The sequence below is a fragment of the Varanus komodoensis genome, unplaced genomic scaffold, assembly GCF_004798865.1.
Source record: "Varanus komodoensis strain SLA01 unplaced genomic scaffold, ASM479886v1 scaffold55, whole genome shotgun sequence".
Classification (NCBI taxonomy): Eukaryota; Metazoa; Chordata; class Lepidosauria; order Squamata; family Varanidae; genus Varanus; species Varanus komodoensis.
In genome coordinates, this window is record NW_025336157.1 from 3,709,177 (window position 1) to 3,766,635 (window position 57,459).

General features: G+C 50.3%; 3 protein-coding genes across 3 annotated transcripts in view; 1 reads left to right on the forward strand and 2 right to left on the reverse strand.

Annotated features, from left to right (window-relative positions):
- The window catches only part of TMEM151A (transmembrane protein 151A), a 5,944-nt gene extending 4,573 nt beyond the window's left edge, over positions 1–1,371 (reverse strand). The window contains exon 1 of the mRNA XM_044448394.1: positions 1,276–1,371. Within this exon, the coding sequence (XP_044304329.1) occupies positions 1,276–1,371 (96 nt within the window). The remainder of the gene's footprint in view (positions 1–1,275) is intronic.
- A 6,182-nt stretch (positions 1,372–7,553) lies between these two features.
- Positions 7,554–14,582, forward strand: YIF1A (Yip1 interacting factor homolog A, membrane trafficking protein). Its single transcript, XM_044448815.1, has 8 exons — positions 7,554–7,775; positions 8,617–8,837; positions 10,058–10,156; positions 10,330–10,408; positions 10,537–10,594; positions 11,627–11,782; positions 12,560–12,653; positions 13,400–14,582. The coding sequence occupies exons 1-8, from the start codon at positions 7,745–7,747 to the stop codon at positions 13,547–13,549; spliced, it is 888 nt and encodes a 295-aa protein (XP_044304750.1). The 5' UTR covers positions 7,554–7,744; the 3' UTR covers positions 13,550–14,582.
- An 11,325-nt stretch (positions 14,583–25,907) lies between these two features.
- Positions 25,908–42,697, reverse strand: LOC123032500 (protein cornichon homolog 2-like). The gene is made up of 6 exons (XM_044448395.1): positions 42,623–42,697; positions 41,086–41,154; positions 31,591–31,638; positions 29,449–29,561; positions 27,406–27,549; positions 25,908–25,935 (listed from the first exon to the last, which is right to left on the reverse strand). The coding sequence occupies exons 1-6, from the start codon at positions 42,695–42,697 to the stop codon at positions 25,908–25,910; spliced, it is 477 nt and encodes a 158-aa protein (XP_044304330.1).
- Between the last annotated feature and the right edge of the window lie 14,762 nt (positions 42,698–57,459).

The window sequence follows — 57,459 nt, forward strand, 5'->3', positions numbered from 1 at the left end:
ACTGGCTCTCAAGATGGCTGGGCAAGGCAAGGCACAGGGGGCGGAAGTGTGTGTGTGGGGGGGGGACTTCCAGAGCCTCCCAGGAATGGGTTGCCTGCCCATTCTCACCCCCTCTGAATGCCATGCCCAGGAGGAAAGGAAAGAGGCTGGCTTGGTCCTCCGGGACGCAACCTTTCCTTGCCCAGCCTGCAGATCCCAGAAAAAGCGTTCTCTGTTGGGATTCGATGCCCTCTGCCAGAGAAACTGTATACGGGGCTTTTCCTGCAGGGAACTGGAGAGCGGAACCAGTCTGCAGCCAACCCCTCCAAAATTCTGCTCCCCCTCTCATTGCTCTAAACTCCACCTGCCAGTTTTGGCGAGGGGGAGGATGGGTGGGTGAGAAAAGCAGACAATGCCAGCCAACGGCAGAATTGGCTCCCCCTCTCCCCCTTTCCCCCGCGCCCCGCCTGCCTGCCGGCTTTGTTTCCCCCGCCACTTCTTTGCCTCCCCTTTCTTCGGAGACAATCCCTCAATCGCCACATCCATCAGGAGTCGCGAAGGCAGCGAAGCGGGAAGAGAGAAAGGGGGATGGGGGGGGGGGGAGAAGGACGTCCGCCTGGTACTGGTGCAATGCAGAACTTCGCGCCGTCGGCCCCCTGTCTGCCCCCCCAGCCCCGAGCGGGGCGCAACACACACACCTCTTTCGTGCGGATCCACAGATGCGCCCCCCACCTCCGGCTATCGACCTGCACCCACTCCAAGCCTTCCCAACCCGGGGATCCCACATATTACGCACAAGCTGCCCTCTTAGCCGTGCAAAGCAATTAACATGCAAACACAAAGCGGGTTCTGCCTTAGGATGGGGTGGGGGGTTAGAAAAAGGCCCCCCAGGAGAGGACAGAAGAAGCATCCTTCTTCTCCTTTCCTCACCCCCGCCCCGATCCGGGTTTATTTTTAACCCCGCTGAAGCTATTATTACTGCTCAAAGCGGCACGTGTTCCCTGCAGCAAAATTGGCGGAGCCTCCCTTCCCGGCCCCCCCCCCATCCCTACCCCGCCTCGCTCGGCGGCTAGAAAGTGGGTGGGGGCAGACGGGGGGAAAGGGATGACCGATCCCCACGCCGCCCCAGCCTCGCCCCTCCGCCGCCCGCTTTCTCAGGAGTTTGGCGCAGGGGGCACGTCTCCAAACGGTGCGCCCAGGGCGCAGCGCGGAGGCGAGTTGCGGGCTGCCTCGCCCGCGATCGCAGAGACGGCGGCGCGCTCCCCGCGCCCCAGCGCCCAGCGGGCCGGGCCTTACCTCCTCCCGAGGGGGTCCCCCCGCGGGGGTGAGCGTGGGCAGCTCCCCCGCGCCCGGCTGGTGCACCCCATCCTCGTCTTCTCCCACGCCAGGCATGGTTCACGCGTGGCGCCGCCAGCAGGCGCCCCGGCCGCATGTTAGGGGCGGGCGAGGGGCTCCGCGGCCCCGCGGCTGCAGCGGTGCCGGCGCGCCCGGCGCCCGCAGCGAGGCATGGGGGCGGCCGCCGTCCCTGCCTTGCGCGCACCTTCGCCCGGACCGGCGGCTCGCCTCTCCGCCCGTGCGCTCGGCGCGGCTCCGCCCTCCTCCTAGCGGCTGGAAAGGCGCCCGCAGAAAGCCTCGGCCGCCCGCTCGGTGCTGGGCCGCCCCCGCCCGAGGAGGCCCAGCCGGGGGCGCCTGCGGCGGGAGCCCGCCCGGGAGGTCCGTCAGTCCGTCCGCGGCCCGCCGCGCCGCGCCCGCCGCCGGCTCGCCCCCCCCGCGGCCATGACGAGGCACCGGAGGGCTGCGCCCACGTGCTCGCGCTTCGCCCCTCGCCCGCCGCGTCGGGGAGCGGGCCTGCACGTCGGCATGCGCCCACCTGGCGGATGGAGACCTGGGGAGAGGCGCGGCCCTACCGCCCCATGGCTACCCACCCGCAAAGGTGGTGGGCTCACCCGTGTGTGCGTGTGTGTGTGTGTGAATGGTAGCACAGCGGGCGTTTCGCCCGTCTTCGAAACAGAGGTGGGCATCCTGCCTTGGCCTACTTTATCACTGGATAAAACTGGAGGGAGTCATAGGCCAAAACATGCCCAAGTTGCTGGCCCCTGAAAGTCTTGAAAGAACTCCGCTGGCTCCCAGTTGGCCTCCAGGTCCAAAGTGAGCTCTCGGTTTTAACCAGTGATGTTCTAAGCAGACTGGGTACAAAGGGTATCCGCAAGTCCACCGTCTTCCATACGCAGCCCCCCATATGCAAAGGTTTTTGGCTGGGTCCCTGCTCTAAACACTTCCCCCTTCAGCAGGTAGGGTGGTGGGTACCAGAGATGGGGCCTTCTCTGTGTTGGCACCTCAAATGTGAAAACACCTCCCCTCCAGGTCTGAGGGGCCTTGTCCTCCCCTTGACTGCTTTCCGGCCAGCAGGGTCCCTTTGGTGACCAGTTTGAACCAAGACTTATCCCCACAGAACAAGGTTACAGCATGGAATTGTTGGAAAACAGGGACACCGGGTCCCAGTGGGTTCAAGTCCCCATTAAGCCAATGAGACTCACTGGGTGACTTCGCTTGCTGGCTCTCAGCCCAACCTACCTCACAGGGTTGTTGTGTGGATATACATGGAGAGGAAGCTGACGTAAGCCACCTTCATTTTTTTGTAGGAAAAAGCTGGAATCTAAACTTGAACAGTCTACATATGAGTGAAGACAAGCCAGGATTTCTAGCATCTTAATTTACACCTTAAAAATTGGTACTCTTAAAATTATGAGTCCAGGGGGTTGGGTTTATTTATTAAATGCATGCATGGTTTCCCACCACAAAAAAGCAGTCCTGTTGTGGCTTGAAGTACACACAAATACAAAAAGCGGTGTTTAATAGAGCAGAAAGACCCTAACCAAAATCAGCACAAATGTTCCTGTACTATATTCATCCACAATCCAGAAAACCCTCTCCTGCCTCTTGCAGCCTAGATCAAACACTGCGAAGTCTTCCACAATAGCTTGACAAGGGTTGCGACGATGCCTTTCCTCTGGCCATCCCACATTATGGAACATGCACCAGGCAAAGAGATACGTATTTTCCCAGCGATTTGGACATTCATTCTCTGTGGGCTGCTAACCTAGAGATCTGCCAGGAGATAGGAATTTCCTTCTGCTCATGCCTGAGTCTATAAAACCGTTAAAGGTGCGATCTTATGCCAGCTGAGACAGAAAATAGTCTGCTAGCTCAGCCGACTGGGGTATGTTGGGAGCTGTGGGCCTCCTGTCCGTCTGACACACACCTTTAAGGATTGCGCCTTGCGCGTTTAAGGTGCAGGCATGGATGGAAAGGGGCCTTTTGTTGACGTCTTGTCCAAGCGCCTCCAAAACCTGGCCTTGTTTAGAAACCTTTGCAAAGGTTCTCATCTTGCCGGCACATGTGTCCCCTTTTTTGGACTCCAGCTCCCACCCTCCCTCATCAGTGGCCATGCTAGGGGAGATGGGAATCGAAGTCCAACTTCATCTGGATGGTCCCATATTCCCGAGCCAAGCTGTTAGAAAATAAAGATTATGAACTTTCCATGGATCGATGCCACATATGGACTTAAGGAATACAGTCCCCACTCTGGTACCGGCCGGATTTGTAGCACCTCCGCTCCCATGAGCCCCAGCCAAGCATGGCCTTGCTCAGGAATGCTGGGAGCTGAAGTCCAAAACTTCTGGCGGGCACCAAGTCAGGGAAAGCTGCTGTTGCCTGGGAAGGTTTTAAGGCTGAATGTCCAGCACCATTCAGTAGATGGCAGCATTGAGTTGAACATTGTCCAGAGCCCCTAAGGAAGACTCACATCTGCACAGGATGAAAATCTTAATGTTGCAACAAGAAGAAAAATTCGCAACAGTGTGTGATAGGATTAGACCTTGGTTGGGGCAAGGTTGATCGATTCATATCCTGCCTTTTTCCTACAACGGGCTCAAGGCAGCTGACATCGTCTGTCCTCCTCCATCTTATCCCCACAACAACAACCCTGTGAGGTAGGCTGGGCTGAGAGGCTGTGACTGGCCCAGAGTCACCCCGTTGGCTCCATGGCCGAGCGGGGACTCGAACCCGGATCGCCTGAGTCCCAGACTCTTCACCACGACGCCACACTGGCTCTCAGGTGGCAAGTAAGCGCACCCTTGTTTTCATTCTTATTCTTGAACATGGTACCTTCCCAATGGTCTTGACCGCATTTCCCATCAGCCCCAGGCAGCAGGGCTGATTCAGGGATGATGGGAGTTGTAGTCCAGAACATGCTGGTGAAGGTGGCTCCACAGTCACAAGGATCTCATCCACAGAAGGCAGGTCCAGTCACGAAATATGGGACATGTGGAAATGTAGCATCTTGAATTGTTTTTTCCTAGCCTTTGTTAGGCTGGAAACTTTGCAGATGAAATTCAGGACCCTTAATGAAAGTCCTTGTTTAAAGCTGTCTGCAGTTCCCCGTTCAACTAACACAAGTAAAATGTTGAAAACTGTAATCACACACACGCGCACACATGCACAAACACACAACTGCACTGCACTGCTAGCTAGCTAGCCATAGGGTTTTGCCCTGGAACGGCCCACATTCACTGGGAATTTCAGCCCTGCTTTGCTCTAAGTTTCAACACTTGGTGTGGAAGGGAAGGATAGGCAAGCTGCCACAACTGTGATCTTTCAGCACAATTCTGTGCACGTTTGCTTAGAAGCTATTTTTCTGTATGCAGGGAGGTACGGTTTTTACACTCGGAAGCACTGAAAAATAGCAACCACACCCCACCTGCCGTCTGAAATGGTATCGCCCATTCCATGATGTCATTCTTATTTTATGCTATGAGGTGACAAAGATCTGAGCCCTTAGAATGGATTGTACCAGTTCAAACCATTTCCAACACTTTCCCCTGTGTAAGAAGATAAAACAAAATTCCCTTCGGGTAGAAAACTTGAAGATCAGGCTGGGAAAAGATATGCCAAGATAAATGTGCTATTTATTTGCAAGAAGTTGTTTTAAACACACATGTACACACAAACAAAAAGCCTGGGTGGGTATTCAAAACTGTCACACACACCTGCTTACAATATGAAGTGGTACAGTCACCCTCAGGTGGGAACAGTCATCTCAGGACTCCACCACCACCCATCTTTCCATGTGAAAACAAGATGGGGGAGTTCTAAAAATCTCAGCTCTGTGTGCTGCCACGCAGGCTGCCTGGAGCAATTTTACGGGCCATATGCTTTCATTCACACATTCAAGATGTCCTGAAGGAAACGATTCTGTTGCAGTTCTTTGAGCACAGATGGTTGGAAGTGTTGGGAGAGAGGCAGAAATAAAGAAACTCTTGCTGGGGAGGAAAGTTCCTGAACAGATTGTGTCGCAGGAGTGCAGTGAATAACTCTGAAAGTTTACCAAGGAGAAGACAGTACCGTATTTTTCGCTCTATAAGACGCACTTTTCCCTCCCTCAAAAGTAAGGGGAAATGTCTGTGCGTCTTATAGAGTGAATGTGCGTGTGCCCGACGCCCGGGATGCTGCCGGCCTGCCAGCACCATGTGGCACCACCTGGCCGGCACGCGCTCAGCACGCCCTGCTCTGCCCGCCTCCTCCGGCGCAGGTGAGAGCTGTTAATCACAGGTCGGTGTGTGTTTTCAAATGGCAACCCGTCTTTTAATGAAGCCCATGGGGAAGTGATGGGGAATGTGCCTGTGATTATCAGGAAGCTTTCCACAGATCAGTTATCTGTTAGTTGATCAGACACATTTTTTTAGGATCAGTGGATATTTGAACAGCATTACCTTCGTGTATGAAGTTTATTCTTCAAAGGCTACTTAGTCCGCTGTGTGTTTGATTTACTGTACAATAGCTCATTTTCTGTCAGAAGTTTTTTTCTATTATTTACTAGTAGGGCAGCGTGGACATTACTGGCTTTTTTAGATTTGTTATTGAATTGTCTGCAGCAGCTCTTGTATAACTGGTGTAGATTGTGGATTCCTTCAATAATTCCACTACTAAGCAAGTGATGTCAGTGATTGTGAGCAACAGAGCTTCATAAATTCTGACTCTAGTGATGATGAGTTCTATGGGTTCAATGAAAACTAGAAGAGTATTCGGACTTTAAAGTCTCTCTTTTGTTAATGACAGTGATGATGGTTCTTAATGCCACTGTTGACTGCTGTTCACTTTACAAGGTTGAAATATGGTATTACTGTTATAGTTAATTAAATAGTTTAGTAAACCATTTGATTCAGAATATTTTTTTTCTTGTTTTCCTCCTCTAAAAACTAGGTGTGTCTTATAGTCAGGTGCATCTTATAGAGTGAAAAATATGGTAATTAGAAGAAAGCGTGTCTCTTCTAAATGGAATCTGGGTTAAACAAGTTGGTTATCACTGCATTTGTTTATTTGATGGCAACAGAAAGGAATCTTGCAGGATTCTAGGATGAGTTCAAAGCCAGCCTCCACTGTAATCTTGCTGGGTTTGGATGACATGGAAGCTGGGTGGCTCATTTGGAAAATTATGTGGGTTTCTTCTCCCACACCTTCTCTGCGAGTCAGTGGAGTCTCTGCTGCCATTCCTTCACATTCGGAAAATTATTCATTCAAGGGGTTTATAAGCTGCTATTTCTCCATCTTCAGAGCCAAGTCCTCACAAAGCAGTGTACTCAAAGGAACTAGATATTTTAGGCACACGGGACCGGTTGTACAGCTATTATGGGAAGTCGCTCTAAGGCACTGGACTTACAGGGTCCGGTCCTGTGCATCTTTAGATAGAAGAAAATTCCTACAACTTGCAGCATTCCCTGGACAGCTATGTTATTATATGGTTTGTTGCTGAGTAAAAATGCATAAGACGGCGCTTGGACACTTAGCAAGTCATGGAAAGATGCATTTCAATGCCCCCTGAACAGCCTGTGATGATGGGGCCAAGTGCCGCCCCGAGGCTTCGGCGAATGGGGCGGTATAAAAATGTTTCAATAAATAAATAAATAAATAAAGTAAGTGCAAAGTCTGCGAGAAGGGGCCACCATGAAAAGGTACTGTCACTCATAAATGATCTTGCTGGGGGTCAGTCTAAGTGATCTTACTGGGGATCCTGGGTAACAACCACCACACAATGCAGTGAAATCATGAGGGACACCCGTCTGCGGGGGACATGCGAGCTCTCAACTTGCCTGCCTTAGGCAGGGCAGTACCCTCGGTCATCTGAATCAGTAAAAGTGTGTTTTCTAACCGCCGCTTGTTTGTATTCCAGGGTGGCCTTTGGCAGGCGTGCAGGATCCAACCAGTGGCCCAGACCAGGGACCCCCGATCCGTGTTGCGGCTAGCATGGCCCACGCCCGCGAGTCAAAGCGGCTGTCATCCCAAACACCGAAGGGCAGCAAACGGAGCGGACTCGGGTCAGAATCCAGACCGCGGTGCCGACGAACAGAGCCAAGCCGCTCGGCTCTTCCGCCACAAGAGAAAACACGCTTCCTCTCTGGCGCGCAGGCGCGCTGCGAAAGCCCTCGCTCCGCCCCTTTCGAACAGCTGCGAGAAACGGAGACATGCCTGGCCAATCAGCGCAGCAAGCCTAGCAGAACTCGACGCCGGCCCAGCCAATGGGGGAGGCGGGATTGCGACGCCGGAGGCTTTGAGGACGTGGCTTAGACCTGTTTTCCCCCCTTCCCTTTGATCGCAAGTTTTTTTCCTTTCTTTTGGGGAGGGGGCGGTGCTGCAAGTTGGTCGGAGTTTCGTACCGGAAGAGAAGGAAGACGAGGAGGGCCGCGTCTGCGAGCGGCGGCGGAGCGTCATGGCGTATCACCCTGGTTATGGGGGGCCAGGTAGGAAATCCGGGAGGGAGAGTCGCAGGTCGGGCAAGAGAGGCCCGGCCGCTGGAGGCTGGTCTGTGCGGCCACCTGTGCTCTACCCGCCCCCATCGCCGCCTCCCGAAGCGACCTCATGTTCTTGATCGCAGAGAGGGAGGGAGGGACGGTGTCCGGTCAGTCCGCGTAACGTGTGAACGCGTCTGGAGAGCTCGGGAGCTGAGCACGAGGCCTGGCGCCCGCACGCCCCTTGAGCCCCTCCACCGGAACGTAGGGCCAGCCCTGCTGGATCAGGCGCAACGCGGCCTGTGTGGGGCACGGGGCTGCGCACGACCGCGCGGGAAAGAAACCCTGCGGCTCGCAGCCTTTCCCAGCCGGCCAGGGCCGCCGAGGCGTGGCAGGCCGGGGCGCGCGGCGAGCTGCTGGACTTTCTCCTGCCAACGCACGCAGGGAGCGACGCCCCGCGGCGTGGGGGAACTTCGATTCCTAACCTCGAGCATCCCCGGCCTGGCATCTCCGTGTCGTGTGGACGTACCCTGCGGCCGCGACTCTCGCTGGCTGAATACTGCCTCCAGGGACAGGGGGGGATGGAAACTTTTCGGTGGCTCTTAGCCAGATCCCTGGTCCCTCCCTCTTCTGCCGTCCCTGCAGCTTTGGAGTTAGCCCGGCTGATTAAAAATAAAATGCTTTGCTTTGCTGGCCCCTCCAACCATGTTTTGACATCACTTCTTGCAGACTTCACAGAGGGAGAGAAGAAGGGGGTGGGAGAAAAGGACCGGTCGTGTGCTCCAAGCCGATCGCGCTCCTTTCAGCTTCTACCCAGGTACCCCACTTAAATCCAGTCATTTGTCTCCTGCAGGCTCCAAACACCGGGCGAGGATCCCTCCCGTCCCCCAAAACACCAACGCTCCGCAGCTGTTCGATGACACCAGCTCGGGTTACGGTCCACAGCAGGCGGGTTACGCCGGCGAAGGGATCAACATGGGCTTCAACCAGATCTTCACAGAGCCCGTGGCCAACGTGGCGATGGCCTACGGCACCACCATCGCCTCTCAGGGCAAGGATATTGTCCACAAGGAGGTAAAGAAGGCTTGCGGGGCTGGCTGAGCACTGGTTCTCTCTCTCCTTGCTGGCATTATTATTAATCATCATGTGGCATTTATATCTTGCCTTTTATACCTCGTGTGAGGAGCCCAAGGCAGCCTTCGTGGCACAGGGTCCCCAGTGAGCTTCGTGGCCAACTGGGGGCTTCAGCCCGCATCTCCCAAGTCCCTACTCCAACAGCCTAGCCATCACACGGGTCTAGGACCCGTGGCTGCACCACGGAGCTGGCTATTCTCCTAACTCCTCGTTGGTCCGTGCACCTGCTTAGCCGTGAAACTAACACCCGCTTTGTGGTGATTTTTCGTAGAGGAGATAATCTCTCCCTTTCAATGCAGCACAGCAACAAACTTTGTTGGGTTTGGTTTGACTAAATCCATATATCGCTTCTTAACGGCCATTTTACTCGACGATCAGGAACGGTAACATTTTACAGGCCTTAATAGCACAGCTTGGTCCATCGCAGGATACATTTTAAAATCCGTTATTGAAAAACAAGATCGTCAAAGCAAGACTGTGTGCGCCTGCTTTCGGTTCTGAGGAGGCAAACCCCGGGGCTAAAATCAGTCTTCTGGGGGTGAGCATTCTACGAGATGGGGGCAGCCACCAATCGGACCTTCATTTTGTCCACGTGAATTAAATTATAATGAGCGAGGAAGGCTTGGCACCTTTCTAACATCCGAGGAGGCCCTTCTCTGCATCACAGGAAACACATGCACACCAAATTAGACCCGTGGCCCGTGGCCCAGACCGTGGGAGATGGCACATGGAACCTTTTGGGTGCAGAGCTTTTACTCTGCTCCTGAGCTACGTCCGCACTCATGATGGAGCGTGACTTGGTTGGGACCAAGAGACACACAGCTGCACCCAGATGAGAGAAACTGTATTTTCTGTGGCCCAGTCAGCCCCATCTTAGGGTGTCTTTGCTTAGCTGGCTCAGACTTTAAACAATTCGACTAGATTTTTGCTTTACTTGGTGACCAATTCCACTTACCCGCTGAGCTGGATTGTTCTCTCTTGCATTGATTGATTTTACCTCATTTTGCCACGGCATTAGTCTTAAATAGGGTGAGCCAATCCAAGTCATGCATGCATAATTAAGAAAACATATTAGTTCCATATGGGAGAAGATGCTTAAGGAAATGTCCTTGGAATGCTCGTGCCTTCTGGCCACTGACTCTTTCCTTTCCTCCCGTCAGATTCACACATCTATGAACAAGCTGAAATATTTCTTCGCCGTGGATACCACATACGTGATGAAGAAACTCGCTTTGCTGGTGTTTCCTTATGTCCACCAGGTATAAGTAGTCTCTCTTTGTGTCCTGGGTTGTGGTTAAGGGTTTGGTTGGGGGCTTTTGGACAGGAGAGCAGTCTGGAGCATGCGCTGCTGAATTTGGCTTCACTGTGGGTGGCAAAAATCAAATCCGTCCATTATCAGAAAAAGTCTGTCTTTTTTGATCCTCTTCTGCAGAACTGGGAGGTCCGCTACCACAGAGATATACCCCTTACACCCCGACAGGATGTCAACGCGCCTGACCTCTATATTCCCAGTGAGTTTGAGGTGCTTTCTAAACGTAGCATGTTTTGAATATGTGCCCTTATTTCAAGCAAAGAGTCTAGTCCTCAAGAATGTGGTTTTTTTCTTCTTCTTTCTTTAAAAGCACTTTTCCATCCTTAGGTATGGCCTTCATTACTTATATTCTGCTTGCTGGGATGGCACTTGGTTTACAGAAAAGGTACGTGTGAGACACGCTTCGCTTTTGTATCTTGCAAACATTTATTGCGGAGTGAGTTTTCAGGTCAGGGCATACCTAGGCATTTCTGTGGGGGCTGCAAAATTTATCGGTGGGGAAAGACATGGAGGGGTGCATTCGGAACGGTGCGGAAAGATGCTGCAGCTTCTGCAGAACCCATAGAACAGAATTAAAAAGAAACACACCTAGAAAATGGTTTGCCAAGTCATACAAGTCCCTGCAGGACTGACATGGAGCCTTATTTCTGTGGGGGGGGGCATCGTTTTGGAGAATCCTGGTGGCAACAGTGTGGGGGAGCAGAGCCTCAAGGGGGTGGCCCCCCCTTGCCATTTCCTCTCTCCCGCTTTCTCCTTGTCCGCTGGTCTGAACTGGGTGTTTGCAGGGCCCCACGGGTGGCTGCCCCTGCTCTGGAAAGTTGTTTCCAAATACGTGATGCAACGGAGAGGCACAAATCCTGCCTGAGGCGGTTCTGTGCCTTCAGAACACACAGCCCACAGGTGCCCCTGTGGCGTGAATAAGCGGAAGTTGCCCGGGCCCAGACCGGATCCAGAAAGGAGGTGGAAAGGTTGCCAGCAGAGCTCCCCTCTAAATTAGCCTGCCTCGTGCCATCTTTCAGACATCTGTGTCCCCGACCACCATTGGCTGGGGCTGATGGGAGTTGAAACTCGACACATCTAGGGTGTCCCAGGTGACAGGGTACATGGTGCTTATGCTGAGGAAAACATTCATGTTTTGCTTGCCCGGTGTTACTTCCTGCGCCAGGAGCAGTTCATGATCCTGGCGTTCCACGCTCTTCCCCCGTTTTGGGTATTAACTCCTACTGAATTCAGTGGGACGAAGTCCTAAGGAAAGCACATTTAGGGTTGCGCTGCTGCACTGCAAGCGCTCCGGGGCCTGCGTTCGACGGTTTCGGCCGTGTGTCCGGTGCCGCACACTACGCGGTGTTGCCAGGTGCTGGTGGGTGTCCCCCCGCAACCCTTCCTTTGCCGTTTCTCTGGTCTGGCTCCCTCCCAGGTTCTCCCCGGAAGTCCTTGGCATGTGTGCCAGTACCGCCTTCGTGTGGGTGGTGATTGAGGTTCTCGCCCTCTTGCTGGGCCTGTACCTCGTGACCGTGCAGAGCGACCTGGGCACATTCGACTTGTTGGCCTACTGCGGATACAAATATGTAGGGTGAGTGGATGTCTCGGGCTTGCATGGCCTTTGGCAAGTGGGTGCTTTCCAGATGTGTGCAGACATTTACAGGCTCATAATTTAAAAGTCATGGCACAAAAGGAAAGTGGCTTGGGAGGGCAGAGGAAAAAATGTGCATTTACTCGTACATACAGCTTGCTTTGCAGTCCTTAGGAATGTGGGGTGGGGACAGCCCACTGACTGGGCCCGGTCCTGTCTGTTTTGCCTCACGCGCAGCTGTCCAAGGACCTGGGCAGCAAAAGCACTTTCTGGAATGCCAGGGATTAAACCGGGCGGCTTCTGCTTGTGGCACATGCACTGTTATGGAGCTGAGGCCCTTCCCTCTGCTGCCATGTATTCTGCAGGGCCACATCTCCCATCCCATTGCAATGCAGGATCTAGTGCTTACGTGCTGGCCTTTCCTCTTCCCCCCAAATCCCCTTTCCTTTTATGTCATGTCTGGAGCCGGGGGTCAGACTAGATGGCCCCGGAAGCCCCTTCTGACTCACTCTGTTTCTATGTCTGTCGAAGTGGTAAGAATGCAGCAAGGGAACACTGTAAGTGGCTCGTGGGGGCCTTTGCAGGAGAAGGATGGGATAAAAATAACTAACGGGAAATGCTTATATTTTACATTGGCCTGTGGAGGATGCTGGCTCTAGTTTGACACACCTGGAAAGTGCCAAGTTGGGGGATGCTGGCATAGATCTTGGGAGTGAGGGGGGGGATGGAGCGGGGGCCTTGGGAAGCATGCTGACGGGTGCCGTTTCCCTCTCCCAGGATGATCCTGGTCGTGGTGGGTGGCTTGATCTTCGGCAGCAATGGGTATTTTGTCACCCTGGCCTGGGCCTCCTGTGCTCTTATGTATTTCATGGTGAGTACCGCGGTCCAGAGAGGGCAGGTGACAGATGCCGGGACCCTCCCTCAGCCCCGCAGGGCAGGAGGTTGCAGGCAAGAGGAAGCGTATGGCCGCTGGCCCGGTGAAATTGGACAGTAGCTCCCATCACCCTGAAGATTTAGTTCCTTTTTGTACTGTACTTTAGTTCCTTTTTGTAACCTGCCTAACAACTCAAGTTCTCCAGATGGTGTCTGATGCATCGACAACATAAAATGCAGCCTTTTCAGACAAAAGCACCGATCAGTAACCAAGATAAAACCAGCAGCAGAGCATCAAAACGCCTCAATGTTTAAAACCAGCAGCAAAATGAAATATTAGGGGGGTGTGCCTCTTCCCACTTAGACAGAAGCCCCGCGACTCCCGGTGTTGCCTCAGCCAGCCATACAAGCATCAGATTAAATTATCCAGGGTGCAACTCTTTGCATGCATAGGATGTGGGGAGGTGTAGGACATTTTTCTGTCTGCCTAGGAACAGGATCGTACCCTACAGACCTTAAAAACAGTCCTTAATGAGCCCTGGAGGAGAACAAAGGAGCCACCGGGCGTTGGGGAGCCCATCACGGAGGCGCCAGGCAACCCTTGTCCACGCTGGCCAGGGCCGCTGAAGGGTGGGGGTCCCGCGGACAGTTACAAAGCTAGCTTTCTTTCCTGTACAAGTCTGGGGAATGAGGGCAGCCTTCTTTACTGAGCCCGTGACTGCAGTTTTCCTCTGCCCTCCTCAGGTTCGCTCCTTGCGGATGAAGATCCTCCCGTCCATGGTGCACGAGGGGCTGAGCCGGCCGAGCGGGCGGGCACAGATGTACATCACCCTGGCGGCGGCTGCCTTCCAGCCTCTCATCCTCTACTGGCTGACGGTGCAGCTGGTGCACTGAAACCGGCGGCCGGGGGAGCGGATGGCTCTGAAGCCTCGGGGAGCCCTCTTCCCGCTCTCGTTCTCCCACCCAGCCCAAGTCCGCTTCCCAATCCCGCTGGAGGACAGACAGGTGGGACGAGGCTGAGGGAAGAGGTCTCCGCGCGTCCCCTCGGCTCTCGTGCTGGAGCAGCGGTGGGCCCCAGCTCTGCCTCTTCCGTTTCCACAGCCAAGCGCCCACCGCTCCTTGCTCTGAGAGCGCACGCGGCCGGCAGAGGGAATCGGGTTTCCCTGGACACGCCTTCGCTCACAGGAGCATTTCTGCTATGCAAAGAATCCGCGCAAGACGACGCGTGTGTCTCCTGCCTTCTGGAGCAATGCGCCCCTTTCCTCCATTTTGTACCCTGGCTGCTGCTCTTTCGCGAGCGGTCGGTGGCCTGAGGCCCTCCCTGTGGTGCGGGCTACAAGTCCCATAACTGACTGTTGGCCATGGTGGCTGGGGCTTATGGGAGCTGTTGTCCCTCACGCCTGGAAGAGGCGAGGTGATCGACCGCTGATTTATGCGGGGTTCCTACTGGTCCCTTACCTGTAGGGTGTTGCCCCCACCTGAACACCAGCAGCTGAGACCTATAAAGACCCCCACTGAGGCCCCACTGACGGGTCTGGCCTCTGTCTGAAGCAACTTCACCCCATCAGAGAAAGTACATAAGAATTGTACAGCTTCTGACTTTCTTCCTCTCTCTCTCTTTCATGCTCACACAGCTCCATGTGTTTTTTTATCCTATCTACACTGAACTTTACAGTGTCTTGTGTGTGTGTTTTTTTAAAGGCTTTATCACAGCATCCAGGCTAGCAAAAGGGTGGGTGGATAGATGCAAAAGAAAACACACAACTTGACGCAACGTGCAAGACAGAATAATGTTGGGGCGAAGGAAGTGGGTTTTGTTCGTTTGTTTTTTACTTTTCCTGCCTGTTCTGGGGAGGTTTCGTTCTTGGACGCAGTGATAAGATGGTACCGCCACCCAAAAACAAACAAACAGACTTGTGCTTTGGAAGCTCTTGTGCGTGTTTTGTGTTTTTTAAAATGTGTCTGTATGAGTACCCAAGTCTTTTGGACCTCTGGCAAGGTACCCGTGCTTTTAGGAATTTCCCAGTGGAGCAGGCCACGCTCTTGGTGTGTGAGCCGTGCTGAGTAAGTCCTCTCCATCCCCCATTCTTCCTTTGCTGCCAAAAAACCTACCTTCCCGAAACAGATCAGAAACAGGTAGATCTTTTTAGTAAGACAACCATTCTGCGGGATTCACCTTTGCCAGCAGATGGCGGTAGGTGTCCCAAGGACCAGCTGGCCTCTGGCTATATTTGGGTGGATTTTCTTTTAAATGGTGTGTTGGAAACGGGGATTTATTGGCGTGAAAAAATATATTGTTCACTAGTCATCATTATAAAGAAATGTCAGAGAAGCAAGTCTGGCTCCTGAAGGGATGGGTGTCTCAACAGTCCCCCGTCTGTTAACACTTATTCCCTCGGTCGTCAACTTGTCTGAGGCGGAATGGAAACCCTGCACACTCCTTATGCTGTTCTGAAACATTATTAGATCTTTCAATAACTGCCAGCAAAGAAAAACGGAGGCAGAGGCGATGAGACAAAAGCCTTGACGGAATTCGCATAGCATCCCTCATGGGGGCAGCCGAACCTCACAGTGCGAGGGTAAGCCTTGCCCCCTTGGTGGTTTTTCAGAAGGAAAACCTTTCCCCCAGTCACCAATCGTTCGGTGGTGTTCTGGCTTTGGTGCTGTTCCTTCAAAGGCTGCAATGCCATTCTCGGAGCTTAATTACTGGCAGAAAGAGCTCCAGTGTCTGTGTTGGGGAACAGTTTGGCCTGAGCCTCCCTTGCCAATGGATTGTGGCCCCTGCAGTGGGATTTTGCCCTTGGGCTGAGGAGGGCCTCACACCCCTCTTACTCATCTGAGCTAGCCCTTTTCCTTCTGCAAAGTGCTGTATTTGTTCCAACGGAGCAAAGCTCAGGGAATCCAGGTTCCATTTGGATGCCAGGAAGCGCTTCCTGACAGTCAGGACCCCGAGGGTGTGGAATGGGCTTCCACGGGAGGTCTTTGAGGCCCCATAGGTGAGGGTGTTCAAAGACAGGCTGGACATGCACATGGTGGGCATGTCGTGAGCGGAGCCGGCTGGTGCTGGAGGTCAGACTAGATGGCCCCGGAGACCCCTTCTGACTTGCTCTGTTTCTATGTTTCTATATTCCAAATAATTTAGAAGATTCCAGATCAGTTTGAAGATTTCCCTGCACTGGCCCCAAGCACAACCTCCTTGAGCAGTCTTGCTTTAAAGTGCTGATTCATAAAAAGGAATTGGGGGGATGGTGGAAGTTGGGGGAGCGTTCCCTCTTGATTTTAGTGGCCCATGCTAGCAGAGACTCCTGCCCCTCCGCCACAGACCTGCCTCTTCCATCTTGGCTTTCCAGAACCGGGCCAAGTCCTGACTGAGCAAGAGTGCCCTAGACTGGTCCTTTCCCATGATTCCAGTTGCAGGCCAAGAGAGTCAACCAAAGAGAGCTAAAATTAACAATATTGTCACAGAAGCTTGTTCTCCTTCTGGAAGCTCAAGATGAAGCACAGAAAATAGAAGGGAAAGAGAGGGATAATTAGGAACGGAATTGCAAGGAGGCTGCCAAGACTGCTTTCTCCTTATGCAGAACTTTGCTGTGCCTGCACTTAAACTACCGGGTACGCTGCTCGTCACTGTACCTGAAAAAGCACATTATTGAGCTGGAAAAAGTGCCGCAAAGAGCAACTAAAATAACGAAGGTGTTACAACTGGGATTGCTTAGCTCAGAGAACAAAAGCGAGTTGGGGAAGACATGATAAAGGCGCTTAAAATTATGCCTACTGTGCAGAAAGTGGATTGGGAGCTATTTTCGCATCTCCCATGGAGCCTGTGGGTGGGAACTTCGGGGTGCAGAAGAGGAGCCCCCTCTTCCCACAGCCCAGAATGTAAAACTCTGGAATTCACGGCTGCAGGAAGTAGTGACGTCCACTCACCTGGAGGGCTTTAAAAGGAGGTTGGACAGATTCGTGGTGGAGGCGGATACCTGCCGTGGCTACTAGCCGCGCTGGCTATTGCCACCCCCTTTATCAGAGGCGACCGGCCTGCGTGCACCGGTTGCCGAAGAGCCTGGGCAGCCGTTCTGGCAGCCATCCTGCCTGAGGGAACCTTGGAGAGCCGGTTTGCCAGCACGTGGAGGGAAGGCCGGAGAGGTGCAACCCTTTGGTCCGAAGCAGCAGAGTTTCTTCCTTATGCTTAGAACAATCCCCCTTTTCTCCTGAAACCCCATGCAGTCAGTCCTATCTGGCATGCACAACGCACCCAGTTGCAGGAGTTGAGAAATGTGCTCCGTCAGTCTTTCCTCCCCTCGCTTCCGTCGCTGCTTCCGGCTGCTTTTAACGCACACCAAGAGGAGAGAAGCTGCCAATGGATTTCTTAACTCAACTTTGCTTTACCTTTTGCCAAGCAAAAGATGTTCTTAGAGGGAAAGCGTGGGCTGGAGAAGTTCTGGGCAGTCGCCAAGGGTATTGCATCAATGGAGCCGGTGTGGGTGAAATTTCGGCACTGTCGCCGCCCTCTGGAAGTGCTATATCTGGAACGCCTTGTCCACAATTAGCGGTAGCCGAAACAGTCCTGCTCTCTCCTGCTGTACGTATGTGCGAGCGAGCGAGCTCCCACCGCTTGGAAGCACCCGGCGCCAGCGAGTGGATGCACAAAACCCGGCAAGCCACAGAGGGTTGTGAGCCGTGCTTGCTGAAGGTGGGTTGCTACTTTATCCGAGCTCAGTTGAGCTGCGCAGGTCATGCTCCTGGGTTCAGGCATGCCGAGACAAACGGAACTTGCTTGTCGTGTGAACCCAGGCTGTGTGTGAGGGGCTTCGGGCTGGAGAGCTGGGGACTTCCCTCCCACCGGTGCGGGGAGAGCGCAGCCCCCGAAATGAGCTCTCCATGCCATGGACAGGAGCCAGGCCTGGTTTTGCTTTGGAGAAGACCCATGGCAATCGATGGGCCTGAAGTTAGTCATGGCTGGCTTGTCCCAGTGATTTTGCCGTGGCTCCAACTGTACTTATAAACAACCGGAAAGCAACAGCTGTGGGCTGGTGCAGCAATTAAATGAAATCCCCGGATGCTTTTGGGACAATCGGCGACCGACTCTTGGCCTGTTCTACCTTACAGGGTTGTTGTGAGGATAAAAGGATGAGGAAGGAGGATCTATAAGCCACTTTGGAAGAGGGGAAAAGTTGGGTTAGAAGTGTCATAAATTCAGATTTAGGTCAGCCTTCTGCTACCTGGCACCTATCAGGGCTGCTGGACTACAGTTCTCATCATCCCCAGCCAAGATGCTGGGAGGTGTATTTCCACACATTTGTCCTGCACTGGGAGAAGGCCCTTCTGTCTTTGTTCTGTTTCCAAAACTGGCAGAATTCAGACCGGTGCAGCACTGGGCCTTTCTACCCGCAGTCTGCTGTATCCCTCCGTTCTTAGCCTCCAGCCCCATTCTCTGCCTCTCCGGCATCAGGTGCTCCGAGGCAGAGATTCAATCCTGTGCAGTTTCTGCTTTTGTGCAGTGGCCGATTCTGAGTGCGCACGACATGCCAAGGGCCCCTTTGCTTGCCTGGGCACGCTCGCGGTATCACTAACAAAACGGGAGGCGGCGAGAAAACCGCTTGCGGCCGGAGGAAAGATACTTTGGATCCTTTGGAGGCAGAGGAATATTGGGAAGAACTGAAAAGCACTGGCTATGTTTAGCCTCGAGAACAGAAGGTTAAGGAACGGGGAGGGAGCGTGTGGCAGGGGGAAGCGATGGATTTGCTGAAAGACTTCAAACACTTTAATTTTATACCTTACAAGTGCGGCTCTGCGCACGGTAATGGCTGTGGGGGCGGCTGGCTGTGCGTAATACTGTCCATTCTGTCTCTTCTCTCGCAGACATCCATAAACAGTTCTCGGTGTGCTTATGCACCACTCTCTCCGGCAGCAGATTCTCACAGGCCGGCGAACAGCTGCCCCCCATCTGGCCAAAGACCAGCCCGGGACTTTAAAACGCTGCAGCACCCACACTCTGGAAGCACTAAGTGCATGCAAGATTTGGGTCCTGGGGTCCCAGGACCAAGCCTCCCTAGAGTGCTGTATACGCCACATGCAGACATAATGATTAGGAATTATTTACGTTTCCCAGGAGGACAGAGCCGGCCAATTCAGTCCCAGTACATGCTGCAATTCATTTGCATCTGTCCCCAGCTTCCTAAGCCAATGGATGCTGTTTTTCTAAATTGCCAAGCAAGGAGAGATTTTTTTTGGCGGGGGGGAATCTTCCCAGAGGTGGAGAGAGGGAAGTGAATGCTTCCTGCACCAGCTGATGTTTGAATCCTGTTTGAAAATGGTGCCCCATGTAGAGATTCAGCTAAGGGAGGAGAAAAACTTCCGAGGTATCAAAGAACACGCAGGGATCGGTGGAACAGATCCAGGGGCCCTGGAAAATGGGCAATGCCCTTGAGTTAGACTCAAGGAAGCTCAGGGGTTTTGTTGCGGACCAGAATGATTGCAGGAAGGAATATTTCTAGCTGTTCCCGGAGTTGTTGCAGTGCAAACCTGGAACTTCTGAGCTGGAGCTGTGGATCTTCCCCTCAGTAATAATCCTGCGTGTTTATTAACCATATCATTCTTTGCCCTTGCTCCCAGAATGTGTATTGCAATCCAAGCCCAACCACCAGAAATCCCCTTCGGACTGTTCTAGTCAAACGCAGGCTAACGTGCCTGCTCTCTCTGCCGGAGAAACGTGACATGCCTTCCAGTCATCGTTGACTTCGTGGTGACTTGGTGCCCTCCAAACTCTCCTCTCCTTCACAGCCCTGCTCGGCTCTCGCAGGCACCAAGGCTTCCTCGGTGGCAACGAGCCATCTCAGTCGGTCTTCCGCTGCTTCTAAGCTTTCTGCCAAGATGGTCTTCTCCAGAGACACTTCTCATGATGTGGGCAAAGTACGACGACCTTCGTTGTGCTATTTTTGCTTCCAGGGTAAGTTCTGGCTTGATTTGATCCAGAACCTCCTTATTTGTCTTTCTGTCCGTTCAGGGTATTTTCAGAGCTCTCCTCCAGCGCCATGTTTCAAATGCATCCATCCCCCACCCCGCCCCGCCGGTTAGTTTTCCTAAACCTGAGGCCAAAGATCAGTCCCAGTGCCGTGCCTTCAGAAATCATGTTCTCCTCATTAAATGTTTAGGTCTGCAGAAGGAACAGCGAACCAAACCCTTTGCTCCGAAGCAGAGAGGACACATCTTGAACACATCTGTTTGCAGGAGCGGCGGGGACTGTATGGGGCTGATTTAGCCCTAGGGCAAAACACCTGAGTTCTACAAAGACCGCGGAAGGGAGAAAAGAGGCTCACTTGGTTGAATGAACTTGATTTGTGCAGTTTCAAATCAAGCAGGGTAAGAAACAGCGTGACGTCTGGCTGGCTGGCTTCTCCAAGAAGAAAAAACCTTTGCAAACATTTCAACATGACTCTAACTGTGTGAATGGGCTGAGATCCTGGTTGATCCTGTTACGGCCGTGTAATGGGGGCCGTAACAGAAGCAGGTTTTTCATGCAGCATTCTCCACACTACAAATGTTGGGAACTGTAGTCGAAAAAAAAAAAATCAGAGATCACTCAGTTGGAAAAAACTGCTCCAAGCAGATGCTGGGATGTCAAATATTCTTTAATGATGGCCGTTCTTCATGTGCCGCCATCTGCCTTTTGAGATTTATGACTTTTGGCTGAACTGTGGGTTGTCGTCAAAATGTGAGTTATTGCATTGTCTGTACCCAGCCAAGACAACACACCAAGGTGAACAATTAGCAACCTGAAAACAAGTCATTGTTTCTCTTCGTGGGCTCTTTGTGGTGAAGAAGCCACGACTGCGTTCAGACGGCAGACGGCATGATTCAACTCCAGACTAAACTCAGCACATCTCCAGTCCTTGCATGTGGGTTTTATTGGGTTGTCTGAACCCAGCCTTCGCTGTCTTCCAAATGTGACCTTCTCATTTCGGGCCAGGCACCTACCAAGCTAAAGGGACCGTAAGAGGCTCAAGTTATAGGAAGTTAGGCACCAATTATCTAGGGATTTAACTAGGCAGGCAGCCACCCGAGAGGGAAGGCTTAGCTGGGAGTCCTGCTCTGAGCAGTGGGTTAGGATCCAATTGCCCTCTGACCCCTTCCAGCTCTACTAGTCCGTGATTCTGTGTAGCAGGTAAGGAGAGTGGATTCTGCAGAGATCATGGATAGCCACTGCCAGCCAGTGCAGGCAACACTGAAGAGTCATAGTTCAGTCATGCGACTCTTGTTTTGCATGAAGCTTCCAGGTTCAATTCTCGAGATGGTCTTACAGCTATTTGGCTATACGGGCAGTATTCAGCTGGACGGGAGGACTGCTCTCCGGGGAATCCGATCGTGCGCAACTAATATAGTTGGTATTGCTTGAGGGTTTCCTCTGCAATAGCACAATCTGATTGTGTTTGCACTTTTATCGGATGGGATTCTGCCTCAAGTTGCCGCTAAGCAGGGGATGAGCAACTCAGGATTGCTACGGACTCCAGTCTCTTAGTGAAATGCCCAGGATTCTTCTGAAAGAAGGAAGGAAACCCACACAGGCATCTTTGAAGTCTCCAGCTCCTGCTTTTCATGGGGACCCTGAGATGCATCAAACTGAGGCAAGGGCAAATTCCCTTTGAGCGTAATACCTGGATTAGATCCATGCAAAGGTCACCGAAAATCTGCAAATATTCAAGACCTCCCTGGTCTCTTCTTCAGACTGGAGGCTGCAAAAACAGTTGGTCCAGGAGGGAAGGAAAAATGGGAGGCAGCAGGGAATGGGTGGCTGGGAATTATATCAGGTCGGGATCTAAAGAGGATACGGAGAAACTGCTGCCAGTAATCATGCAAGGCTCTGCTGAGGGATGTGCAAATCCAGGGGCCCATGGATACTGGTGGGGAACCACAGGCCTTGGGGCCCCACAGTCTTCCAGCTTCCATCTTCCTACTACTAATGGGCTGAAATACCTTTCCTAAAGTTTAGTTACCGGCCATAAGAGCTTTAAGCTGAAACATACAGGGATCCTCGGCGTCTTCTGTTGAATTTTGGACCTGTCCTCTTCTAATCAGCCCCACACACCACTGGACTGTGCCTGCAGCAAGAATTCCCCCCAACTGGGTTTTGCCTTCAGCCGGAATGAAGTTCCTTAAGCCCTGGGATAACTGGGAACAAGACCATGTTTTTGAAAGATATGAAACCCAGTTGTTAATGCCAAGCTGTCTGCATCCAGGTTGCTGGGCTCAGGAATTTTCAGGACAAAAATGGAGCTCATGTAGTGATCCCAAGCTAGCGTTTTCCTTCTTGACGACAGTAGCGGCTAAGAAACCGAGCAGGTCTCTGGTTTGACTCTCAACGCCATTTGCTACAACCCCGTGGGGCAGCCCCGGATGAGAGGCAGAGCCAGAATGGGTGAAAGGCTGTCCATCATCACACAGGACAGAGTTTCCCTGTGGAATTCACTTCCACAAGAATCAGGACAGCTCTAAAAGGGGCGGGGGGACTTCATGGACGAGATGCTCTATTGACTCACCCAAGCAGCCTTCCAACAAGAGCTGCAGCTAGCACTGGATTCTGCCCACACCCAGACTGGGTGACCACACTTCAGAATATGATGCCTGTGTGCTGAGCTACCTTGCAGGGTTGTTGTGAGCATGAGAAGAAGACAGCACAAAAGTACGACATGCAGGGAGCCGGTGTGATGTCATGGTTAAGGGCGTGGGACTGGCACTTGGGCGATCTGAGTTCTAGTCCCTGCTTGGCCATGGAGCCAACTGGGTGACTTCGGGCCAGTCACAGACTCTTGGCCCAGCCTACCTCACAGGGTTGATGTTGTGGGGATAAGATGGAGGAGGAGAATGATGTAAGCTGCCTTGAGCCCTTTGTAGGAAAAAGGCAGGATATAAATCGGAAAATAAATAAATAATATAAATAAATAATATAATTAGGAGTAAACCTTCTTTTAGGCCCAAGATCAGGTGGCCAACCTTCCTTTTCTGGTGAGCTAGCCTACACCCGAGAGGAGCAAGGTATGGTCATTAAATTGTGATCTCCCCCCACCACACAATCGCACAGATGAAAAATAGTGGAAGTCATGGTCAAATCTTTTTTTTTAATTATTTCCAACAGAACTTCTTTACACAATGGTCCCCTGGGGAGGGAGTAGGAATGCGCAGGGGCTCATCTGGGTTTTATTTAAAAAGAGGAAGGAACAAAGGAAAGATTTGTATTGGAGGTGATGGTTCTTCCTTCCCTTTAAGCCTTTAGGGCCACCTTTAAGACCACATGCTCCATATACCAGAATGTCGAATCCTGTTCGCCTCATTTTTGCTTTCCCCCCAAGAAGGTGACCTCTTGGGCAATCAGCAACAGAATCAAGATAGAAAAACAGGTTGTTGGAAGGTGCTGCACAGAGTCAAACACCTGAAGAAGGCCCTTGGGAGGTGATGGGCATCTTTCTACGCCCTCGCCTTCCACGGAAGCATGACCCCAAGACACATGAGCAGCTTGGCTTCAGCTTTTAAAGTTTTGCTTCTGGTTCAGCTGCCAACCCACGGGCCTGAACTTAGATTCGAGGCTTCATGTGAAGTCAGGCATTCAGGCAGGAGGGGTCCTCTGAGAACGTACAGAGTGCCTTGACCCTGGCCATTTAGGTTTCCCAAGGCAGTGCTCTGAAATGATTTACCCATGAAGCAGTCTGATGAAGCTGTTCTACCCCTCTGTGAATTACAAATATAACTTGCCTTGTTTGATTAATCCACCCAAAAGCAGGTAAGAGTTTTAGCATGGATTACCATGTTTAGCCCGCAATTCAGGAAATCATTCATGCTTAAAAGTGCGATCTTATGTATGTTTAGACAGAAAAAGGCCTAGAGCTCCCAGCATGACTTAAACCAGCCATGTGCCCTTAATCTTATTAATTTCGGTGGGACTTAATCATGAATTTAAAAAAAAATCTTTTAGATTGTGGCCCTTGCTGTTGCATTTTATTTTTATTTATCTTTTTGGTAGAAAAACCGTTTTAAAGATGGGGCATTGGTTAAAAAAAAGAAGTCCCAGTTTAAATTCCTTTCAGCCAAAGATACTGATATCATATACAAAATACTTGGATGTACAGTCGCTTTGGGCAAAAAAAAAAGGGGGGGGTTCCTCAGCTACCTCAAAAATATTTCAAAATTCAGTCACTGGCACGCAGCTTGACCGATCTCGTAGAGTTGTTGTGAGGATAAAAAAAGGGAGAGGGGGTGGGCTATAAAAACTGCTTTGTTTTCCTTGCAACAGGAAAAGGTGGGATATAAATATAATAAATAAATATATAAAATTCTCCTAGCAAACTGGTTTCCAATTAATGTCATAGAGGGGTCTCTGGGAACATGAAGGCACATTGGGTTGGACCGTGGGTCCATCTTAGCTCACTATGCCATCTTTTCTGGGGGCTGAACCCCAGTTAAGGGACTCACTCCTTAGAGAAGGCTACACTCGACCCTCCTTTGCTAAGCTTTCCTCAGATGACGAAGACGCCACATTTGATGGTTTTGCTTTTCGGACTGGGAGGTGGATTTCTCCTTTTTTCCGCCTTTGCTACTTTTCAAGCCCTCCCCAATTTTGTTCTGTGCATTGCCTCGACAGATATACAGCCAATGAAGATTTACAGAGGTCGATATAGAAGGACCGGGAGAGGGCGGGGATCAGATCTGAGACTCTCAAGATGCGGATTAGCTGCTCCCTGAAGGGATGTTGTACAAACCCACCACGGAGCCAGATCATTTGGATCTCTGCAAATCTGACCTGAGGATTCACAGCAGGTTGGGCATCCCCGAGACTGGCAAACCAAAATTTTAAAAAACTCTGGCTGGGGATTTGGACGAGTGAGCACTTGGGTAAGTGGAAGAAAATTCCTACAGGAGCTAAAGGCACCGGAATGGACATCGGAACGCCACAAAAAGGCATTTCACTCTTCTCGGATTCCTCCGTCTTGGTCATGGCTGCAAAAGGAACTCGATGGACTCGGTGCCCGATCCAGCATCGTTTTGCTTATGTTTTAATTTGGATGCGATGATATCGGCTTTTTTTTGGTGGGGGGCAGCCGTGGGAGTTTTGCAGCATTATTTTTCTACCAAAACTCCCCCCAACCCTGGTGCTGAGCCCCCGTGAGGACTGATTCCAACTTCCACAAAGGGGGAAGCCACACGGAGGCCTCTCACTTTCCTCTTGTCTACTGGCAGCAAAGCCCAAGGAAATCTGGGGGGGGCTGCACAAAAAGCCAGCAGAAAAGATAGGCCGGTGCGTTGCCATGACAACAGAGTACCTCTACCACTTTCCCTCTCAGCATCCCTTTTCCATCTGACAACATCCAGCGATTCACACAAAAAGAAAAGAATGGAGGAAAAAAAAAACAGAGAAGAACAGAGACGAAACATATTGAATACTGATTCCTTGGTTATTCTATGGGGTTGGAGAGGCAAAGGAAAGTGAGGCAAAGGAAAGTCTCCTGCACTGACACTTTTAAAATGGCTGCTGTGCTCTGCAATCATGTTTTCTTTAGGGCTTCTTTTTCCTATGTTTTCTGCCCTCCTCCCTTTTTTTTTTGGGGGGGTTGTTAAGACATGTTATTCTCACCTCATTTGCCAAAAGGAAATAAGAAGGGGCCGCCCTATTTTGGGGAGCCCACCCCACCGGGGTAAAGGAGGTTGGGGGAAAGCACTGCAGGAGTTTTCTCCCTGGATTTTATTTTTTTAAAAACCCCACATGGTAGAAGAACAAACCTTCTGGCCCACAAGCAAAGCCCACCCAAGTCAGGTGCCCTGGAGAGCGCGGAGTTCTGCTCTGCACAGCCCCCAAACAAAAAAAAAAAACCAAATACTGTCTGGACCCCTAACTCAAATGCAATTGCTTGTCTCCCCGAACACATCTGAATGCGGCCTGGAGGTCCATCGGCAGAGAAGATGCAGGGTTTCTTTTCCAAAATACAGAACCAGTGGACGTTATTCCAGGGGCTGGAACAGGGGGAGGAAGGGGGGTGATAGGGCGGCCCTCCTCCGATATGAGGCAGCAGAAGTACTGGTGTCCCAGGCAGCCAGGAAAGGAAAGTCTTGCAGAGCTGCTGGCTTCAGACATGGAGGGGCTTCAGGCCTGAGGACGGTCCATCCCCCCCGCCAGATAATTTCATAGTCCTGGTGAGCGGGGGCTTTCCCAGAGGAGTCACTGGGAACCAGCTTAAGGATCCCCCCCCGCTCCCTTCTACTGGCTCTGTTAGAAACTCACCAGCGTATAAACCATACTGAATTGCAGGAGGAGCAGAGGAAGAAAAAGGTGTGAAAGGGGGAGAGAGGAAGGGAAGAAAAGAAAAGAAAAGAAAAGAAAAGAGAAAGCATCTGTCATCAGTGTGAAGCCACAATGAAGATTAAGTCTTGCTCTCAAGATAGTAACAGGAATTCAGAGTTGTCTAAAAAAATGTTCCTTTTGTATTTTGATATGCTTGTAAAGTATTCTTAATTAAACAGCCAATAGTTGCATTCACATGTAACAATAAGCCAGGATTCTTGGCTTACTGGGAAAGAGCCGTGTCATGGACACAGCCTGTTCGCCCCCACTTCCTTCCTCCCAGTTGCTCTGTCAGGCAAACAATTTGTGTCTCTCCAGATGTTTTGCCCTACAGCTCCCACTGACCTACGCAGGCATAGCCAATTGTGAGCGTGCCTGGGAGTTGTAGGCCGAAGCATCTGCAGAACCATAGCTGGGCCACACAATCAGGACTGGGCGTTTTTGCGTGGGCAGAATTAGAACTCTTGCTTCAATTCCTTCTGGGGCTTGAAACAAATTTGTGGGCTCAGAATTCTGTCATTCTTAGTTTCTCGAGAGTGCTTGTTTTGGTCTGTTGCACAAACACCCTGCAACTAATCATAATAAAGGTTCTTCATCACACCCCATGTGTTAATTGGCTAACCTGGTGTCAGGATGTTTGTGTGATCAACAGAAATGGCATTAGGAATGAATGCTGTTAATAAGGTGAGTGTTATGCCAGCCCTTTGTGAATTTAATTTCCTTTTGATCCTTATATAAACCTGATGTGCTTCGTAACATTCCATGGGAACTTATTTTGCTCCATGGAAGCTTGTGTCAGAATAAATTGGTGCAAATATGGAAGAAGGCGTTCCTTTAGGTACCCGGTCCCAAGCCGTTAAGGACCTGGATACCTAATCCTAGAAAATCCTAGAAATTCTAGAAACCATTTCAAAGTCTATTGGGTAGATCACGGTCAAAACCCAGGCACAGTGGTAGCTCTGCAGGATAACTTGCTGTGTTGGGTGAACCCAGCTGTTCTACATAACCACAGTTACTTACAATTTCAGCAAAAAAGAAAAAATTAACATACTGAACAAATCAGTTTATCATATACACAACTTAATATTATTCATCATCACCATTTTATCATACCGTTTATGCATTTCTGCTACCTGGTGTGTAAGGTAATACGAATTGAATACAGTAAGGATGCCATCTTGGGCACTTAGTCTAAACATTTACTGTATTTGATTGTTATTACTTTGTTAGCTGCCCTGAGCACCAGGTGGTACGGAATGCAGGAATTATTCTTAATAATAGTAATACAAAGCATCAGCGCCCGCTATTGCTGCACATGATTTGATCAGTACATTAAAAATACATCTTGCTGTGACTGGAAGGATTGTGGTTATGTGCAATGAAACACTCACTGCCCAACTGCAATTCTAAAATGCTTGGTGCTCACCTGTACAGGTAATAGAAGAATGACAACAGATAAAAGGCCAGCTTGCACCACGACTCTTTCTGGCAATAGTTTAAGATGTCGGCGTTCATGATGGAGACGGCATCGTACATCACCTCTGAGCCATCCGCTGGGCGGTGGAAGTACCTGGGGGGAAAGGGGGGAGCTTGAGTAAGGTGTCCAGGAAGCAGGTCCAGCCCTGTCACCTCAGGTGGGAAGTGCTGGGGGTGGCGGTGGTGGCCGTGGAAAGGAATTTCTGTGCCCCCTGCGCTGGCCTGTTGTCTTAACTATGTTGTATGGAATCAGCTGAGGCACATGCAGTGGCTGGGTTTGTACATTGGCATGAGAAAGGGACACGAGCTTGTCCTTTGCCACAGGCAGCAGAAAGTCTTGCACCAGTGTGGCTGGGAAGGGACACGACTCCAAGCCTCTGCCCTAAATTTCCAGCTCTCTTCCGAGTTCTTATTTTTTGAACACCTAACTGTTTAGATGAGTCAACTGAAAAACACTGCGTTTCGAGTCCTTCCTCGTTACAAGTGATCCCCATGCAAAATGGGTTAGCTATTTTAAAAAATCCCTTTTTCTCCCCTGCTGCCCCATTTGACCCTTGAATGCTGACCTGTTTTGGGGATGCCACGTTTTTCTGGGGTGTGCTCCACATTCATTCAGAGCAAGGCGTTTAGCACAGTGGTACTCAACAATGCAGATTAACATTTCCCCTGAAATTAGGCATGTGCTAATAGGAAAGTGACCTTAGAGGAGGAGGAAGGAGAGCGTTCTGGTGAGTGGGGAGCGGAGTAGGCCAGGGGACTAAAATGTAAGAATTCCTGGGTCATCGCCTGCCTTTCTCCAAAGTGCACAAAAACAAGGCTTTTATTCCTCCTGACCAACAGATGCAGCCCGGCAATCTCCGAAGCCTTTGATTTTGGAGTCTGCTTAGCAGTGAAGCAGAATCACTAGGATTCCACTCCAAATTTACCTGGATGCATCACTGATAATCCATTTTTGGGTGGCCACCGAGGGGTCAGGGGATAATTGCTGACCCCTGCATAAGGGTTTATTTCTGCAAATACAAATGTCTCTCTCTTTCCCACCACTGCTAGCACCAATTTTCAGAGCAGCTACTTCAAACCTACAGAGGCATACAAGAATAGATTATAATTTAACAATCCTTACAGGTTGGTCTCAGTGCAGGGAACAGAATGAGCTCCTCCAGCTATTCATTTTGCTTTTTGCAAACAGGACAAGTTTTGCAACTAACACAATCAAGGGAAGGAAACTGTGTCAGGTTTATGGGATGTCTCTGTTTGTTTGTTGTTTTAAATCTCATCCGAGCTTCAGTTCAGCACCCGGGATGTTAAACATGGGGATCCAAGGGGTGTATTTTTAAAATGAATAATAAAGAGGGAGTCAAATATTGTACATTATTCCACATATTATGTGTCCCATATCTCATGCTATAAATGATTGCTTGTGAATAGAAACATGTTCAAATGTCCCGTGAAGCTAGTACGGGCACAGCCTCACAAATGGAAGAGTCGTAATCATTTAGGAATGCAACTTCATTATGCTAAGACTCAATTAAGGACTTCCAGTTCTGGAAAGACGGTTGTTACAAGCTTTGTGGTCAATGCAGGGTAGTGAGAACCAAACTGGATGTTGAAGACGCAGTGACAGCTGCAGTTCAAGGTAGGAAAGGGTGGGCCGAAATGGCAAAAACGCCAGGGTATTGTGGCTTACAGCTCTCCCTGCCTGGTCCTGCCTGATCTTGGAAGCTAAGCAGCATCCGGCCTGGCAAGAATCTGGATGGGCGACTTGACTGTGTGATTATTGTTGTAAACCATCCGGAGAGCTTTGATGGTGGGTGGTATAGAAATGTAAAAAATTATAATGATAACTAAGCTTTAGAAGAGGCATTTCAGCCTCCTAGGATAGGGAGCAGCCTGCAGAAAAGCCAGGAAACCACCAAGTCAACTTGCAAAAATCCTTGAGCTACACCAAGGCAATGCCAGGTCACAGATGGCTGAAGTTTGGATAGGATCTCACCTCCACAAGTGGTAGAAAAGCAGAGGAATGTTAAGTCCTAAAGTCACCCATTCAGCCGCGCAGAGAAACATCAGGCAGAAAAGGCCGTGGATGGAATATTCGGGAACCACGAGCTGCAAGAGAGAGAGGCTCAAATAGAAAGTCCAGCAAACTTGGCTCTATTTATAGTCCTCTTTTCTGCCAATATTGTACCCAGAGTGGTGTACCACCATCCTCCTCTTCCTAATACCATCCAAAAATATTCAAGATCACACTGAAGCACAAAGAATGACTCAAATGCTAGCAAAATTGCAAACAATGTTTCAATAATCAATGTAATAGCACTCAATTCCTATTATTAATCTGATGATATTATTATTATTACTACTACTACTATTATTATTATTATATTGCATGTATACCCTGCCTTATTCAAGGGACTCCAGTTGGCTTACACTTTCTAGAAACAATTAATTTTACTAGGATAGCCAACAGAATGATGGAAGGGCAGCATTGAAGAACAGCCTTCATTTGTCCAAACTAGCAAAAAAATAAAAATAAAAAATGCAGATACAAAGCCGAGTTGCTAACATCAATCCATTTTACTAGAATAAGTTACGCATGGGGAAATAGGCCGAGCAGGTTGGCTGCACTCTGCAGACTTAGAATCATACGATTTTATTGGAAGAACCCATGAAGGTCATCTAGTCCAACCCCCCTGCTCAGTACAGGATCCACAATGCTCGACGTGGCTTCACAAGCACTTAAACTGGTTTATTTGCTCATTTCGTTGTCATCTCACCCTTCCTTCAAGGAGCACAAGCTGTGTCCCGAGTCTGCTTTCCCCCTCATAGGTTGGTTGAACTAGCACAGAGTCACTAAGTAAGCTTTGTGTCTGAGTGGAAAAGCAAGCTTCCACACATGGCTTTTATTCTGCCATAAGCTCTACTTCATTCACAGAATTTTACAGGAGAATTTTTTTCCCTTTGAACCCCCTTTTTTCTTACAAAAAGCACTTTTTAAGGAGGGAAAACGGGAACCTATGGTCAATATCTTTGGACTGATGGTCCTTGGAGGGGTCCATCTCAAAGCACCCTGAGAAAGTGTGTCTCTTTAAGGCAGGGGTGCAGGTCCAAGGTACCAAATCATCTCTTTAGGGTCCTCCAAAGGGGCATCCCCCTTCCCCTGACCATAAAGGTTTCCTTAATGTCCTCCCTGACCGTTCCAAAAGGCTGAAAAGGACATAGGCTAAAGCAGCCCACTAGTTCATTCCATCTAGTGTTGAACTAGGGGGTCAGACTAGATAGCCCGGGAGGCCCCTCCTGACTCGCTCTGTTTCTATGCGTTCAGTTCACACAGCACCCAACCTCTTCCGCATGGAATGTGCAGTACACAGCAGAGTACCACAAGGGTACCACAACCCTCCTGCCCACGTTCCCCAGCCACTGGGGCACAGGCTGCCTCTGATACTGCAGGTGCCCTGCAGCCATCAGGACCAGTCGGCTTCCTCTCCAGGAACTGGTCCGATCCCCTTTGAAGCCATCCAAACAGGAGGCAGAAGTGCAGCTGACGGAAGCGACTTCCACGCCGCTGTGATCAGACGCAGGCAGAGCGAGCTCTAAGTCACCCCGTTTGGGATCTTTTGGATGACCGCGCTCGGTATCCTGACTTTCAGCTCTGCTGGGTGGAGCTGATGGGAGTCGACGTCTGGAGGACACCAGGCCGGCTGGGTGGCTTAAAGTTTTTACGGGCAGGAAGCGCCTCTGAGGAGAGCCGCTGAGAGCAGCTGCGGAAAGGGCAGGGCTGCGTCAAAGCCAGGAAGCCCCCTGCCAGGAGGAAGGAAGAAGAGGGAACGGCATGCCAGCCTCCAGCTCCTCTCCTTTAATCAGATTTCCACGTCCACTTATGCAAATAGAGCATTTGATTCGAGCAGGCAATTGGCCGCTATCGATTTTCCGTGGGTCTCAAATTAGGGCAGGTTTAGGCTCAAAGCTGGAGAAACTTGAAACCTGCCCTAATCTTTCTCTGCACATGACTCCTTGGGGAGCTGAGGCAAGGTCTCCGAGAAAGGCCGGCCTCCAGGGATGGGACAGCCATATTGTAAAGGGTATGCCAAGGAGAAGGTGAAATGAAAGGGAAAGATACCCGCAGCGCGAGACTCACCTTTCTCAAGAGGCAGCAGATGCGTTCGATGTTTTTCAATCTCTCCCTCTGCACAGAAACACAAAATGAGAGACGCAAAAGTCAAACTGCTTGGAGAAGGGGCAGTGGTGAATGTTGCTGTTATTCTATTGTGACTACTTTTTATTTCCAACCCCTTGAGGCGGCTTGGGCAGGAAGGGGGACTGGAAAACAAGCACGTGGGATCTGTAGCAAAACGTCGCAGCACAGAGCGCTCCTAGTCCAGACTCCAGCCGGCTGGCCTGCCCATTTCTTTCCCTTCCTCCCAAGTTTCCATGCTCTCCCTGCAACGCTCCATCAGCAGCGCTCCACAGCCCCCGAGCACGCTCAATCCTCGCTGAACTGTTTTGGGATTCCCCAGCTTGGTGTGTATGTGTGGGGAATTTCCCTGAGCGTTTCTGGTACGCCTGCAAACCTTGCAGATTCTCCCCTGGAGCTGCTGTCGCCTCCTTCTTGTCTGTGGGTGAAGCAGTTTTGGATGCACAAGGATTGGCATTCGGAGAAGGAGTGTGCGCCGAGCTAGACAAGCTACACTTCTCCATTGGCTTCACGGCAGCTGGAAAACATGCAAACTCATCTAGCGGCATAAATATTAATAAGAGCAACAGAAAAGCATCGGTGGTGAAAAGAGCTTTCCGCTCTGCTCCGGGCTCTGACCTTTGGGAAAGTTATCTCCCACTCAGCCTCCGCGCTAAATGGGTATCCTTGAGCATATTAGCATCTCTCTCGCTTGCCTCTCGCTTAGCATCTCTCTCGCTTTGTCCTTCCGTGCTCTCCTTACAATGCCACACGCTCTCTGAGGGCAGCGAGCAATTGATCCGTTTGTTTTTAATCTAATTGCAAAGCACCTAAGCCTCTCACAGGTACAACATAAAAATGCCACCAGCCTGCCTTCTGTCCTTCCTTCCTTCCTTCCATCCATCCATCCATCCTTCCGTCCTTCCAAATCAGCCTGCTCCCCACACTTGTTGCCCCCCAGATCTCTTAGATTGCAATTCCCATCATCCCTATGCTGGGTGCAGATGATGGAGGGGCAGTCCCTACCCATCTGGATTGGCGAGGCTGCTTGCCCTGCACCCCCCACTCCCAGTGGTCAGTTCTTCAGCATCTGTTCCTGGAAACACAATCTGGAAGGAGGAAGGTATCAAAAAGTAGAAACAGGCTCAGATCTCGCGTGCTTTATAAGATAAATAACACTGTGGCACAAACAGTTCACACGCAGGTGTCCCGGGGGCCGTTCTCAGCATCTCCGGCCGCACTCTGAAAGGCCGCACCCCAAAAGCCGGGAGAGCCACTGCCCGTCCAGAGAGACAGCACTGTGCTGGGTTGCGTGGCTCTCTCTCCACAGCCCTTTCTTGGGATGGCTCATGCCAGGGACTTCCTGCCCCGCACCTCCTTGGGGCAGGGGCCTTTCCTATCTGTCCTCCGCGTGTCTAAGGTGCTTCGGGGCGGACGTGCGCCCCTGGAGGAGCGCCAATGCTCCCCGGCACGTAAACTAAAGTCGCAACCCCTTGCCAGCACGTTGGCACCAATTCTCGGAGGGCGTCTCTTGTTCCACCTTGGGCCAAAGCAAGAGGCCTTTGGCAAGTGGTGACATGTAGAAGAGGAGGGCCAGAAAGGGCCAAGAAGGCCCTTGGATCCAACCCCTGCTGGCGCAGGACTCAGATAACCGTCTGTTTTCTTCTTGCATGCCTCTCGCGTGAAAGAGCTGACAACCCCTCTTGACAGCTGGCTCCGCTGTCATACGGCTCTCGCAGTCAGGAAATTCATCCTTGTGTCTAGCCAGCACCTGGTGTGTACAGTTTAAGATCAGTGTTCCATGTCCTATACCCTGGAAAGAGCGAGACGGGGTCTTTTCCTTCCTCTCTGTGACAGCCTTTGAGGTACTTGAAGAGTGCTATCATGTCACCTCGTCGTCTTCTTTTCTCAAGGCTGGACAAGCCCAGTCCTTCAGCCTCTCATCATAAGGCTTATTTTCCAGGCTCCATAGCATCTTCGTTGCCCTCCGCTGACCCATCTTCAGATTCCTAGTGTCCGTTTTAAACCTGGGTTTAAAAACTGAATGTTGAAGAGGAAGTGTGTCTTTGGTGCAGGTGGTGGGGGGGGATCTTCTCAGTTGGGCCCTGCCAGAGTGAGGCTCTTGGCAGCTGCCTGAACTTGCTCACCTTTGAGGCTCCCCATGCAGAATTGGCCCTGTTCTTTACAAGAAGCCTGGAGTTCGTGCCAAAAATGAGGCTTGTGAGAACAGATGTGCCCCCTGTGTTTCCTGCTTGAGCAACCTGGCTTGGGCGCTTTGGATTCTATCAGGTTTCAGTCCAGCCGATGCAAATAGTTTTCCATTCCTGCCTTTGCTCGTTTCTTGGGGGGCAGGATTTAAAGAATAGATAAGATCATGCAGATAGAAAGGAGCTGGCCTGTGTATAAAATCCTCTTTGAAAATCTCTCTTTCATACACACAGAAAGCATTATAAAAGAAAAAGGCAATGGTCAGGTCAGCTGTTTATGGCCATCAAGGGACCCCAAAATGCAAGGATGACTACACAGTTTGCGGGATTTGGACAAGGCCTCCTGGTGCTTTTCTCCCAAAGCTCCTCACAGGCCGAACAATCCCAAGCACAGGAGGAGAGAGCAAATGACACACAGGTCCCCTCTCTCGGATACGCCATCGCCGTGTAATCCGCCAGGCGCATGGGGAATACATCTGCCAGCAAACGGGGATAATGAAGCATTCAGAAATCACATTTATCCAGCGCACAGTCCTTATCTAGTTTGCAGCCCTTAATCCCAAAATTGTATTTTTAACTAATTGGTGGTAATCATTTTGTAAGCTCCAGTGGATGCCCCTCAAATCTGGACCCCCACCATCCAGGGGGTCAACTATAAAGGCGCCAGCGAATGCAGCGCCCTCCCTGACACTTCCCCCCTCCTCGGTGTCTCCGCATTGCTGGACCTGAAGAAGAAACCGTGCTCCTAGCAGCCTTTGGCATCCTTTGCTGCAGTTGAGTCTTTTGCCCGGAACCCAAATGTGTGGGACAGGATTACTTGGGGGGAGGGCAAAGAATTGCCTGCCACAGCGAGCACCTTCCTTCTAAATGCGCCACTGTACCTCTGGAGAAATATATTTGAGAGGAGGGGCCAGAAATGTCCCCATGTCACATCACCTGTCCCAGGGGCCCTGGCGGAGGCTTATCGCAGGTTGCATCCTTCCCTGGAAGCTGCCACGCCCAATTTGCCAATTCTGGTCTCCCAGAAGCAGAGCCTGGGCCAAGAGATGAGTGGAAACGCAGCCTCAAGATGGAAGAGCTGCAATCTGAGGCCCAGGGCCTCAACAGGGCCTTCTCCGGGGCCACTCCCAGGCGCTGGGACCTGCTGCCAGGGAAGCCGAAGTCGCCTCCCTGCACGGATGCCTCTCTGCCAGCAAGCAAAGCGTTTGGTTTTCCTTTGCTCTGCTAGTTCCATGCAGGCCTTTGTCAGATAAGCTCATCTGGCACCAAAGGGGTTTTTTTAATTGGCTTTTAAATTGCCTATTTCTTTGATCGCTGTGTTTTTCATTTATTAGCTCCCACGCTATGTTTTAGTTAAGATTTTGTTACACTTCAGGTTTTCATCGTTAGCCTCCCTGAATGCTGTTCTTTGGCAAAAAAAAAGCAGGATAGAAACAAAAGACAATACCAATTTGAGGGGTGGCCTTTGGGTGAAACCAAAGCCACCCTGATCTTGCAGGACCTGGGCATGGGGTGGTCCAGACAAGCAGGAGACCCCAGCCTCTGCCTCAGCCACATTTCCATGCAGAGGGTGAAACGGAATCTTGCGATGCTTCCAGACAGACCATTTCTGCCCTCGTGATCCAAATGGAAGATATGACCGTTCCAAGCACATGTAAGGAAGCAAGCCATGCGACCGAGCAGAGAAATTCTCGTCTGGAAGCCCCACAGATGGTGAGTCATGATGGATGTTTATGGACAGCCTGAATTTCCCTGTATCTACGCACCTAGCGCCCAGATCTGGTAAGGGAACCAGGAACCAAACCAGAAGAAGCGTTAACAATTCAATCAGGCTTTGCAGCTTGAAAGGCAAAGAAAGCTGTGCTCAGACAAAATTCAGACAAAATTCCTTAGGTTTTTCTTCCAGGGTTCTTACCAAATCAGGTGAGGCAAGTGACTTCTAAAAAAAAAGGGTCTTTTCAGCAGTTTTGGAATGCCCTCCCCAGAGAGACTCATTAGGCACCTTATACAATAGTATCTTTAATTTCAAATGAAGCCTTTTAAAAAATGCCTAGTCTGGTTTTCTTTTAAAATGTGCATTGTGTTTCTAGATTTTTCCTGCTTTTTTCTTTTAAAGAACTCTAGTTTTATTAAGTTTTTAACTTTTAAAGGTTGCATATTTTATCATGGAGTTTCGGCTTTTAGTATGTGTGAACTGCAACATTCCCACAGGAAGCTTATCAATGTAATGAAATAATACATAAAACGCAGCAGGAAGGGACCAGCTGGCAGGAGAATGGGCGAAATACCGCATTCGCTAGGAGCACGGGGCCAAGGAAAAGGGGGGCTGGTGCTGCCACCAGCCAGAACAGGTAGGTGTCTTCAACGGGGTGGAGGAAAAATAAAAATAGCAACACACAGGGTGCGTCGTTTGGGGGCTTGGTATAATGTCAAAAATACAATTTCAGAATGGAAATATGAAGTTTTCTTTCATAGCTCATGAGATGGGGTGACGGACGGGGTGGTGAGAGGGTGCCTTTACAAGTGGCTGGTAAGTCGTAACCCTCAGTCCCCAAATGTTATGCTTGGCCCGGCCCGGCCCGGCCCTGCCCTTCCCACGGGCTGAATCCTGCACCCCAGCAGGGATCCAGAGGGACTGCATTTGCTGAGCGTGCGTTCTTCCGAGGCTGCCATGCAAGGAGAAAAATTGAGGTCAGACAAAACTATTTATACTTGCGGGACGGGAGGGGCATCTCAGAAGATCCGCCACCTCCTTGGCATGTGCCAGACGTACCTCTCCAGTGTTTGCAGAATTCAGGGGCATCCCTGGGTTTAGCCTACTTTTCCATCCCCCGTTAGCCTCACAGTGTCCCTGATTTCCCACCCTGAGTTCCCAGTTTGCCCTGGATCTTCTCCTGCAAGGTTGTCTCTTGAAAACACCTGCCAAAGCAACACTGAAATGGTTCGCGGGACCCTTAAACCAGGGCTAGGGAACATGGAGGCTCCGGACACCTGGGCTGTGTTTCTCGTGCCCGCGAGCTGTAGCGCTCCCATGTTTGCTTTTAATTAATACGAACTGATTTCAGCATATTCTTAGAGGCGGCTGGGGTTTGCCGCGAAAGTTGCTGCTGAAAACTGTGGGTGCAAAGGAATCGTTTTGTGCACCGGGGCTTCTGCCTTGTTCTCACGCCTCTGGGGTAGGTGGCTTGCCTGCTGCCACACCTCCCTTGGCAGCCATGTTGCGCTGGCGCCCGGGAGAGTTTCTCAGCGGAACAAACGAGTGCAGGACCCCAACTGATCGCCTGCTTCTGCTTCGAATGAACTTGAAGCGCAGTGGGGTTTCCGGTGTGTGTGGTGTGTGCGCGCGTTTAAGTGCTGTCTTCCGAAAAGTCCTGTTTCTCTCGACTGTGAGGAAAGCACCCCCTCTTTTCCCTTTCTTTAAGGACTTCCTCATAGTGCTCCTTTTCCAATGGCTCTGCTGGGGGAGATGGGAACCTGTCACCCTCCTGGGAATGCTAGGGTACATACGTCTCTCACAGTCCCTGGCCACACTGGCTGAGGCTGATGGGAACTGGAGTCCAACACCTTTTGCAGGAACAGAGGTCTTCCCTCCCTTAGACACTAAAACTGCTTCTTTAGGCAGGCAATGCAAAGTGCATGAAACAAAACAACAACTGACAATCGCGCATCTGCTTTACGAATGCACAGATAATACGGATATGAGTTTAATATGTGGAATGTTTGGCATAAAACTCCAGCTTCAGTTAGGGGCTCAACGTTGGTATTTTTGGTCAAAATGTTTCGTATTTTAAAATTTGTTGATATGTTTATTTTTAAATATATGCCTTTATAAACTGGGTGCCGTCCTGCCCATTATATGCTTTATTTCGGAGTTTTCCCTTTCCCTTATTACCACAAATTATTTTTAATCAAGTATTGCTTATTAATATACAATGCAGACGTGTATAAGGGTATAACTAAAGATGTACAATTTATGCAATGTACTGATATACCATTTATCTTAATTTATTACTCTCAGGCCAAGATTCAATGAATGGCTCCCTGGCTGGCTGGGGAAATAGATCCAGATCTCGCAGTCCTAACCTCTAAACACTACACCACACCGGCTCTCCATTATTCAAGAGACACACGCCTATCTTGCTTCTGTCAGTATCTGGTGCTTCCTCCCAGGAATTTAGGACTCATCCCGCTTTTCTACACAAAACCCTGCAAGAGGTGGCCGAGCGCGAGAGGCAGGGAGAGAACCGCTAGTCCTGCAAGATCCTGACAGGGGATTCGAATGCAGAGTCCGATTCTTCTAAGATGCTTCCCCCAGGAATGGGGATTGTCGCCGCGAGGATGGGAAGGGCGCTGGGCTGAGCAGAAGCGGGGAACCCGCCTCTGCCATCTCTGAGCGAAGGGTGCCAGGCACTGCTCTGTCTGCAGCGGCGCAGAGCGGGGGAGGCAGCGCGGTGCTGGGAAGGGGGCCGTGGCTTCCCCCTGCTGCTGCGGAAGGCTGTTGAGCGACACTTTCAGGGCGGGATTTCAAAGGATTCCTGTGGCTGTGTGTTCCCGGCTCCTGCCATTCCTTTGTGCTCTTTGCACGGCTGATGAAAGCCAGCTTTCATCCACCAAATGCATTGCAACAAGCCTGGGGGACTTCCGGAAACAGCTTCTCCCCTGCCTTCCCACCCACCCATTCCCACTACCTCTTCCGCTGCTGGCCTGTGCTTTGAAAAGCTTTCTGCAATCCTTCGCCTTACAGACCCAGATTGCAAAAAAGGGGTACTCCCCCAAAGACACACCTTTCCGGGAAGTGCGGAGGGGACACACACACCACAAGGCTGTTTCCTGCTATTTAAACATGCTTTGCTGATGGGTTTATGATGAAGGATGTAGCCAAGTTGGAGTCAGTGCAGCGCAGGGCCACAAGGTTGGTGGCCGGTTTGCAGGGGAAGCCGTGTGAGGCGAGGCTGAGGGAACTGGGTCTCTTCAGCTTGGAGGAGAGGAGACTCAGAGGGGATCTTTTGGCGACATACAGGTATGTGAGGGGGTGTCTCATGGAGGTGGGGAGAGACCTGTCCTCCCCTGCAGAGGAAGGCAGGACGTGGTCCAATGGAGCAAAGCTCAGGAAACCAAGGTTCAATTCATATGCCGGGAAGTACTTCCTGACAGGACCCCAAGGGTATGGAATGGGCTTCCACAGGAGGTGGTTGAGGCCCCATCGGTGAGGGCGTTCAAGGATAGGCTAGACATGCACATGGTGGGCAGGTTGTGAGCAGAGCCAGCTGGAGCCGGGGGTCAGACTAGATGGCCCGGGAGGCCCCTTCTGACTCACTCTGTTTCTATGTTTTAACATAGGCAGATAGAATACCTGTGTTCGCACATGGGGGGGGGGGTCACAGGTTCAAACCTGGGCTTCTCTAATTAAACCCTCTGCTTCACCTACCTCGTAGGACAGTTGTGAGAAAAGAAAACAGATCCGCTGTTGCCCTCTCCCGTCCGCGGGATTCTCTTTCCAGCTGGTACCTGGTACCTGCTGACTTTACCACATAGGGTGGCATTCTCCAACAGGATCTCCTCCAGAAGCGTTGGGCTACAGTTGGCTGGGGATGATAGGTGCTGTAGCCCAACACTTCTGGAAGGCGCCACCTTGGGGAAAGCTGATCGCAGAGTTCCTCGTTAGTGCAGAACTTCTGCAAACAGTGCGTGTTCCAACTATAAACAACTTGATTGCACCTGGGCCAGTCTGAGTCCTACTTTGCCAGCCAGACTTGAAAGACAGTTGACGGAAATGAAACATTTGGGATTAAAATACATAAATGGCTCGAGGAAATGCTACAAAGAGCCTTAGCTTTTAAACCTGAAATTTTCTTGTTAGGTGTTGTACCAGAAAATATTAGCAAACAAGAAATGTATTTGATACTACATTTAATCACAGAGGCGAGGATTGCGCTTGCTCAATGCTGGAAGAGAGAGGAACTACCCACTGAGGAACTGATTTTAAAAAAGATTGTGGACTGCGCAGAAATGGACAGACTGACTCTATTATTGAAGGAGAAAGAAGATACTGACTTCTATCAAACTTGGGACCTTTTTTATGAGTGGTTGGAAAAACGGGACTTGGCTTAGATTTAAAGATGTCTTTAAATTTTTATAAATCGATTTGAATATGATTATAGAATGTTTAAAAGATATGTTATAGGGGGCTGACCCAGTACGTCCGATGTATTTGATGATTATTTTTTTAGTTTTTAGTTTAAAATCTTAATAAAAAATGTGCAAAAAAAAAAGAAAAGAAAAGACATGAAACATTTGGTGGAAGCCTGAGGGGACTTCAGGCCCTGTCATTCCCTGTGGAAGCACCGCAAATACCCAAGAGAGGATTCTCACCAGACTATAATTGCAAGGATTATTTAGCGGGGGAAGTCTCAACGACCAGCACAGCGTATGTTCTCTACTTCTGCTGTTCGGGCTGTGAGTGTCATGTGAGCCCAAACAAAATGAAGGCCATGCACAGAGGATTTTTCAAAAGGCTTGAGGAGCCTCAAAGGTATGCAGATGTACCAAAACAAATCTTGAGACTTTTTCTCATCCATTAGTGGGGAGGGAAGGGCTGAAAAAAAAGATGCTTGGAGAGAGCAAGTGCCCTTTTTAACAATACTACCAAGGACTGGGGGGGGGGGGGGATGTTCTCTGAAAGGGGTACATGGCCCCTGCCACAGAAATCTTGCTCTTAATACATCGCTGCAACATCATAGGATGTATCACAGGCAAAATAACTGCCCGTTCTTAGGATAGTCCAGAAACAGGGTTTCCATGTTGGCCCTACCAGGAAAAGCCAGGGATTTGTGCTCTGATCTGAGCTCTGCCCCTTTCTCTTAGAAATAAAGTTTCTAGTCCTCATGATTCTAAATAAATTGCTGATCTGAACAGGAAGTTGCCTAGTGCCAAATGAGATGCCGGGTCCATCGAGCTCAGTATTTCCGGCACGGACTAGCAGGAATGACTGGCAGCCACACCTGTGGCCCGAACAGCAGGCGCTGAGGATCGAAACCGGGATCTCTTGAATGCAATACTTCTGACCTAGCACAGAGCTATGGCAACACCTTCCCTGCTTCGTCCACAAAACTTGCAGCCTCCTAACATAAACAGGTACTGGATCAGTGTGAGACGGGAAAACGGGTTTGGAAGATGAGGGCAAGGGGGGAAGAAAGACAAACGAATGGACACAGAGACGGACACACCTCTGACACGACATGTATAGACTTACGGCCCTGGCTGGGTTGCCCTGGTCAATGGGGTTCTTGAAATCCATGTGCAATTCGTCAAAGGCAATTATCTAAATGGGGAGAGAGAGAGAGATTGAATGCTTACTGAGAGTCAGAGATGCAAAACGCCCATGTGGAGTCTAGAATCGGCAAACGTCAAGCGCAGGTGTTTATGCAAAGCAGGAAATGTGTCTGCCGTTGAATTGCTTCATTTGCGATCCTCTTCTCTTTTTTCTGAGCTTCCTTTCAGGAGAGCCTCAATATATGGGAAGGGAGACAGAGCAAAAGACAAGAGGATTTGGCCCACAGACTTTATACCAGCGGCCTAGGAGACACTTTGGATGTCCCGTTTGAAAAAGTCACGTAATCTGGAAATCGGGGTGTCAGGGACTCCATCAGTGTTAAAAGCGCGACCACATAGCGTGCTGGGAGCCCTGCGCCCTCCGGGACTCTTGTGGAGCATACGGTCCGTCATCCAAGGCAACACATTTTCATGCACTTAGAATCCAGTGGCTAAAAAAAACTCTTGATTATAATTTCCTTCCCCCATTGTGTGCTGGGCACCACTATTAGAATGTCTCTAGCAGTCTCGTTCTCCTTTGCGTTATTCTGTATGACTGTTCATGACGGTTATCTTTTTAAAAACCCATTTTTAAAGTTTTTAAAAGGTTAAAACTGCATAAAGATAATGTGCAATGGTGGGCATGCCGTGAGCGGAGCTGGCTGGAGCCGGGGGTCAGACTAGATGGCCCAGGAGACCCCTTCTGACTCGCTCTGTTTCTATGTTTCTATGCAACCCACATGTAGCCCATTCCATATGGCCTTTTCACGTGCGCTAAATCCCCACTCGCCTTGTATGCACAGAGAATGACCAATATACAAGATGATCTAGACGAGTTTTGCTTTTTCTACACAGAATATTTTGACAGAGAAAAAATGGCAGCTGCCAGATCCATTGCTGAATATGCAAGAGTTTCACTGGCTCAGAATACCCCCCACCCAAATTTCCAGCCCCCGGCACAAGTTGCCAGCTGCTAAAGGCAACTGACTACTGGCAGAATGGTCTTGAGAATCGGCTTTGGGGGTTTCCTATCCCTGCGGTTGACAAGAAGGGTTGCTAACATTGCAGACTCGGATGCACCAGAGGTCGACAGGAGCACAAAACACAGTCACACCAAAATGAAATACACCAGGGCAAAACCCCTTCCTGAAATCTATAGAACGACATGAGAACTAGCAAAACCTCAGATGTCCAGCAGGAAAAGAAGAGGCACAGGTCCCGGGAAGCATCCTCTTGGCCTTTGTCTCGAGGATTTTCCCATTCCGTATTTCGTCTTCCATATGGTGTTCAGGGCTCGCTCCCGCCCCCCCGCCCCCGAAAAAAGTCTGGCCAGCAGTGAGGTACCTATTTCTGTATTTCTTCAGCAGGCCGACATGTGTGTGTGTGTATTTCTGTCCAGGGTTCCTTTTCTAGCATCTCAAGAAAACTTCTAGACGTCAGACAAGCCTTCTTGCGGAGAAGGAGGTGGAATTAATTACCCAGCCGTTCCCCTGAACGAGCCGTTTCTCCCCGCACACCCCTGAACCCCTGGTGCCTCCATCCTCAAGCGCCATATGGCACCCTATCCAAAGCGGCTTTCTGGGAACAAGGAGGCCTTCCAGAAGCAGCCAAACTGGGTGAGTCATCCAGTACCTTCCGAGCGACGAGGATCCAGAGCAAGGAGGGGGCAGGTGGAAGACGCACTGGCTCAGAGCCCCCAGCGGCTCTGGCAGCACGTGCGAGAACCACCCACGGCAGGACATGCCTCCTCCACATGGCAAGCTGGGCTCGCTCGCTCGAGAGTCTCTGTCCCCGGCACCTGCAGCTTTTCCCCAAAGGCTGGCGGGAGACCGCTGCTGCCCCTTCCAGTCCATAATGCTACGCTGAATCTTGGACCTGGGGGTGGGGGGGACCACATCCGGCTCCCCCAGCTCCGGGTGGGTCGAGTTTGTGGGGTGGCCTTTATTGTTCGCCAGAACCCCACAGCCCATCAGCCAAAGCCTGATACAAGAGGAACTGCCCTAGATGCAAAGAATCCTGAGCTGAGAGAGCCAGAGCTGGAGAAAGTCCCCAGTCCTTCTGCAAGCAAAGCTTGGCTCCCGGTTGCACCGAGCGCTCTTCATTTCGGCGGTATAATTGACGGGAGGCTGCAGACTTAAACGACGGGGAACCAGAAATCAGCATGCACAAAGGGGGAGGCAGCTCCAGGCTTGGGGGGCTCCAGATGTTTGCAGAAATGCAAACCATTTTGACCGCGGGGGGAGCATGACCCAAAGCAGCAGCTGGGGGGAATCCAAAACCAGCAGGGCCCTTCCGCCTCGGAACATGGTCCTGCAAGCCCCGCCGGTCATGGGTGAGGGCTGCCTTCCCGGAGCGTGTGGGGCGTTGGTTTGATTGACTGGGGGCCGCCGTCGACTCGCAGCCTAGCCTATCTCAGAGGGCTGTCGTTGTGAGGACAAAATGAAGGAGGGCCATGGAAGCCGCTTTGGCTTCCATGCAAGAGGGGAGAAAAAGGAGCGGGCTGTATCGGCTGGAACAGGCAATGCAAAATCCCGCTCTGCTGTGCTTTTCCACGGTTCGCCCGACACTTCTAAGTCCTACATAGCCCTCACGCCAATAGCGAATAACACCCTCCCTGCTTTCCTGAGCTTGCCCATTCCCCATTTTCCGTGGGGAAACCTGTCAAAGCCACACCTGCTGCAACCACCTGTGTTCCCAGCATGAGACGGGCCGTTCCCCTGGGTTCCTTCCTTCGCGTTCTCCAGAGGCTGCCACCCACAAGGGCGAGATGGGTGGCAGCCAAGGAAAGGGGCTTTTATGTGGTGGCCCCACCTGCCTTTGAAATACCTTTCCCAGAGAGATCCACTTCGAGGCCAGGTTAATACTTCCTCTTCCTGAACACTTTGAGGGTGCAGTTCTATGCCAACATAAACAGAAAGGGGTTGCAGAACTCCCAGTGGGCGACAGCGTGGCCGACAGACATTTTCCTGCCTAAACATGCATGGAATTGTGCCTTTAATCTATAACCTGCAGCTCTGATCATTAACTTTACTGCTGGCTCTTTAATATCCTTCATGCTTCGCTATTTTAATTATTATATTCACTGCATGGGTTGTTATATTATTGTAATAATATAACCATGATTATTGTTATATTAATAATTGTTTTAAACCACTGCAGGGGCACTTGGCACTTGGATGGTGTATAAATTTAACAGATAAAGGAATCAAATATACTCTTTCCAACCACAGAATGGTGTCCAATTTGGATTATATTGATAAGATTTCATTTTGATATGACTAATTACATGCAAGAGTGGAAGCTGCTTTTAGGATACTGCAAGAAAAACATTTGCTGAGACAAATGCCTCTGTTGTCAGAGTTTTGGCATTCTTATAAAGTGTTCTTTATTGGGGGTTTTATTTATTTAAAACTTTTATATGCTGTCCCTTATGCATGGCATCTCAGGACAGCATTTCAAAAAATGCTATACCAACTCTTAATGATATTTACTTTCTTAAATAAGCTGCAATGGCAAAGAACTCCATTCTGAACGGCAAACCCTCGACTTCCTAGATGCATTTTAACAACATGCATTTTTAATTGAATAAAGCTGTTAAGTAATTTTTAGGAGAGGAAATCAGGCGCCATCCCTCAGCAGGCATCTCCAAGTTGCGGCACTGATATAGGCAGAACCCTTCAGTGGTTTTCTGAACTTCAGGGGAAATGCAGCCAGGACAACAAGCGGCAGCGCGGACCAGATGTGCTCAGCTGCAAAGACCGCAATTTTCTCCCAGCTTTCCGGGCCACTGTTCACAGAGGCTGGGGCACCTGGTTGGACTGACTGGGCTGGGATGTTGAGCCAGGATTGTGAAGACGTGAGTTCAAATCCCCACTAAACATAAGGCTCACTGCGTGATCTCGAGCCAGGAGAGATCTCGCAGTTGAGTCCCTTTGGCAGGGTTGCTGCGGGAAAAAAGCCGGGGAAGCCATGTCTTCAGCACCTTGGAGGGAAGGCAGTACAGAAATAAAATGGAATAGCAAGTCAAATCAAGTCGCCTCTCTTTTCAGCAAATATAAGTGACAGGCTATAATTATCATCCATGCCTAGCCAGCCAAAGTGCATTTATTATAGAAGATATATATGCTGCCTTTATATTAAAAAAAATCCCAAAGTAGATTATGCCCATTTGTAATTCCACCACATGCATGGAACTCTGTCCCCCATGTGGTTCTGGAGGCAGAAAATGTGCTGAGTTTCGGTTGTTCTTTTTGTCCTTACCTCAGGGTGATTTTTTAAGAAGTAGTTTGGCAGGTAACCTACTTCAGGTGCAACCCTATCCTGATGCCCACAGCCTTTTGAACTCACTGTGGATAAGGTCACCGCCAAGCTCCTCCAGTCCTACAGACACTTAGACATTCAGTTACAGCTTTCTAAGCAGGGTAAGTTGGAGCGGGAGAGAAAAGAGCTAAGATGCGACCAGGACGCTGCTGCTCCTGTTTCCCTCCTGCCTCCCTCCTTCCTTACCCCGAATCCGCCTTTGAGGGTTTTGCAGTTTTGGAGGTATAGCCAGTACCGTTCATTCTGCACCAGCTGTGAGGCAAGGAGGGCTTTCTGAGCATGGAGAACTAGCTATGGGGTCAAAGTGATTCTACAGCCTCATACCTGCGTCTCCAAGAAGTCCTACAGCCTTCAAGATATTGTCTAGAAGCCACAAGATCGCACTGTTAGAGTTCTTGTTATATCTAAAGGTGTACTAGCATTATTAATAATAAACATACAAACTCCACCACAGGGCCTTCTCAGTGGCAGCCCCCCGATTCTGCTCTCCCCATTGGGGTCCACCTGGCCCCAACACTGCCAGCATTTCAGTGCCAGATTAAGATTGTTCTCTAAGGGATTAATACCCCTCATTCTTGTCAGATCTAGTATCTCGTGTAACCCTTAGCTTTTGATTTTTTGAAAAGAATGTTAATGTTTTTATAGTATGTTTTTATTGTCTTGTATTTGTGCTTTGTGATTTATGCAAACCTTCCAGCCAACTTCAGCTACTTGGGCAGTATAAACATGAAATTAATAGTAACAACTCAGCCCAGGAACTTTTAATCCCCAGGCCAATGGATGCGGCTAGAGAATTATTTTCCTTTGGTTCTGCAGTTCTGGACCATCTGCGGGTTGGAGTGAAGTCTTCCTTCGCTCAGGGATGGGGGAAAGAGGCCAAGTAGACACAAACGCGCACGCATATTTGCTGGCCTAGTTCATGCTCTAATAAAGGCTGAACTAAAAGCCGACGCTGGAGGTGTGCGATCTGCTGTCTCTTTTAAATTTTAAAAGCAAGCACAGACTTCCTGCAGACTCAGCTGGGACTGTGACGTGATATGACGGCCCTACCTGTTGGTTCTCCCTCACCCCGTTTCCTTAGTCTTGAGGTTCCAGGCCAACCAAGCCCTGGGCCCACACAGCTCCTTTTAAAGGGCTGTAAAAAGAGAGAGGGAGAGGTGATGACTGCATATCTCCAACTCTGTGGGTGGTCTTAGAGCCCCCTCCTCGCACAGGAGGGTCAGTGAGTCTCCTCAGGAGCAAGGGAACTTGCATGCCAGCCTCTTAGAGCATGAGGTGACGAAGAAAGCCTGGCCTAAGTTTTATTTATTTATGTATTTGGAATACTGGTATGCCGCCCCATTCGCATAAGCCTCGGGGCAGCTTCCAACACAGTTGGAAGTTGCTTCTGTCACTCGCTATGCAACCACACCCACGTCTGTTACTCCCCGCACAGAGAAAACAAGCATGTCAGGGAGAAGAGTTCAGGCCTTGCTATCTCCTTGACATTCTGCTAGATCTCAGCGAGGAGCCATACCTCAGTGGTGGAGTCAGCCCGTGTCAGCAAAACTGGGCCAACCATCTGACCCGGTATTACAAACGGAGGAGCAACTCTTCACCTGAGCTGCTCCAGGTACGGTCAGAGACACCCCTGGTCTGTGCTTCTTTGGAAGCAGAACTCCATCACCTCGATGGGAGCTTGCATGCAGGAAAAGATGCAGACGGAGAGAGAACAGGGGCAGAATTTCCCCAGATGACCTGCATTCTCTGGAATTCAGCACTTTGGACAGCTCCTAAAGTGGGACATTGCCAAACGCCCTCGTGCCAAGTGCCCGTCTCGCTTTCATCTCAGGCAGAAAATGGTCCTTCCAATCGCCCACGAGCTGAGCCTTCTTAACTGGTTGCACCAGGGGCTGAATCTGGGAGGAAAGGGGCTCTGTTCTCCTTAAACTGACCTCAATGGTATTTGGGAAGCACCTACCGGGATGCATTTCAGGTGTTTGCTACCCAAGCCTCCCCTAATCGGTGGTGCATTTAATGAGTGGTTTAATCTTTGCATTCTTGGCTATGGGTTTCAATATTTTAAACATTTTAACAGATGAGTTTGTTTTCATTATGCCTCATTTTAACTTTGCAAACAACTGGGAGATATTGTTTAGCTCTTGTAAGCGGCATATAAATTGATTAGGGATAGAAGCAGCAATGGATTGCAGCCACGGGAGACCCCTGCCCCCCACAGAAGCCTACGGGCTATCTCCTGTTAGATGCTGGAGATTTACACTGGCGTGCGAAACTATAGGAAGTGTTCCCCGTTTTTGGTCTTTTCGATTTTATTTCTGGGTGTTCTGTCTGTTTTATTGCACTCCAATTTGCCTGTCATATGAATCTCAGGGCAGGATGAAGGGTGATATTAGAATTTGTTCAATAAAATATAACGGACGACAAGATTGCAGGGCAAACGAAGCCTGTGGCACCATTCCGTTGCAAAGAGCAAGGATGACATTGTGGCTTGTGTAACCGGCATTTTCAAGAACTGCTTTCCTTGGCCTGAACTGGGCACTGCTGTGATGCAGCACAGAGCACGTTTTCTTCTTCATCATCATCATCATCATCTCCATATCTCCTTCTCCATCTTCATCTTACCCTCTTCAGAATTCCCCATTCTCTCTGCACTTGCTCATTCCATGGGGCCAGCAGAACATCCCTTTCCCAGTATGGGATGGAGAAATGGCCCCCAAAAGGAGCTGGGACTCCTGGCCCCAAATTCCTGGGCAACCTCTTTTTTATTTTGTGCTCAGAACCATCCACTGCTCAGCACGGTTTCCGTTCTGTGTGCAGCTTGGTGTTGAGCCCTCCAACGCCATTAGCAGACAGAAATTTCTGTCTAGAGAATGCTAGATAACATCGTAAGCAGTGCAGGCAATGAAACACAGCACATCCAAAACAAACAGAGCCCAAACTTTCCAGGATCAAGGACCCTGAGTTTCCATGTATTCTACAAGAACGCCTCCTTCATGGAATCTCGTCATGCCCCCTCATATATCCCATTTTTACAAAGCCATCTTCTTTTGCCATTATATCAGAAGGTCCAGATTTCTTGCAATCACCCAAAGTCCTTACATTGTAAGCTTTCTGCAACTACTTAGATTGTTGGGTTGGAAGGGTCAGGACACAGAACAAAGGTTTTTGTGGCTTAGGAAGTCCTGTTAGGACATTAAAGACAAAAAAAATACAAAGCAGCCGAACGATGAATTAAAACAACACATCATAAAACCAGGAGAGGATTGGCAGCAAAACCAGCAGTGACCTAAAAGTGCAAAAGCTGTTCTTTAAATGCCTGGAGGAATAAAATGGCCTTCACCTGATTCTGACAGATTTTCACATAAGCTGCAAAGCAAGCTTCTCCAAGGAGGGCATTCTGCACCTGAGAGGCCACAACCAAAAATGCCCTCTTGTCTTGCAGCTTCCTGCCCTGTCTCATTTGCAGAGCCTCCTGAAGGATGAGAAAATCTTGCAAGGGGCCAGGAGAGGCTAATTTAATCGGTGCTCCTTCTAACTCAGTATTTATGCACTGCCTGGTGGCAGTTTCTGGGGATTCAGGCCACCCCTCTGGCCAATTCTGCTCATAGCGCGGAGGTAGAGATTGCGGATCGGGTACGGCTTCCAGTTGCCAGGAAGCATGCGAGACCGGGATTCCTTCTCTGCTCCAGAAACAATGCCCCTCAAGCCAAACTATGCAGCTGCTGGCTTGGATGACTCACTCAAAGGAGGAAGGCACTTTGCACATGCCAGTGGAAAATATTTTGCTGATCAAGAACAGAATTATTTCCTGGCTGACACAGAGCTAGCGCTTGAAATTTCATCAGACGTGTGTTTCCAGGAAGTGCATACGGGAGGCCGCCAGCTCCTGAAGGTCATCGGATGAGCATCCCAGAACCCAGGAGGCTCCCTTACAGAGTCAGATCCCACCTAGCCCAGTATGCTAGACACAGACCGGCAGCTGCTGCCCAGAGTTTCACAGAATCATGAAGCTGGAAGGGACCATTTTGGCCCTTAAGTCCAATCCCTGCAACAATTCACTTTACGCCTCCTGGACAGGTGAGCCGTCTAGTCCTTGTTGTTGTTATTTTGGGATGCTCAGGAGAAATGAGCCCTAGGACATTTCCCCTAACATTTAACAGAAATGGCTGGAATCCTTCCAGTCCTACTGGGAGATGCCTGGGCTCTTGGTATACCAGGATGTGTTGTTCCTTAAGTGGCTGATCCAAGAATCTGGCTGTAACCCACAACGGTTTGATGCTGGCTGTGCTGAAACGTAACTCTAAGCCATGATTTAAGTAAACCATGGCTTGTTTTAGCCATGCATTGTCCTGCAGACAAGCAAGCAAACAAGGGCTGGCTCACTCTGTTTCTGGTTTGATTCTCTCCCACCCCTTTTGCCAGCCTTCGGCACGGCTTCATTTTTAGGCTGTTTCTGACAGTGCTTCTGAGGGCAGGCAGCAGTGCAAGGAAGCCAGGGATAAGGTACAATTCTAGATTCAGACATCATTCAGCTTGTTGGTTTACAGAAGCCGAACTTCATTATCTAACCACAAACCATGGGTTCGATTTGCAGAGTGTAGCTTGTTAGCAAAACCTACGTGGCTTGTGGGGAAAGGTTGAGACACGAACCAGATTTCAACAAATCGCATTACAGCTTAGCATTATGTGTGAACTAGTTCCATTTCCTCCTTCATCCCGTCTCTGAATGATTGATTCCATCCTCGACTATTATGGCTAACAGTCAACAAAAGAGCCAGATTCCAAAAGTTGCCCTAGTCCTTTTAAGCATGCATGTTAAGCTCAAGGCCATTGCTGCACCTTGTAACAACCAACTCCCTAAGCTAATAAAGCATTCTTATTTTATTACAACTTCCAGAACTATGCCTGGCCTTGAAAAACAGACCTTGGTGAATTCCTGGGAGCACTCGCAGAAATGAAGCCCAGGGCAGAAAGTCATCCCTTTTCTTTCCTTTACAGCTAAGCTAAGCATCTTCTTCCAGTTCTGAAAACTAATCAGGTATTCTCTGGAACCTCCAAACACCTTGCCGGTCTCCCCAGAAATGTGCAAATTGCATCCCCCTGGCTTTTTGTGGGCACGACTGCCAAAGAAAGGGATCCCCTTTGGAAAGGGAGAGGAGAGGAGAGGAGAGGAGAGGAGAGGAGAGCTCTCTAGTGTTCTATCAATGGCTAAGAAAAGAAGCACAATCTGTCAGTCAATCAATCTAAACACCAACACATGCTATCTATTTATGCTATCTATTAGCATAAATAGATCTCTTACATATATCAACATGGGATCTGCATGCATCAGAAAATGACTTCCTGTGTACTATTTTAACTTAGTAATTTCAGTAGTATACTGTTTTTCGAGTATCCAAAGTGCTCAGGATGCATTATTTTTATTTATTTGGAATATTTTTATCCCGTCCTACACAATCCAACTGTCCCACGATGGCTTACAATAATGCATACCATGGTCCTATAAGGCAGGCTAGGATTACCTCTGGCCTCTTGAAACAGGAAAGGGTCCCCACTGCGGGAAGGTTCTCAGACTGTTGCATAACTGAAGTAATACAGAACAATATTTTTAAAAATGGTAAGGGAGCAGCAGGGTCTCCCAAAAACTGAATGCACAGAGAATGAAGCATGCTTGCTGCGAAGGAGTGAGTGAGTGCTGGTCAAAAAAGAAAAACAAAAATACGAGTATAGGGAAATGGAAAATCCTAAAGGAAGGTGTTGTTGGCTCGCTGGAACCCTTAACAGATGCACTCCTGCGAGGAGGCGAGGATACACTGCAACACTCTGTTGCAGTACAAGCTTCCTACCTGCAACAAATAAGCTTTGGGTAGCTAGATGCTCATCTGTTTGGAAGCACCAAAGGGCCATTAAAAATCCAAGAGGGGTTTCTATGTGCTCCCTACAGACCTGGATCTTTGTAAACGGAAACAAAAATAAAAAGTGACCCTCATATCTAGAAAATGGCTGCAAGTTTCCAGGATAGTGCATGTGGCAGGACTGAAGGTAGAGAGGGGAAAATGGCACTGCCCAAGCCTCTCACATTTTACACAGAATATCCTGGTAAAAGGAGGGCAGGATTCATGCTAGGAAGTTACAAAGGGCCCTTTGTCCCTGTACCAGACAAGGAAAACCTGGAAGAGGGAAAGCAACGGGCCTTATTCATTTCCCACTCTACCGAATCGCTTTGCCCCGTTGCGCCTTGGCAGCTGGACTCGGCATCGGGAACCCAGGAAGCTGATTTCCGCCACATCCGTCCCTTAGCCCAGGGCTGCCAACACCGACAGGTGGGGGTGGGGGGGCGGCTTTCCAGTGATTTTGAGCCCGACCTGAAGAAACTGGAGCTTGAACCTGCACGGAAAGCTCGTGCTACACCTGTGGAGTTACGGCCCTCTTAGACTGACCTACCTCAGAGGGCTGTTGTGCTGAGGTGGGCGGGGGGCTCAAGAATGCCACGGGGGGCTCTTTCATAAAACAGGGAGACAAATTGCAGTCAACAGCCACGAATCAGTGGCAAGACAGTTTCTGCAATGGATTTATAACGCTCCCTCTTTTACGCAACCTTGTCCCACAATGCCAGGGGCTCGGGGGGGGCGGGGGGGGGGGGGAGGGGGGGGGGGGGAGAGAAGAGAGGGGGAGGGAGAGAGAGCGCGCGCGCGCGCGAGTCTGTGTGGGAGAGAGAAAGTGAGTGTGAGAGGGGGGGGGGGTGTGTGTGTGTGTGTGTGTGTGTGTGTAAGAGAGAGGCTGTGAGTCTGTGTCAGAGCGAGAAAAAATCTGTCTGTGTTTGTGTGAGCCTCTGTGTGTGACTGTGTGTGAGAGAGAATGTGGTTGCGGGTGTTCTCTCTCTCTCTCTCTTTCTCTCTCTCTCGCTCTCTCTCTCTCGTGTGCGCATGCACACGTTATAGAAATCTAATAAATTAAACGTAATTTGTTTGACTATAACATAATGGCAGTGGCAACGATCCGTATATCTTGGATCATTCTTTTATCCGATGCATTACTTCTGTAATTTTAGATATTACTGATAGTTGGTTTATATTTTAATGGGGTAAACTGTGCAGGGAGACTTTTTTGGGTGATAAGATGCTGTACAAATGTCTAAATTCAAAAAAATGCCCTCTGTCTCCCAGCCCGGTGGTAGTTGCCCATTCCAAGGTGCCCGAAATGATTATGATTCTCACACTAAGCCATCTTTCTGTACAAGCAAATCGCTCCAAGGCCCGCCGCCCGGGGCTGCCCCCCCCCCCCCCCCCCCCGCACACACAGCGGCTCCTCTTCCCACTGCAATCAGACCTGGATGGGCAGGAGGGGAAAAGACAACCCAGCCGAGGCTGGGGGGGATAATTCAATTCAGTGGCATCCTTTTTCACTTCGCCTGCACCGGCCGGCCGGGGAGGGACCATCGGTTGCCTGGGCGACGCCGGCTCCCACTTGTGGGGACCCAGCGAGTTGAAAAGCACGCCCGGCGGGCGAGGGAGAAGGCCTCCCTCGAGCTCAGCCGGGCGCGTTCGCAAGACCATGCCGCTCCGCTTCTCCGGCATCCCCTTCAGGGTGGCCAGACGCGGTGCAAAATGCCAGGAAGACCGTCACGCCGGCCCCCTTGCAAGGAGCCGCTCTGGAGCAACAGAGCCTAGTCTTTCTTCCGAAGGCACGTGTTGCGGGTAAAGCTCCCTGCTGGCAGGGTCGGCACCGAGGTCCAGTGCCGCTGGGCATTTGCTGAGGGCCCACACCACAGCTGGCACTCTGGCAGAGCCACCTGGATTTGCCCCTGGGTTGCAACCTGGTGTGAAGCTTCTGCATGCTGCCTTTCCTGTCTCACCCTCGGAAGACCATTTCGGTGCATCGCTTAAAACCAGAACGTGAGAATGCGACCCACAACACTGGGTCTTGCCATGACGGACACGCTGGCAGTATTCCACCACACACGACCCGGGGACCAACCGGGGTCGGTCCTTCCCACACCATCCCTTGCTCCCTACAACAACCCTGTGAGGTTGGATAGCACAAAAGGGGGGGAGAGAAAGCAGTGTGTGGTCCATGGCAGCAATTGTCGCTCCTCGACAACCACGTTTACACGATCCACATGTGTACAGATGTGCACCCCTGACACGTCCCCTTCCCTTTTTCCTTGGTTTGAGGTATGCGCCCACGCACGGAAGGCTTCGAGGAGGCCTGCGCTCGTCAAGGAGGGAATCCTCCACAGAGAGAGCCCAGGGAGCACTGAACATGCTCGAGAGCCGCAGAATGTCGGCTCTCTGCTGGAAACGAACCTGAACGCGGCGCGCGTGTGGGAGGCGATGGAACACCCTGCTCAGGCATCTTGCGGGAGGGCACGGCTGCCTGGCACGAAGCCTGAGCCCAACGAACACGCTTCTGCTGCAGGCACCGCCGGTTTGGGGAAAAAAGCAACTCTCCTGGCATCGCCCTGTCCCAGCCAAAATTGAGAGAGGTGGGAAAGCTCTGCTTTGAAGGTGCGGCCATCTTTACAGGCTGTGATTAGGCTTTGGTAGTGGGACTGAGCCAAGAAGGATTCCCCCCCCCACACACACACACACACATGCACGCGCTATCCTCATGAGGACTAGACACTTAGCACTACATCATACATTACCCTTCCACCATGGGCGGACAGCAACATGTTCACAGGGTAATCCATAATTTTGGAAGACCTTTGTGGCAGCTGAAAAGTGTTCATATAATTAACAGTTGGCATATAGGCTATGGCCACGCATGTATGATCCTTCTGCCCCAGGAGGAAATCAACTGACTTTAACAAGCTGAAATCTGATTGCCTTTGGATTTAACAAAAGGATAACCCTGCTTACTTGAGCCCAGGCTTGGGAGAAAATGAATCATACAGAGGCTTGGATATGAAGCTGGATACATGTTTCCGCAACATATTCTTGCTGTACTGTTATTCTATTTTCTTAACACAAACGAGTACACAAAAAAGAATGCGAAACAAAAGAAACTAAAACAAACAGAACAAGCTAAAATGAACAAAGTTGCCAAGGGAATTCTACAGATATACAACCTATACATTCAGCCCTGCAAATCTCTCTTCCTGTCTTTCGACACTCTTATGAGAGTTTAGCAAAAAAAGAAATCATTAATCTGTATAACAACGAAGCTTCTAATCACTTCCAATCGTCTCCTGCTTTTTTTTCTTTTCTAAACTCTCCTCAGATCCCATTAGTCATGCTAAGCATAATAAAACTTCCATTTATCATTAAATTCTTCTAACGGTCTTCGCTTTACATAGTTAGTTCTTGCTATAGTTTTCCTGCACCATCCACCAAACCTCTTCCTTTGGGGTGGGTGTGATAAAAGCATTGTAAAAAGCCGGGCAGGTTGTGCTTCATTCCCACTTAGATTCCTCCCCATCTGACCCTTCTCTGATGAAAAACAACAGACTTCAAAGCCAGCTTTTGCATCCACCGGGTTTTGCAACTACACCGTAAAACCAAGGGGCCAGAAGCCTTTCTGCATTATAACCCCCTCTCTCTTCCGCTTTCTGCTCTGCAGCAAGCAGCTTTACATGCCGGCTCAAGAGCTGAGGGTCAAAAAGACATTTCAGCCGGATTGCACGGATACGATGGAAAATGCCCAGCTAGCCCAGGGCACTCCATTCTGCTCTGGAACCAGCTCTAGCTCTGAAGAGGCTCAGGCAGAGGAGCACTCACTCACAACCACGTCACCTCTGCTGCTGAAATAGGATCCCCTCCGCAGTGCCAAAAGGCAGGCACTCTTCACATGCTCCGTGGCACTTTTGCTTCCCGAAGTAAGCCCAGCCGTGGCCTAAAAACCAAGTCCATCCATTGTGCATACAAAACGGGAGAGAGAAAAGGGCTGGCGGGCAACGATACCACACTGCAAGGCCACACCCTTTTGTGTGCTGCTAAATCCATCGAAAAGAACAATTTAATTCCACTTGGTTATTCCCCGTGCTCTTAATTCCAGAGCCAGGAGCGCAGACCCAAATCTCAGCCTCCTCTAAATATGCACCGAAATTACGTGGGCAGAGGGTTCTTCCCTGCATATGTTTCTTTAATATTTAAAATGACTGACATAGGCCTGAAAGTCGGTAACAAGCCAGGGATGGGGTAGGCTAAGCAACCTGTGTTAAATGATGCGGAGTGGCTGAATTAGATGCCCCGGGAGATGCTGAACTGCAACTCGTTCCCGGCTAGCATAATCACTACAATGCATGGGAGTAGTTACACATCAGGGGAGTTGTAGCCCGCCCTATCTAAAAGGCACTGGGTTGATGGAGACTGATTTCAAGTGTCTATTAGGCTCTGGGAGAGAGAAAAGAACAAATCGCTCTCTCTAAATGGCACATGCATGGTCAGAACCAGATCTCTCTCACTCTCGATTCTTTTAGGGTGACGTTCTCTGCCAACCTCTTCATTTTCAAAATGGATCAGCAACGGCAAGGGAAGAAGACGCTGGGGCGACAGCAGGCGACGGGTTAAATCGACAGCATCCGGATTATTAGTAAGGAGCATCATTTTGTAAACATATGTAGTTCCCATGGCAACCAGAGCCAGGTTCCTTAGTTACGGATGGAGGGGGGAAGAAGGCAAAGCAAAATCAAAACGGGTTGGATGGCAGAAAACTGAGAAAGAAGGAGGATTTTTCCCCCTTTCCTGGGATCCCTGGGAGTGTTAGCGAAAGAAAAAAGGTGGGGGGAGGACGGGATATATTCAGGTGGCCCTATAAGCAGACACGTCCCGGATACATAACGGATAACCAAACCTTTTGAATATCCAACTGCCCTCTCCCTATTTTCTGCCCAACACACTAGAATCTAATTGAATATGAAGTTACAGATTGGTGGCAGATGTGGGGTGAAGAGCAGAAGGCCCCAAAGACAAATGAACCCCTTCCTGCTCCTTTGTGTCTAAAAACCTGACATTAAAGAAGGCAACGATGCTGAAGAGATCTATGCCGACTAAAGCCATGTGCCCCTGTACCTATTCAAGGCATGATCCCCCAACCCACAACACCTTAACTAAAGGAGGAAGTAAAAATGGGAAACACCATGGTCAGCAATGACTGGCTCAGCTGAAAGTAAGATGCTTGACTTCGTACATTCCAATCCTCCAAAATTAGATTTTTTGACTAGTAACAGTCTGTACCTGATGGCTCCCTTCTACAAGGCCCAGAAATAAACCTGCTTTGTAAGTCCCAGCAGCCCGAGACAACGGCCTCCATCTACAGTAGCTTATAGCCTAACCCAAAACCTGGAAATCTTTAAAGCCATCTTTATGTCCCCGCTGCATCCTGTGAGCTTTCCACTTGCCCGTCCTAAGTGCCCCAAAGCAGAATTTGCCCTCTCGTGCACTGTCCAGAACCCCAACCCCCATGTTCCCCATGTGCGGAATTTACTCCATCCTCAGGGAGAGCCAGAAAGTAACCCCAGATAGCCAGACAAGTGTAAGTATGAGCATGCTGCAACATCAAATTTGCAGTAAACTTGGCGGTGGCAGTGCTCCGCAGGCTGGGCCTGTTTCTGGGAATCTGGCTAGATTCCACTGGAGCGCTCCCCCCCACCCCCCCCACCCCCATCCTTTCCGGCGGCGAGACCCTCACCTCTGCAGCCGCATGCTTGGTGACCTACAGCCACCCTCTGGTGATCAAGCACGGATGCGGACTCCACACCCCTGCTCCCCAAACCCCCTTCGATCAGGAGCTTGGGGCTCAGGGGCTGCGGAAGATGGGAGAGACACGATCCCGGCTTGGGTGGTGGATGATGGACTTGCTGCCGCCCCGGGTACCCCTCCTTCACGGCGTGTTTCCTTCCACCACAGCCCACCCTCTCCTCCGGGGGTCCGGTTCCCCAGGTGTTCGCCCTGCAGCCCCCGCGGCTGCCCCGGCCGGATCGCGCCCGTCCCACTGCCCCCTTTCTCTGCCCACCCTGCGCCTTCGGGCCCCCCCTCTGCTCGACGGCCCCCCC

What these genes read in the sequence shown, in the direction of transcription:
- YIF1A (XM_044448815.1), top strand. Translation starts at nt 7,745, where the DNA reads ATGGCGTATCACCCTGGTTATGGGGGGCCAG. An exon ending in CCCTGGTTATGGGGGGCCAG is followed by an intron (nt 7,776 to 8,616) that starts GTAGGAAATCCG and finishes TGTCTCCTGCAG; the next exon opens with GCTCCAAACACCGGGCGAGG. An exon ending in TGCGGATACAAATATGTAGG is followed by an intron (nt 11,783 to 12,559) that starts GTGAGTGGATGT and finishes TCCCTCTCCCAG; the next exon opens with GATGATCCTGGTCGTGGTGG.
- LOC123032500 (XM_044448395.1), bottom strand. Translation starts at nt 42,697, where the DNA reads ATGGCGCTTGAGGATGGAGGCACCAGGGGTTCAGGGGTGTGCGGGGAG. An exon ending in TCGTTCAGGGGAACGGCTGG is followed by an intron (nt 41,155 to 42,622) that starts GTAATTAATTCC and finishes CTCCCCATTTAG; the next exon opens with ATAATTGCCTTTGACGAATT. An exon ending in CTTTTCTACCACTTGTGGAG is followed by an intron (nt 27,550 to 29,448) that starts GTGAGATCCTAT and finishes CTTTCCCCCCAG; the next exon opens with GTACTTCCACCGCCCAGCGG.